Genomic DNA, 72,089 nt, shown 5'->3' with positions numbered 1-72,089 from the left:
TGTAACAGCCACGCGCTCCACATTTTTAAATGCATTGATTTTCTACCTATACTATTTTTCATTTTCAAAAGAAATGTAATGCTCATTCAATATCTGCCTCCATTAGTCCACTAGGGACACAGCTAATAAGCCAACTACCTTTGTCCTGTATTACCTTCATCTTTCAATATCTAATGTATATTCATGGACATCTGTACCATGTTAGAAATTGAATTACAACACAATAGCTAAAGTTTTGTGCCTTAGTAGCTTCCCTTAGATTTCTTTTCTGGGGTTAACGTTTGATTTGCGCTTCTCCCTACTTATTTCAGATGTTGATAGGCTTACATTTTCAGTATCACCTCGAGACTGTGGTGTTGGAGAGGGTGGTTGGGTAGGGCTTTGCTTCAGTCCAAGTCAATGGTTCATGGTATCTAATCGTTTTCATATGTATTACTTCAACTTATGTGGTATGACAATTTGTTAATGTCAGAGAGTCATGATGTTTGTCCATGACTGACAAGCTGGAAGTAACATAAGTAGCTGATATCTGTGTGCTAAGTTATGTTGTTTCCATTGTCCATTCTTCTTTTGTTTATCTTCTATTTCTTCAATCAAAAAATGTTTTGGAGCTCTAATTTGTGAGCTCTAATAGCTCTAATGTGTATGTGAGGCCCATCTGATGTGATGTTTGGCCTTTTTTTTTTTTTTTTTGACTTTTGACTTTTGACTTTCGATCTCACTAGAGCTCAATTAGAGCTCTAACTTTAGAGGGATGTATCATTGTTGTTTTGAACCCAAACTTTGATTGAAAATGAGCTAGAATAATCCGTCAAATATCATCTCAAGGAGGCCTAAACTAATAAAGCCAGCAATTTTGTAATGGAATGAGTTAATTAGAGAAAAACAATTGAGTTGGTTCAAAGTTTTTTTTTTTTTTTTTTTTCTCTTTTTTTTGTTTAGAGATTTTTTGAAAAATTAGCATGTCATAATTCGTGGCTGGGAAACTTTCAATTCAAGTCATCTTATAATCAAATTACCATATTGGGCCCAAATAAAAGTTACAAATTGCTGGTAATCTAAAAAAATTAGCATATTACCATTTCGTAATCTAAGGGTTTTAAGTAATTAAAAAAAGTTACAAATTGTAGCTTAAGAAATTTTCAAATTTTTTTTTATAAAAGATATAATGTAATATTGCAACCAAACACCATTAGTCAACTTTTTTTAAGCAAATAAGCTAAATAAGTTGATCTATAAGTGCTACTAAATGGGGCTATTTTTTTATTTTTATTTTTGTCCTTATTAGATAAGTTATTGCAGTTTATCTATCGGTTGTTGTTTTGTGTGAGGCATTTTGTTTGCAGGTTGTGGCACATATTGCAGAACTCTCAGATATTGGTATTCCTATTTGTTTGTTGCATTTTGTGATAAAATGGTTAAGGTGATTGTGCTATGGGTATAGGGGGTTTGGTGTCAAGAGTTGACACAGAGAAGTTATCTGACAAGATCTGTTATATGTGGGCAACTATGTTTACAGGATTTTTTTCTTTTCAAAAAGAACTAAGTGTTTCTCTTTTGTGTGTGTGTGTGTACATGTCTATGTATGTATGTATGTATTGCATGGTTCTTCTTTTAAGAATTGAACCTGCAAGCCTGCCCCTCCCTCTTTGATGCCATGGTTGCATCATGGTGTTAGAACACCTTTGCTGTAAAGTACAGGTAATTTTGGGCATGTTGTTCCTAAAAGTATATTGTAATAAGGAAGTTCAACAAAGTTGTGGCATTGAAACTGTTGACCACCTTTAAAGATATCATTGGTAATAAACTTGAACTGGAGAAGGTTTCACACATCATGACAGCTACTGTTGATTTATTTTTTGGGCACATTTATGATAATTGTTGGGCATTGGATTTAAAAACTGAGTGCTTGGTTTAAACATATTCAAGAAAAAGTGATTCTTCGGTTTTTGGTTTCTCAACACCCGAAATTCTTCTTCTTCCTTTTATCATTATTATTTTTGGTGTGTGTGCATGCGTGTGTATGTGTGTTTGTGTTGTTACAGTTGATTCTGGAAACCATTTCATGTTTTCTGCTTGTGTTTCAACTGTTGTCTATCCTTAATCAGATTTCCCCAGTACTGACTCTTCTATTTTAGGCAGCTGTCGCACACAGCTTCTGCAGAAGCATTGATGTATATGACCAAGATATTCACCTCCAGACTCTACTTACGTAAGTACTGTGTGTGGTTCACTGGCCATCTAATTGCTATTTATAGAGATATGCACCTTGGCAAAATGTTGCTGTTAAAAATGTTAGACAAATTGTTTTCTTTGTTCTATTTCAATATATACAAGTACTATTTAAAATATGTTCCTTGTCACTTTCATGTGAGGGTATATCATCTAATGACGATGAAATTTGGGTAGGGTACTGCTGTGGATGCCTGTGCTTGACATTGATGGACTTGTTTAACACCCATAGGTTATAGTGAACTGATTTGGCTGAGAAACAGAATCCTTATGATTGATATTCTTCCCATATTTTTTTCCATGTGCTTTCTATCCCCTTAAGGATGTAATTAATAATTGTTTGTCCATAAATTACTGCAACCAAGTTTCCAGTTTATAAAGTTGAATGTTCTGAAATAACCGTCTTTCCTGAATTGTGGTTCAGGAAATTTTGATGTGTACTCAGCGGAAACACTATGTTCCTTAAAACTGATCTTTGAAATGATTTCCATGGATTTTGTTTAGTTGGTTGTTTCCTTATGAAAAGGGATTGCTATCTTCTAGTTTACAATGTTTTTTTAATGAAGATATAACTAGAAGTGATAAGTAATTAGTTTGAGGGAACCCATATTTTATTCTCATTTTTTAGATTTACATATAGATTTCAGAATACAGAAATATTTGTTTCTTTTGTATTTGACATGGAATCTATTTACGGGTTTCATTTTTCAATAATGTTTTGTAGGTGATTCATATTTCTTGATACTAGTCAATCTCAAAGCTTCTAATTCTCTAAAAACCTTGTCATTGAATTGCCTATGAATTGCTTGAATATGTAAGGTTGCGTTTGGTTGTGTTTTGTAAATGTGATTTGAGAGTATGAATTGTATTTTGAATTTGTGTGTTGTAAAATTATGATTTGAGTGTAGAAAATTTGTTTGGTAAAGAGTTTTGAAAATAGTTTTGGAAAAGATGTTTGATTTGAGTGGGGAATTGTTGATGTGATATTTGATATGTGATACAAAAATTTACAATTCATAACTAAATATACAACTCAAAATTATTTTAAAGCACATTAAAAATTAAAAAAATTTTAGAAATTTTTTTTTTCCAATTATATAAATCAATTGCAAAAAAAAAAAAAAAAAAAAAAAAAAAAAAAAAAAAAAAAAATTCCTGTACAGCAGAGGACATCCAGGTGGATGTCCCCATGGACGTCCGGGCGGTAGTCCCTAAGGACGTCCGCGTGGTCTTCCCCTGGCCAAAATTTGAACAAAAAATGCGGCTGTAATACAGAGCTCTCTGCAGAAGTTTGGAAAGTTGATTCCAAACACACAACCAAACATCATACTGAAATACACATGTGGAATTACATTTTGAATTCACAACCAAACAGAGCCTAAGTTTTTTCAAAATATTGATTGCCATTGATGTAGCTGTGTTGCAGATTATGGTATCCATCTTCATTAAGCTTTATGCAGAGTTTGTGTAATGGAAATGATAGTTCTATATTAGCCGTCACAGAAGGTTGCCAGGTTTTGCCTTTTCATTTTGTATACATTTTTTAAAAAAAATTAACATTTGAGCTTATTTCTTTGTTTACCCATTTTGGTATTTTTCCATCTTTTTGAATTACTGTAGCTTTCCATATGGGACTTGAGAATGAAAAAAAATAGTGGTTGTGTGCATAGGATATATGGTTCTGTTGGAGATATCTTCTATGAAGTCTGTAGTTCTTCAACTAGTATTGCAGTGGGAGGAGCTAATCGTACTGTTATCGTCTACGATCCTCGCAGGTGGGTTACCATGTCAGGCATGATTTCATCCATTAATGGCCATTTCTGTATCCCTACAAAGTTGTGAATGGTCGAGTTTAGATTTTACTGCATTAACAATGAAGAATCAAATGTCTTGATTCTTATAATATAACAGTGAAGCATAAAATACTTGTGATCATTAAGTCTTGTTGACGTTTGTAGGGATAGATGTCTGGGGATTGTTAGTAGTCCAAATGCTTCATAAATGGTTTTAATAATCAATACCAATTCAAAAGAAAAAAAATTGCCTTGTCTGGGGATTGTTAGTGGTCTGCATGTTGCTGTGTAACAAGGTGGCAACTTGAGTAATTTGAAACCCAAATATACTTGATTTAGAGTACACACAACAAACTCAATCACTGTAACTTAAAGTTATTACGATTCTTTCGTCATGAGTTTCATAGAATAGAAAGCCTATAGAATATGAGCTGCTTTTGATAAAATAAATTGGTCCACTTTTTTGGTTCTTCAAATTATTCTAGACATTCTATGAATTACTGAGGAATTGTCTATTGGCCAATTAGATTGGCTTTTAAATTAATAGAACAAAGATGACATTTCTAGTGAATATTAGTTACTTAACATCCATCCACTTTTTGAGAAGGGTGATTGTAGAAATTTAATGTATAAAGAGAAAAAGAGAATTGTATTATTGATTGATGTTTGTAATTGTTAATGTTGTGTATTACAAATGGTTCCTTATATAGATGTAGGTGTAGTGGAGTAGGTGGCGGTAGGTGAGGAGTAGGTGAGTGTAGTAGGTGAGTGTGTGGTAGGTGATGGTAAGTGTGTGGTAGGTGATGGTAAATTTTAACAGCCCCCCGCAAACTCAAGGGGGATAGGAACTAACCAACTTGAGTTTGGAGAGAGTAACAAAACAAGAAAATACATAAAAAATAAAAGAGGATAGGAGACACTGTATGGTCGTGTCAGACCGTTGTAGAAGACCGATGTAGAAGACACTGGCTCGTGTCGGACCGATGTAGAAGACAGTTTATGGGGTCATGTCGGACCGTTGTAGAAGACAGTTTACGGAGTCTTGCTGGACCCTTGTAGAAACTAACCGGAATCAATGTCGGGACAGTTTACAGAGTCTTGTCGGACCCATGAAGGAGCTAACCGGAATCAATGTCGGGACAGTTTACAGAGTCTTGTCGGACCCATGAAGGAGCTAACCGGAATCAATGTCGGGACAGTTTACAGAGTCTTGTCGGACCCTTAAAAAGTCGCACCCTCAAAAGGTGTGCCTAATTTTTCAAAAAGGCGTGCCATCAAAAGGCGTGCCCAATCCATAAAAAAACGTGCCATCAAAATGTGTGCCCAATCCATAAAAAGGCGTGCCATCAAAAGTTGCGCCCTCAAAAGGCGCGCCCACTTCATCAAAAGTCGTGCCCGACAGAAAGCGTCGAGCCATCAAAAGGTGAGCCGGAGACGCGGCGAGGCACGTGAGCGACAGAGCGGCGTGTCGGCCGTGTCGTCAGTGTCAATATAAACCAATGCGGAGGCGGAGGAAACCAAACCAGACTGAAATCTCTGAACTTGTCATTCTGAAACAATCTGTAAATACTCTGTATCCAACCCTTCTCGGAAACACTCAGCAACCCAAAAAACATGGCCTCTTCTTCCCGTTCAGCTACCCAGAATATGGCCTCATCTTCCCGTGGTCTGCTCACTCTCTTTCCCGACCTCAACGAGTCAACAGGAGAGATAACAGGTGCGGTGGCCCGTGAACCTCAACCAAACACCTCTGGTTTTGCTCCGTTGAACTTTCCGATGCGGTCGGTGGAGCAAAAATTGGCAGTGCAAACGGATATTGAGGCCAATCAGTATACATTGAAGTCATGTGTGGAAACCATGACTGCGGTCACAAACTTGTCGCACCGGCTGCAGAGTAGGACAAATGAGGTGCAGCAGTTAAACGCCCAACTGGCTCTGCTCCAGCGCATGTATAAGGATGCGCGAGCAGAGATAAGTGTGCTAAAGGCGGAAAATAAAGAGCTGAAGCGGAAGGCCACCGTGATGTTCCGATTTGGAGGTCCGCCATATGCTGCAGTGGAGGAGTATGGGGGAGTGAACGTGCTGGGCGGCGTGGAAAACACGGAGGCAGCACCGGCAAGGGCCGCTCAGGACGGAGGCAAAAAGAAGAGACCGGCGGCAGAGTAGAGAAGAAAAATCCCGCCTGTGGATGTGGTTGTTTGGGTTTGTTGTTGTTGTTTTTTTTTTTTTTTTTTTTGGTGTAAAATTGTGATTAGGGCGAAATCCCGATAGAAATAAAATGAGTGTATTGTGCAAATCCGAATGGCTTGAAGGTACAAGACTGAGCAGAAAAATTAGATGGAATAAATTTTTTTTTTTTTTTTAATTTTTATTTTTATTTTTATTTTTATTTTTAATAATAAAAAATTGAGGTTCAAGGAAAAGTTGGGCTGTGGAAAGAAGAAAAAGAAAAAGTAGCACCCACGTGAGTTCCATCCAATTTTTTATATATATAAGATAAAAAAAAAGGTTTGGACGGTGGAAAAATATTTTAAAATAGAAAAAATTATATAATATAGTTATCTCTTTGAAACTATATGCTGGTGTTGATCAAAAAAGTGGGCCAAATTACCAATACCGCCAATCTTGTAGACATCCTGAAGTGGGAGACGAAGAGGCTTGTCTGATGGCCTCTTGGGCTCTGTAATCATGTCGAGGGCATCAAGAAGGGTTGGGCCCTTGTACCATGTTACCGGTGTAGAAGACACTGTATGAGTGTGTATATAAACTGCCCAAAAGATATACATGGATATAGATATCGAGCCCTCAAAAGTCGTGCCCTATTTTGTGGCTTGGAATAGCAGGGGATTAAAACCAGACGCAAGGAAGGCCGGTGTCGCGACGGAGCTTTGGCAAAGGGACATCGACGTGCAAGCGGTGGTGGTCTCCGGCGACTGAACAGTAGTGCACTCAGAAAGGAAATTTCAAGGTATGTGTAGAAAAATTTTAGCAGATTAGGTTGAGGTCCGGCGGACGGCCAAGGCAAGGTTGCCGCCCGCCGGTGAAGCAAAAAATACTAAGTGCTTAACCTTGCTCTGATACCATGTAGAAATTTAATGTATAAAGAGAAAAAGAGAATTGTATTATTGATTGATGTTTGTAATTGTTAATGTTGTGTATTACAAATGGTTCCTTATATAGATGTAGGTGTAGTGGAGTAGGTGGCGGTAGGTGAGGAGTAGGTGAGTGTAGTAGGTGAGTGTGTGGTAGGTGATGGTAAGTGTGTGGTAGGTGATGGTAAATTTTAACAGTGATATTTTTGTTGAATCATTACCTTCAACGGCTTAGTTCATTAGATCATGATATCACCACCACCACCACCACTACCACAATCACTGTCTCCTCCTCATCATTCTTATTTCTATAAACAAATACGTTCCCTCCTCCATGTCCCCATCATTTAAAGCTCAATCATTTTCCATGAATAGCTAATCGTTTATTCATTCTAACTCGTCATCTTGGAAGTAATTTGTTGCTTGCATATGAAAGAGCTAAGGGAATTCATCTCTTCAGTAATCAACAGATTGAATTTGATAGATCTGCTGAAACTGTCACGTATGGTTCTAGTAGAGATCTTTTCAAATTTTCGAGTTTTAGCATTCCTTGCAAATTAATGTTTGTATGACCATAAGCAAACTCAGTTCTAGATCTTTGTGTGGACCAAAAATGTTCAGATATTCACAAGCCTCTCTTGGTTAGGCTGGCCAAAGAGTTTTTGAATTGATCAAACTTTGCAAAGGCTCCTGCCCTTATGAAATATTATCATATGGGAAAAGCTAACAAGGATGGAGCTTGTTTTTGTGTTCTTTTTCGAAAAATTGTTGTTGTTGATTGTAGAAACGTCAATTGGTATGCATGTTAGATGTCCTAAGCACATTCAATTGGTTTCTTTGAAATTAAATATTTGTCTCATTGTTGTGAAAGATCAAATATTGAAATCCGACCTATCTGCCTGGTGAGGAGAAAAGAGTTATCATGCATTTTATTAGATGATGAGAGCAAAGGGCGAATTAGATGAAAAAGAGAGTGATGTGACACAATTAAGCAGATATTGGAGAAACAAACAGAGAGATGTTTGTATATATGGTTCCTGGTACCTCTTTTGTATTGTAATAAGATACCATTCAAACTTTAAGAGGTGAGGGGAAAAGAAATTTGATGAGGTTAATTTTCTTCAAGGAAGATCATTTGTTAATTGCATGTTTAAGCTATTGACTACACAATAGATCTACTGAAATGTGTCTCTGTCCTGTGATGCCATTGATGAAGTGTTGAACATGCACATCAAAGAGGAAAAACAGAAAGATAGAGAGATTGTAATTCTTTACTCGACTTTGTGTTGTCTATGAAATTTCTTAGGTTTTTTCCCTACAATCAGCTTCCAAAGGCATGCTGGAATAGTGGGAAACCAATTCTTTCTGTATGTTTAGCAACATAATTTAACATAACTCTCATTCTTCTGAATTCGTGGTCTAGATTTCCTTTTCATCCTTTTATTTCAAGTAATTGAACTTTAATTTCTAATAGACTAGACGGACCTTAAAAATATAAATATGTATATATCTGTGTATATATATATATATATTTTAAAAAGTACACCGAAGACAAGAAAAGCTAAAAAGGTTGACTTTTTTATAAAATAAAATAAAAAAAACATTATTTGGTGTGTCTATAGTGAACCATTTTTTGGATTTTTTTTAAAAAAAAATTCTTTTATAGTAGCCATACATGAAAAGTAAAAACTTTTGACACATTAAAAAACAAAAGAAAAAAGAAAGAAAGTAAAAGACAAAAAAGTTCAAATTCTGGGTTGTATGTTCATGTCTTTTGAAACTTCAAATTCAAACTTCATAATTGACTTCATAAATTGATGTAGTTTTCAAGTCTTTAAGTTTCTCTTGTTTATTCTCATAATTTTGATTGGAACTTACTAGGCAGGTGTTTACTTTATAATTCCTTTCATATTGAGATGCAGATTGATCTTTTTGTATTGCTTGAAAATTCTAGATTGTATGATTTATTACCCATTACAGAGCTTGTTTATTTTGTAGGTATTCAATTTCATTATTCCTACGTATAGAGTTGCTCTCTTTCTTAAATTATTATCATGTAAATGTGATTTCTGCATAATTTAAATAGATTTTATGCAGAAAAGCCAGATAATCAGTAGAAAGTTGACCTTTGCCCATCATAATTACCTAGAAATAAGTTGTTAGCTAACTCACAGTTTTTGCATTATTTTCCTATTTTATGAAAGTCAAGAAGTATTGTCATGTATGATTTGTTTTTTTCTAAAACTCTCCACTCTTTGTTGTGTTTTGATTATGGGGTCACTGTTTTTATTATTTCTAGATGCCTTTTTCTTAAGTTTTTGTTTATTTAAGTTTGAGCTTGGGATAAATAAGAGAGTACTCATGAATTTATTATTTCTAGATGCCTTTTTCTTAAGTTTTTGTTTATTTAAGTTTGAGCTTGGGATAAATAAGAGAGTACTCATGAACTGTGGTAGCAGTGTAACACTCGTTTCATCACAACTTCACATGAAAGGTTCATTGAGGAAGATAGGAGTTATTGACAATATGATAATGATAGTCATTTAATGATAGGGAGATTGGAGCTATAGACATAAGAATGAAGTTGTTTTATTTACAATTTGATAATGATAGTCATTTAATTTGTTAATGTGACCTTTGCTTTTCATGAACATTTTTCATTATTTGTCAAATTTTACCTAACATTATTTTTCTTTTTCTTTGGTACAGATGGATGAACTCGTGCACAAAACTAAATTGTACAGGACAAATTGGCACTTTTTGTATTTTTGGAAGGATTATATATTTTTGTATAGATGTATATGGAAAATATTGGGGTAGACTAGTAGTTATATTTTTGGATACACTACTAGTTATATTTTTGGATGAGTGTGTATAGAAAATATTTGGTAGACTACTAGTTATATTTTTGGGTTGATGTACATGGATAAAAATTTCAAAAAACATAATAAAAAGTACTTTTTATGTTTTAAATTTTCATGCTAGATAAAATATGTAGTTTGGAATTATTTGTGGATGTAAACTTATAATAGTTATTGACTTTAATTAAACAGGTTCAGAAATGGTTGATATATGTATATTGTTGAATGTTGATGATTCAATTTATTCGTTGGTTTGAATGATTTTTGCAAATTACAGATTATATTGAATAAATTGGATGGATATTATAAATTACAGGTTTATTTTGTTGGATGTTGGCGACTAAAATTTGGTTTTGTTTTTATAGTTTTGGCAACCAATTGATTAGTCGGGAAAGATAAGTTATACTTTTGCCGACTAAATAAAGTAGTCGGTGTATCACCAAGCACATTTGGCGACTAAATAATTAGTCGTTAAAATTATTAATTTTGGCAACCAAAGGATTTGGTCGCGAATAGGTCTATTGCCGACTAAAGTTTTAGTTGCGCAAATATTTCTTTTGGCGACAAACATGTTTGGTCGTGGAATGTGACAATTGGCGACCAAACTAAGAGGTCGCAGAATGTCACAATTGGTGACCAACATTTTTGGTCGTGAAATATCACAATTGGCGATCAAACTTTTTGGTCGTGGAATGTGACAATTGGCGACTAAGATATTTGGTGGGCAAAGGTGACTTTTCGAGACCAAAATGTTTTAGCGACAAAAAGGATTAGTCACAGTAATGATATATTTAGCGACTAAAAATTTAGTCGGCAAATCCAAATTTTCCAGACCAACCAAAATTTTGGTCGCGAATTACTTTTGCCGACCCTCAATTGGCGACCAAAGTAGCGACCAAAAAAATTGGTCGCAGATAACTTTTGCCGACCAAAAATGGACTTTTAGCGACCAATTTTTTGGTCGGCAAAAGTGTTAATTCTTGTAGTGTTCCTCTCCTTCACCTTTTTGCAAAATGATTTTTTAGAAAGCCCACTATACATGTGAGACCCCCTTCAAAATTTCATGACCTATTTTTCAAAATGATTTCTTAGAAAGCCCACTATATATGTGAGATCGCCTTCAAAATTTCATGATCTAATCATAGCTGCGGGACGTGTATTTTTTTCACTAGATAGGATTGGTTTTTGAGAATTGATATGATTTTGTTTGTTGGGCACATGGCCATGTAGTCTTCCTGACTCATTTGAAATTTTTTGCAAGAATTGGGTGTTTAGTCCGAATAAGAAGATTGGAGATAATTATTACCCTCTTGAATTGGATGGGGTAAATTTAACTTGAAATGTAATTGGATCTTTTGTTCTTATTCATAGTAAATTTAAACTATTCATAGTAAATTTAAGTTGAAATGTAATTGGATCTTTTGTTCCTATTCATAGTAAATTTAACCTAATCCTGCTTGTATTTTTTGTTTGATAGTTAGGGTATTCTGAGTCAAATTGCGCATTGGATGGGCTCATGTAAATTTAAGTTGAAATGTATTTTTTATTTTTATTTTTTATCTTGTGTGCACTAGATAAGTCTTTATAGTCTGCATAGGCTTTTTGAAACATAAGAATTGAGAGTTTAGTCTGAATAAAAAGATCACCTTCTTAAATTGGATGGACACATGTAAATTTAGTTGAAATGTGTAGTTAGGGACCTTTTGTTCCTATTCATAGTAAGTTTGTCCTAAGCCAGATTGAGCATTGGATGGGCTTATGTAAATTGAAGTTGAAATGTCTTTTTTTTTTTTTTTAATCTTGTGCGCACTAGATTAAGTTAAGGGAGCAAACTTTCAAGTCCAGGCCTCATCCACCATGCCACGCCCTTGGAAGTGTCATTATTTTAGTCTCCGTAGTTTTAATTTGAACAATTTAGTCCCTACATTTTTAATTTTGTTGCAATTTGGTCTCTTCATTACTTGTCATTCAAATTTGGAATGAAAAACAAAACTAGAGGGACCAAAGTGAAATTCAAAATAATTTATAGGGTCCACTGATGTAACAAATTCATTATGCTGGTGATTTCTACAATTTCTTTTGAATTTCACTTTGATTCCTATAGTTTTCAAAATGTTAACAACACATGTTGAAACAAAATTGAAAGTATAGGGATTAAATTGTTAAAGTGACACTTCACTCAAACTAGAGGGCCAATGACATAATTTATCCTAAATTTAAATTAAGCACGGACAAGTTATCCAAGGTAATTTGATGGTAAGCATAGCTTACATGAATGCATCCACAATACATATAAATTTGGAAAAATTCTAGTGTGTATCATATGCATCTTATTATGTATTTTTGTAATATATATTACGTAATTTTTTGGTGTAGAGTTATAATAATAGAAATACGATTATCAAATTGACTTAATTTTTTTAAGAATAATATATACGTAGTGCTCTACAAAATGAACATAGATGTGAACAAGCGAGATGTGCTTGTAAAGAACCGTAATTTACAAAGAAGATATATAGAAATTCCTCATGACATGGAATTCTAAATTTACTCTGATTTTTTTTTTTTTTTTTGCATGGCAATTCTCAATTATTGTGGGCATTTTGGAAAAATAGGAAGTGTGACGGAGTTGTTCACACAAAATGACATACACTTTATACTAGCGGCCACACATGTAATGCGTGTGCAAATTTATGATCTTAGTCTCAAGTTTTGTCATCTTTTTTTCCACATGAATATCAACTATAGTGGTATTTTGGAAAAATTCAAAATATATAACACAAAAGTATCAATACCATCATACGCCTTCCCTTTATATAATAGAATAAATAATACTAGCGGTCTGCACACACAATGTATGAGCACTCGAAAAAAATAATAATATAAATAAAGAAAAATGTTTACATAATGTGTGAATTTAAGTGGTAAGAAACTTTCATAATTAAATCGAAGGTCTTGGATTCAAGGCCTGTCCTCCTCTTACCCGCCTTCAAAATAGATAGATTATAATATAGATATTTTTACAAAATTTATGTACACAATTCCTGACCAAAATGATGTGATAGTGGTATTTTTTAAAATTTAAGTCAATTTGTTTGTTTGTTTGTTTGTTTGCTTGTTTTTTTTTTTTTTTTTTTTATGAGCCAAAAATAGAATTTTAGCAAGTTAGAACTAATAGGTTAAAGGGAGTGTACTGTTGGACCCACGGGGCCCATCACGGATTTTATTTTGATGATTCAAACTATTCAATATATAGAGCTCATCGAGTATTTTATGCCTGCAAAAAATCAATGTTGATCGGATATCGGTAGCCCCTTAATCAGAATACCTTTTTGTTAATAATTTATTTTTAAAATCATATTTATCATTGACAAAAATGTGTTCCGATCAAGGAGCTACCGATATCTAATCAGAGTGATTTTTTGCAAATATAAAGTACTCGATGAGTTGTACATATTCAACAGTTTACATCATTGAAACGGGATCCTTAGTGAATCTCACAAATGCAACAATATGTTTCAATCCACCATATAAACAGGAAGAAACCTGTCTCTAAATTAAATTACTCCTAGGCATTTAATCGTCTCCATAAGTTCGAACCCAAATCTTCTACATAATATACTTTTTGGTATGTGTTTTATAAGTCATTAGTTAAATAACGTTTCATGAATGGAATCATCAATTTAAACTTTAGGTTTTAAGATTTTCAATTTTTCAGTAAATACTTTTATTAATAGGATCATATTAATAATTGGGTAAAAATAATAAATCTTTTATATTTTTATTTTTTTATCAAATTAATTTTTAGTATGTATTTGGATGATAATCATATGAGTGGTTGTTTTTGAATGGTTGTTTTTGTTGATGTTTTTGGATGATTATAATGTAATAGATAGTTGTATTTGTTGTTAACAGATATTTTTTTTGTGATTATCGTGTAATGGATAGTTATTAGGCTTTTAATGTGTAATCGATATGTTTAATATATGAAATGTTTTTAATTTTGAACTTTTTGATTTAATGGATTAGTTTAATAATGACATCAAAGTTGTTGTCATATTTGGCTTTTGAAAAAATTGAAACTAATTTAATGAAAATAAATATCTAAAAAATTATTTTATTATTTCTACCCTCCCAAAAGATAAAATTATATAAAAATGATGTATTTTTTAAAAAAAATTCACTAATTTAATTTTTAATTTCTTAGAATTTTTTTTTTGAAAATAGATTCTTAAAACCAAATCAAATAGAATTTTGTAACCAAAAAAATTTCAATATTATTCATTAAAAAAAAGGTCATTACATTTCAAACAACATACAAATTAACCAAACATAAAATAAATTATATGACGACTTTGCCTTTAAAATGGACCATTTACAAAGAAAATATCTTTAATTGTTCTTATTTGAAACAAGATTCAAAATTTATGATAAAATATATTATAATTGAAAAATCAAGAACCAAAATAATACAAGTTCTAAACTACAGAAACTTTTAGTGCAATTCGCCCTTAAATTTATGAAAACAAACTGTACATGATTTAGACTTTTAGGTTGGGAGTTAAAAGTTCAAAACGTTTAAACCTTAATTGAAAAAGATTATTCGAGAGATAAAAATGTAAAACATTTAGTGCATAATTGAACACAGTGTTATGCTTAAGAGAAAGAGAGAGAATATTGCAAATGATGAGAACACAAAGGCATCCTTCATTGCCTTCTAGCTTGAATACAAAAAAGACACACACATCAAAATAGTAATCTCACAAAAACCAATGTGTACAATAAATCAAAACAGTAAAGATTTGGAGTATAATAGAATATTAATAACATAAAAAGGAAAAAAAAAAAAAACAAATCAAGACCAAAACATCAGCGGGTGAGATTTATTGTCAGCTCATTAGAACTGACTTTAGAGCTTAAGAATTAGAGTTTCAAATCCAAATATCAGCACAGCAATTCCAATCTAGAAAATATAGAGAGAGGAGAAAGAGAGAGTCGACATCCTCTCATGTCGATTTCTTCGTACATCCATCAAGCTAGCAACCTGAAAAGCCGTATATCATGAAAAATTATTTGTTAGTCCTGAGACAAATCACAAATCCATATGATGCCCTAATCATAGAACGGAGAAGATCAACATCCAGAAGTCAAATCGAGCTTTCTCCTAAACCAAGAAAAGGGGGAACATGAACAGGAAAAAGCATGCAGCTTTAACCTTTGGCTAAAAGCAAATACTAACATTTCATATCCAAATATACCAAACAATAACATCCATGTGTTTCTATAAGCTAAACTTTTTATTTTTTTTGAATGGATGCATAATCTAAACTCAAAATGAAAATTGATTTACAAAAATAATTCTTTTTACAAAAAAATTCAATCACAATGTTGAAATGAAAGGTGTTTTAGTTGGGAATGAAATAAATATAAAATACCACATCATTCTGTATGAAAATTTTGTACAAAGTTTTTGTTTGTATACAATTACCCACTTGAAATAACAGGAGAAAAAAACCTAGAAAAGCAAAAGAGTAGGGTTAAATTTGAAATAACAAGAGAAGAAGAAGAAAATCAAACTAGAAAAGCAAAAGAATAGGGTTAGAGCTAGAGTTCTAAATATTGGCTGATACTTATATAACGATTTTGAATTTTTTACATTAATATTCATTGATATATTGATCGATATTAATTGATATAATAGTGTCAATAATATTAATCCATATTCTGATGCTATTATTTAATTTCAGGATTAGGGTTTGAGATTAGGGTTTTGAGAAGAAGTGAGTAGTACTTAACTTAGATCTAGAGAGAGCAAGTGAAGCCAGGAGGGGGTGTCTTCCCACAAGTGACAAGAAGTTGAAGAGCCAGTGGAACAAAAATATTAAGGTTAAGAACCTTAAGCTTCAAAGTAGTACACAAACACACTGCAGCCTCAATCTCCACCAGCCCTTGCAACACAGGGCAACACTGGTTCGCCACCGGGTCGCCGAGCCCAATGTGGACCAACCCACCAAGAAGATCCACACAAGCTCCAAGTTTGAGTGTGTCAATTGGGCATGTCTGAGCCCCCGGTGGCGGCGGGCAAGGCTTGGTGGTGGTTGGTGGGTTAGTCACCGGAGGGATGGTCACCGGAGGGAGGTTGATGGGGGGCAGGGTCACCGGAGGGAGGTTGATGGGTGGTTTAACAATGGGTGGGAGGGTAATGGGTTTTTTGTGTTTTGGAGAGGGTTTTGAACAGTGGCCACAGCCAAGGATTGGGGTGGTTGAGGAGATGAAGAGCATGGAAATGAGAAGGAGAGTGGTGAACTTAGTGGATTCCATTTTTTTTGGTGTCTCTCTCTCTCTATGGTTTGTGTTGAAGAAGAAGGAGAGAAATGAGGTGGTAAAATTGTTGTAGATGAGTAAGGTGTTATATAGAAAAATAACTCTAGGAATACGGAAACTATATAAAATCATATACAGAAAAAATAAAAAGTTCCTATATGTTGGCATTTGTGTCAAGTTCTTTTAATTTCATTTAGATTGATTTGAATTCTGAATTTTTTATTTTGTCTTAAATTAATCTAATTAATTCTAATTATTAGCATTTTTTATGATAAATACACGACATGTGTCATATTTTTAAGAATAAAATTCTAAACTCAATTAATTTAGTGATTTAATCTCAACCAATTCAATGAAAATTTTCTATCAAAAATTTTAACGATATTATCAATTGAATCAAATTGATGACAAAATTAAAATTAAGAGTAAAAATTGAGTAAATTAAAATTGTAAGGACTAAAATAATATAAGTACCACCGATATAATTTGTCCGAAAATAAATAAATAGATAAAATTTTTTAGAAATAAATTTTATAAAATTTTCTTGACTGATTTTTTGTGTCTCATTTTATATTAGATTTTTATATTTTTAGCATGGTTGTACATAGATTGATGTCTCGTTTGGGAACATTACTTTTTAACTTAAAAGTCAAAAAGTTATTAAAAAATAAAAATAAAATACACAAATTATACCCCCAAAAAAAAAGGCAAAGATTTTTTTTCTCTCTACTTTTTATACATCTTTTTGTAAAAAACTTAAAAATCATTATAAACATACTAATTTTTTTAACTCATATTTTAGTAAAAAAATATTTAAATAACTTATTTTCAAACTAAGCATAAGTGAGTACCTAAAAAATTAAAATAAAACATTAAAGGGTGTGTTTGGTTTGTGTTTTGAAATAAATTTTCAAAAAAAAAAAAAGAAAAATTAGGGAGAGAGTTTAGAAATTTTTTTGGTTTGTTTTGTTGTATATTTTGAAAATAGTTTTAAAATTTGGGATGATTTAATGTTTTGTTGTAATTGAGTAGATGTCTGTGAAAGAAAAAGTGATTGATTGATATATAATAGAGTGAAATAATTTTAAAATTTTTTTGAAAAAATTTATAACTAAACATATTTATGAAAAATTTTCTTCTAAAAATATATTTCAAAATACAAACCAAACACACCCTCAACCCTTGACGCAGATCACGTGAACTTTGATTGGCCAGGCTCAAAGGCAGTTGACAATTTTCCTACCTTGCAAACGAAACTTGTGCTTAGTCTGTTTGATCAATAGGAAAAAGAAAAGTAAAAAAGTGAAAGGTTTAGAAAGTAAAGTGAGAGAAAGAAAATAACAATTAAATACGAATTATACTAAAGGTTCTTATAATTTAACTCTTGTATTATTTTGATTTTTGATTTTTTAATTATGACATATTTGATCTTGAATTTTAAACTTGCTTCAAATAAGATTAATTGAAAATACAATTACTCAATTTTAATGACAAAATTGTCAATTTGTTAAAATATAAACTAATTTAACAAAAATAAATATCAAAAAAATATTTTTGAATTTTTAAAAATTATTTCTACTCACTAAAGATAAAATTATATAAAATTGATAAATTTTTTAGACATTTATTTAATTATTTATTTATCAAATTAATTTTTATTATGTGTTTGAATGATGATCATATAATAGGTGGTTGTTTTTATTATCATTCAATTAGTTTCTATTTTTTTAAAATTCAAATATGGAGACAACTTTGATATCTTTATTAAATCAATCCATTAAATCAAAAAATTCAAAACTAAAAACATTTCATATATTAAATATATTAATTACAGATTAAAAACCTAACAACCACCCATTACATGATCATTATTCAAACACATAATAAAAATTAATTTGGTAAATTAAATAAATAAATAAATGTCTACAAGATTTACTCTTTTCATCCCAAAATATTAGATCCTTTTCAAAAATTAAGGAATAAAATAATATGAATTTACTATTTTTTCTTTCTTTTAAATTTATTGATAATCAAAAAGTACAATTATGATAATTGATATTCTCTAAAAAATCTACTATTAAAGGGTAATTTTAAGAAATTAATATTTTTAAAATATAATAATTATACTATTAAAAAAAGTTAGATTTTGCAATAGGGACCATTATTTTGGGACATATGGAGTATCAATTTTTTCATAATTTTGTCTTTGGAGGGTAAAAATTATTTTTAAAAATTCAAAAATATTTTTTTAACATTTATTTTTGTCAAATTAGTTTATATTTTATCAAATTGATGACTTTACCCTTGAAATTGAGCAATGATATCTTCAATTGTCCTTATTTGGAACAAGATTCAAAATTCAGGGTCAAATGTGCCACAATTGAAAAGTTAAGGATCAAAGTGATACGAACTCTAAATATAGGGACTGCTAGTATAATTTGTCCAAAATTAAATATATTTTTTTACAAGCATTTGATCAAGATGCAATTTTTTAAGAAAAAAATGGAAAATTTTAATTTTAAATAACTTCATCATCGACAAATTTAAATTTATACTCATTGTGTGGAAATAATTTTTGAGTGACAACACGTGGCCGAGGTGTCACCAAAGTGCTAGCCGGGGTGCCACGTGTCCTGGTCACAACGCCGAGGTGATCTCGGCTAGGCCGAAGTTATCTGCGAGAATAACGAAATCCGGAATAAGCGGATAAGAGACAAGAGTCCTAGAATGGGAGATGATTTCAGTTTGGATAAAGATAAGACTCTTAGAGCGTTTATCACAATCCTACTGGGAGTCTAAGATTAACAGTAATCCTAAGTCCATTGAAGCTAGGCTTCTATTGGGACTAGGATTGTGTTGGTTAAAAAAGAGAGGCACCCTCGTGGGTCTAAGGTACGCTTTTTATGCTCTGAATAGTAAATTAAGCACTTTTTCTATCTTTGAGAGATAACTGACTTGATCATCAGAGTGCCCCCGGATGGACGAACCACCGCCGAAATCTCTTCTTTCTGTTGCAGGTCATTCAGGTGCCATCTATTCCGCCAGTGCTCTCCAGTTGAATACTAAGTTGGCAGTGTGGTCAGAAATTAACACACACAATTTGGCGCCGTCTGTGGGGAAAAAAGGAGAATAGATGGCCAACGCCGGACAGAAAGAGAAGATTTGAGATAACATTCCTACTGGGAGTGGGAAACCTGTTGACCTTGACGTTGAAGAAGACAACTGCAACGAAAAGACTCGTGATAAGAATCACGAAGGAAAGGACATCGGCCAGGAAGGCGACGTACCAAAGAAAACGGACCAAAACGAGTATTACAACGAGGACGACCTTCAGGTATGGAAGGATAGATGCCTACGGAATGACGATGAGGTAAAGGGAATGGCGAACAAATTGGCGGACCTACAAACAGTCGTCAATTTCATGATGCAGAGCAACGTCATGCAGCCACCGTTCCCGTTACAAGATACACCGATTCCAGCGGCCAAGAAAGATGCCCGACAAGATGGGCAGAAAACAGTCCCTACAGTCCCCCAGCACACTAGGAGCGAAAAACACTCTCATCGGCCTTCAAGGGAGGTCGGGCGAGAAAAGTCAAGAAGGGAATAATCTTGGAGGACACATCGCACCAAGGAAGCAGACCCTAAAGAACATCGGCATGTTCAAGGGCATGAGTTGCGCTTCGACGCAACTAATGGGGAAAGGTCAAAGAGAGCTCACAATGAAGTTGAGAATAGTGCACCTAAAAGGCTGAAGTCAGGAGATAGCCGAGCTCCTGGTCGGACCAAGGAGGACCTAAGGGATTACCTACAGAGGAGGCAACAAGATGCCGAGGTAACCTCCCCGGTCAAGCCGAGAACTTCATTCTCAATAGAATTGGACAAATTCGAAGCCCCGATGAGGTTTAGCCGAGATTCCAGATCTACGACGGGAAGTCGGACCCCCAACTTGAAGTCGGACTCCAACTTTCACGTCGATTTGTACCTGAACTCGATGGCGTTATACACCGGGAACGAGCCGTTGTTTTGCAAGGTGTTCCCCTCATCCTTCGGAGAAATTGGATCAGCCTGGTTTCACAAGTTGCCGAAAGGAACTATGAAAACCTGGGAAGGCCTGGCCGAGATGTTTGTATCCAGATTTGTGATGAACAAACTACAGCCATTAAGGGTGGATGCCTTGATGGCTTTGAAAATTGGCGAGGACGAAAGCCTGAGGGCCTATGCCAAAAGGTACTATGAGGTATTCAACCGGATACCAGAATGCAACCAAAAGGTGGCGGTCGTATCATTTAAGAACGACCTAAAAGATAATTGTCTGCTTCGAAAATCATTGGCAAAAACACTGCCAAAAAGTATGGAGGAATTAATGGCCAGAATAGAAAAGTACGCCAGGGCCGAGGAGGATACGCCGGGAACAAAGGCGCCGAAACTAGAGAGGAAAAACGGCTCGCCGAAGCGAGGCCGAGGTGATGGTGGCTACAACAAACCAGAAATCGGATTAAGGGCTGCTCAGGTAGTCACAACCGTATTCCGAATTCCAGTTTACAAAGTCTTGGAGAAAATCCGCAATCAGCCTTACTATAGAGCACCAGCAAGGGTACCAGGCGAGTTTATGGGAAGAAGCCTTGACAGGAACTGCGCTTACCATAATGAAGCTGGACATCTGACTCAGGGGTGCAGAGACCTGAAGACACATCTGGAAGACCTGGTAAGACAGGGCCATTTAAGGGACATGGTAGATGAAGCCAGAACAAGGGAAGGGCAGGCAAGACTGCCCCAGGCACCAACAGTACCACCCCCACCAGCACCACAACCACAGGCAGGCAGACCTTGAGTGATCAATGTGATCCACTCAAAGGTAAATGAGAATGAGATAAGGGGGGAAACCTAAAAGGTAAAACACCTACAACATGTATATCAGGTCGGGGAAAAGAGACCTAGGGCAGACGAGAGCCAAGGACCAGTGGTGTCCTTTACTGAGGAAGACCTGGAGATGGTGCAGCATCCACATAACGATGCCTTGGTAATTTCCCTCCAGATTGGAGAGTGCCAAGTGAAGCGCATCTTAGTCGACCAGCGCAGCTCTTGTGACATCATGTATGTCTGGTGTTACAAGAAGCTTGGCCTTCACCAAGATGACTTGGAACAGTCCAACGGCCCAATGGTCGGGTTCAATGGAACGCCGACATAGCCCCTGGGAGCAGCAAGCTTAGAGGTGCAGGTTGGCACCAAGAGGGTGAAGACAGAGTTCACCATAATTGACACCCCCTCCCCTTACAATGTAATTCTGGGAAGACCATGGCTGCATGCAATGGGGGTTGTTCCCTCAACATTGCACTAGCTACTACAATTCCCAACAGAGCATGGGATAGAGGAGGTTAGAGGGGATCAAGTGCAGGCAAAGAATTGCTCCATGGCAGCAATGAAATCTACTTACAACATTGGGGAAGCAAAATCAGCAGAGGTTGAGGATGAAGACATGGAAGTCCTGGAGGATGTCGGCAAAGAGCTAGCCGAGAAGAGTGAGGAAGCCCTGAAGAAAGTACTTGTCCAGCAAGGGGATGAAGAACGCTTTTTCCTTCTCGGCTTGGGCTTAGCCAAGGAAGAAGAAAAAGAACTGGAGGCGTTCTTGAGAACAAACATTGAGGTGTTTGCCTGGATGCCTTACGAGATGCCTGGCATTGACCCTGAGGTCACTTGCCATAGACTGAATGTGGACAGGTCAGCCAAACCTATAATCCAACGAGCCAGAAGGCTGACGTTAACGCACGTTGAGGCAATAGAAAAAGAAGTGGACAGACTTCTGGAGGCCAGAGCCATTAGAGAGGTAAGTTACCCGACATGGCTATCAAATACGATTGTTGTGAAGAAAAAGAATGAGAAGTGGAGGGTCTGTGTGGACTTCACTAGCCTGAACAAGGCTTGTCCCAAAGACAGCTTCCCATTACCCAAGATTGACCAACTGGTGGATGCCACTTCAGGGCATGGAAGGATGAGCTTCATAGATGGTTACAGGGGGTACCATCAGATAGCTATGTACCCGCCAAATTAGGGGAAGACTGCGTTTATCACTGTAAAATGGCTGTATTGCTACAGAGTGATGCCTTTTGGCTTAAAAAACACAGGAGCAACTTATTAGAGATTGGTAACCAAGATGTTCAGACATCTAATTGGTAGAACAGTGGAAGTTTACATCGATGGCATGGTCGTGAAGACCAAGGAACCTGAAGGTCATCTGGCCGACCTAAAAGCAGTCTTTGACATCCTTAAAACATATTGGCTCCGACTCAATGCATCGAAGTGTGCATTTGGAGTTGGGTCTGGTAAGTTCTTAGGATATTTGGTAACCAGAAGGGGTATTGAGGCAAGCCCAGATCAGATCAAGGCTATCCTAGAACTGAAGAGCCTAATAACAGTAAAACAAGTACAGATGTTGACTGGAAGGGCTGCAGCCCTGAACAGATTCATAAGCAGAAGTTCTAATAAATGTAAGCCTTTCTTCAGCTTGGTAAAGAAAGCCACAGACTTCTTATGGACTGACGAATGCGAAACCGCCTTGACCGACTTAAGGAAGTATTTGACCACAGCTCCAGTTCTCTTAAATCTAGTACCTGGAGAGGAGCTGTTCTTATACTTGGCAGTTTCAGAACATGCAGTAAGTGCAGTGGTAATCCGAGAAGAAAATGGAGAACAAAGGGTTGTTTACTATGTAAGTAAAACCCTTGCAGATGCAGAGACCAGATATCTACCCTTAGAGAAGTTAACACTGGCTTTAGTAATGGCTTCCAAGAAACTGAATCATTACTTTCAAGCCCACAAAATTGTAGTGTTAACTGAACATCCCTTAAAGTCCCTGTTGTAGCAAGGAAATCTGACAAGCAGAATAGCCACATGGGCAGTGGCCTTGGGCCAATATGACTTGGAATTCAGACCCCAGAATAGCAATCAAAGGCCAAGTTTTGGCTGACTTCATGGCCGAGTTCACACCAGGTTCCATCATATATCGGGCTCCGTTGAGCCAAGGTGTGCGATGTCCAGGTGAGCAACAAAAAACCCAGTAGGGGATAATAGAACAAAGGAACAAAGAGAAACTCAGGCCCTGCAGTATTTACATCGGCGCCTCCTTCCGGTTGTTTGTGGATGGGAGTTCAAACTGACAAGGAGCGGGGGCAGGAGTAGTACTAGTCTCGCCAGATGGGCAGATACTGGAACAATCCATTTGTTTGGGGTTTAAAGCCTCAAATAATGAAGCAGAGTATGAAGCGCTGATCGCAGGACTAAAGCTGGCAGCAGCCATGGAAGCTGACGAGGTAATAGTCTTTTGTGACTCCCAGCTTATAGTCAATAAGGCAACAAGGAAATTTGCAACCCGAGATGAACGGATGTCGGTATACGCAAAAGAAGTAAGCAGACTGGTAGCCTTATTTCAAAATTACCGACTATAGCAGGTAAGCTGAGATGACAACAGCCATGCCAATGCTCTGGCCAACCTGGCTAGTGCAATAAAGCCTGGTGAGGCAAGAACAATAATGGTTGACTACTTGTCAGGTCCAAGCATAGAACCATTGAGCACAAAGCGTGAATCAATGTGTGGAGATGGGACCAAGTTGGATGGATACAATAGTAACATTCCTTAAAGAAGGAAAATTGCCAGGCGACCGTAAAAAGATCAGGCTAAAGTCGGCAAGATTCAGTTTGATAGCAGAAGCCATCTCTACAGAAGATCCTTTACTGGACCCCTTCTAAGGTGTGTGCATCCTGCACAGGTTGAAGACTTTCTGTATGAAATACATGAAGGAATATGTGGAAGCCACACTGGGGGCAGGTCACTTGCTCATAGGGCCATTACACGGGTATTGGTGGCCCTACATGCAGAAAGATACTGAAACCTATGTCGAGAAGTGTGAGAAATGCCAAAGGTTTGCACCCTTGATACACCAACTAGCAGCAGACTTGAACCCAGTGTCCAGCCCTTGGCCATTTGCCCAATGGGGCATGGATCTTGTTGGAAAACTGCCCCAAGCAACTGGACAAAGGAAGTACCTGTTGGTAGCAACAGATTATTTCACCAAGTGGGTAGAGGCTGAACGCCTTGCCAAGATACGGGACGTTGATGTGAAGAACTTCATATGGAAGAACATCATCACCAGGTTTGGAATCCCAAGAGCAATAATAGCTGACAATGGCACACAGTTTGACAGTAAACTAATCAAGAGCTTCTGTGTAAAGTTCAAAATCAAGAATTATTTTTCCACCCCAAGTTTTCCTTAAAGCAATGAACAAGCAGAAGCATCTAACAAAGTCATCTTGGATGGGATTAAGAAGAGGCTGCAAGCAGTAAAGAGAAAGTGGGTGGATGAACTGCCAAGTGTACTCTGGGCATATCAGACTACGCCGAGAAGATCAACCGGGGAATCCCCATTTGCCATGGCTTATGGCACAGAAGCAGTCATTCCTCTAGAGGTCGGTATCCCAAGGATCAGAACCTAGGGAGTAGAGAATGAAACTAATGATGTATTTATAGCCCGAGATCTAGATCTGCTAGAAGAGAGAAAGAAGAAAGCAGCAATTCAGCTTGGGGCATACCAGCAGCAGCTTGCCAGGGCTTATAATAAGAAGGTAAACTCGCGAGAGTTCCAAGTTGGTGACCTAGTCCTAAGAAAGGTCGTCGACAACAAGAAGGATCCCAGAGAGGGCAAGCTTGGCCCGAATTGGGAGTGACCCTATAGAATCATCTCGGTCTTGGGCAATGGGGCATATCGGCTTGAGGACTGTGAAGGTAAAGAATTGCCAAGACACTTGAATACTTGCAATCTAAAGTTTTTCTACCACTAGATTTTCTCGTTTTCTAAGATTTCTTTTTATCTTGTTATTAGCAGAAGTAATAAAGTTGTAGCTTGATCTTTAAACTTGTGTATTGTGATTGACCGGATACTTGACGATGTTTCTAAGAGAAACATGAAAAATAACTTAGATTTATTATATGGCAGAGCAGAACTTTTACTTGCATATAATAGAGTTGAACTAAGTTGGTGATGTTTCTAAGCGAAACATGACGAATAACTTAGATTTATTATATGGCAGAATAGAACTTTTACTTGCATATAATAGAGTTGAACCAAGTTGGCGATGTTTCTAAGCAAAACATGATGAATAACTTAGACTTATTATATGGCAGAGTAGAACTTTTACTTGTATATAATAGAGTTGAACTAAGTTAGGGTAACCTACACTTGTCATTAAGTACATATCAGTCAGATTAACAAAGAAACCGAGGTTGTTTACCTCGGCTAGTCTTTGTTTGAATCTGACCTCTGCAACAAGGTCACAGCCCCAGGCTTAAATGAGAACTCAAGTGGAACTTAGGTTCACATTAGGGGGCAGAGGACTGGAAAATGATGCTTGGAAGATTGGTTTAACACTTGTTGAAATTTAAGAAAACTTTACAAGTTGAAGTTAAATCGGGGTCATGTTTAACACTTGTTGAAATTTGAGAAAAATTTACAAGTTGAAGTTAAATCGGGGTCATGTTTAACACTTGTTGAAATTTGTGAAAAATTTACAAGTTGAAGTTAAACTAAGGTCATGTTTAACACTTGTTGAAATTTGAGAAAAATTTACAAATTGAAGTTAAATCGAGGTCATGGTTAAACACTTGTTGAAATTTTTTATAAAAATTACAAGTTGAAGTTAAACTAAGGTTGTAATGAAGGAAGTACTTATGTACTTGCCGAGATAAAAATGTCTATTTTTGACCGAGGGACATCACCCCGAGAAGATTGCATAGACTACGGTAGACATCCAAATTATTTTGAGTATAGAGTCATATAAAGAAGACAAACATACAAGCATTTAAAAGAGGAAATGGTATTTACATTCAAAAGAAAGGCACATCGGCCACATGGAGAGCTTACATTGTTTCAAAGAAAGAAGAAAGTACAAGGTACAGAAAAAAGAGAAAAACATCAAACTAAGACTCTTTGGTGTCTCTGGCTGGTTAGGACTAGAGTTCGGAAGACTGTTGAGAAGACATTTCGGCGGCCTTTTCAGCCGTGAGCTCGGCATCGATTTTTTGAAGGGTTTGGTCGAGGCTCTTGTCGGCAATAGGCGCGTCTGATGTTGCCTTCTCAGGAGTAGCGTCTTTGGAGACCTCCTCACCCTCCTCATCCTGAGTCAAGTCTAGGACTTGCTCATTCAGAGTAGGGGACTTGGCCCTAGCAGCATCCTTCATCTTCCTCACCAAAGCTTCATCCTCAGACTCAGAATTGTCTTCAGATTGGCTTGGAGTATGGGGGAATGGAAGGGGGAGGATGTCGGCATTCTTGAGGGGGGAGTCCTCAGGGACATCAAGCTTTTTTAGGGCAGCTATCCAACCAAGGGTGAAACCGTTGTTGCATGTCTGCCTCACTTGCTTCTTGTAGTCCTCCTTGACATCGGTTGCCCCCTCAGTGTACGCCTTTTCATCAGTAGTGATCTCAGCCTCTTTGGTGGCCAAGGCAGCTTGAAGCTTCTTTTGGGCCTCGACCATCTTTTTTTCGGCCTCGATCTTTTCGGCCGTAAAGACCTTGGCAACGGCCTCGGCAGTATAAGCCTTTTCCTCGGCCTGATCCATAGCTTTAATGGTCGCCGCAGCCTGGTCGGATAAAGTTTTCATCTTGGTCTCAGTCCTTTTGATGGTCTTTTGCAAACCAGAGACCTCCCTAATCTTGTCGGCCAACTCCTTCCTCATTTCAAAAGCTTGCACTAAGAAGGCGTGGGCGTGCTAGATTACCTAAAAGAAAATGGACAAAACAAAAGTTAGTAGAAGTTCTAAAAGTATGAAAGAATAGAGAAAGAAAAATACCAAGTGTAAGAGACTTACTTGAACAGAATGCTGGAGCATCAGAGCAAAATTTTCATACTCGCTCATCTCGGCGTTTCGGTTAAGATCGTTTGGAATGAGCAAAGTCGTAGAAAGGGCGATGCCGACTTCGAGATCAGTCGCACTGTCGCCAGCTCTGACCGGCTTGTCATCAATGGTGATCGGTGGGGCCTAGGGGGCATCTGACTTTATTGGCCCCGAGGTTGTGGCCGACTTAGACCTTGGCCTTTTTGACCGAGTGGATTGGGATGGTTCTGCCTCGGCGGGCCTCTTTTCGGCGGCGGAAGTGGTCTTTTCACTCTCAGCCAATTTTGAAATTGGCAAGGTGTCCTCAGTATCAATCTGAGTCACCGTTGCTTTTGGCTGAGCCTTCTTCAGTCTTTTTTGTTTCGGCTTTGGTTGAGGTTGAGATGGTGCTGGTTGAGAGTTAACGGTGGTAGAGATGTTGGCCAAAAGATCCTCTGCGACTGCTTTTTTGCGGCCCATTTTAGTGGCGATTGCAGTTCGGCGTTGAGATGGAGGGATCAGATATGGAGCCGAAGTTGATGGTTGCTCAGCTGGATCAGAGGTTGATCCCTGATCTGGCCGAGATGATGAAGTTGTCGGAGGTGTAGTGGCGAACGGAAGAGACTTGCTCTTCTTCTTCTTCTTCGGAATGTCGGAAGGAACCGACTTGTAAGTCGGGATGAAGTTAAGAAGTAGGGGGGCTCTCCGCTTGTGAACTAGCAGGTCTAACAGCTTTTTCAAGCCTTTGCTAGGGAAAAAGGACTTGCGGAAATCCTTTGCCGACTAGGGAAGAGCTGCAAGGAAAACAAACGTTAGAACGAATAAAAGAACAAAGTATTGAAGACTTTGAAAACAAGTAAGTATAAGCACATGGCTCTTACCATTACCCTCTACGAAAATTGTTCGGCTAAGAGGGTAGAGGTGGAGGTCCTCATCTGGAGCGAACTTCCAATTCCTCGAGACAATGAAGTAATCGTCCCCAGCTCCCTTGTTGGAGTCTGGGAGGTCGGCAACAATTTTGTACTCTGTGGACCTCGGTTTGAGGTAGTAAATGTAGCCTTTTTCTAACTTAAGGCCACACATGGTATAGCAGTATTGAATATCGGCTAAGGTTACCCTAGCTTTTTCTCGGCGTGCTAACGCAATTATACCATTTATAACTCGGTAAGAGTTGATGGCAAGCTGCATCGGGTTTAACTTGTAATAGTGGAGGACTTCTCGGAAAATGATGTTTAATGGAAGCCTAAGTCCACATTTAATAAAGGCGACGACTGGGAAGGGCATGGAGTCAACAATGGGCATAATGGAGTCGTCCTGCCCAGCCAACCTCAAATGGACGTCGGTCGGAATGGAAAACTCCTGCCTAAAATACTCTAATTTAGTTGGGGTGTCTATCCTATGCCTCCACATACCCATGATATCGGCTTGGGGGGATGTGGGATTTCGAAAAATGTGTGTTTTATGAAAGGTTGGAGTGACCTCGGCAAAACCTAGAAGAAGGATGGGGCGAGAAATTCTGAGGATCTAAATGAAGTGTGTTTTAGTTTTTCCTAAAGACTGTAAGTTCTACGACGAATCCCAAACCTAAGTCTAGGCAAACAAGGATTGAAGGCAAGAATCTGAAAAAAAAAAAAAAAAAAAAAAAAAAAAAAAAAAAACACAGAAAAAAGAGACAGGAATGTGATTCAGAGTCAAGAACAATGATGAATCATCAAGAACATAGTGGTAAAGCTTGTGCAGGTATGTGAGTATTCAAGAAAGGATTGGGCAAAAAACAGAATCACAAAGCAAACATGCTCAAACACATGGTGGAAATCGAGGTACAGATTAAACGATCAAAAACATGAGAAAGTTCGCAAATATGACAGAGTTCGATGTAAATCAAAGACTAAAAACCATGAGGAACAGTGGCTTACCAGAGAGAGTGAGGTTGGTGTGAGGATCGCCGAAGTCAGATGACGGTTGCAAAAGCGACGGAGCGGTAAAAATCTCGCCGGAGGAGGTGAACGGAGCAAGTTGCAGAGCTCGAATGCTTGAATCAATGGCAGATTTGGGAGAGCGAAGAGAGAGAGCTTGCACGGGAATGAGGATGCAAAGGTGAAATGACGAAGAGAAAGGAATGAAGTTTTGTTGAAACACAAAACAACGGCAAAAAGGTAATTAATGTGCCTAAAACGACGTGCATGTCAAACAGCGCATGCGAGAGCAATACGACTTAGTGGCGCGTGTCAGGTACGGCCCAAAGAGAGAGAGACGCGTGGCAAGAATGGTTGAGTGGTCATGCGTGACAGCTCATACGCATGTTGAAGCTCTTAGAATTCTCGATTTAACGGAGTAGAACCTTGGCTTAGAGGATGATCTCAGCTGAGAAACCTGAACAAACTTGGTTAATGATTTTGAGGCATTGGTGAAAGCAGACTGTAAGTTTTTGGTCATATTGAGCCGACATCTTATGACCTCGGTAATGGATGAATGGAGTGACCTTAGCCAACGTGCTAAATGGAAGAAACGATATAGGTTCCATCACCTCAAGATGCCGAGGTAATAGAACCTAGGGGGCAGTTGTGGGAACATAATTTTTAAGTGACAACACGTGACCGAGGTGTCACCGAAGTGCCAGTCGGGGTGCCACGTGTCTTGGTCGTAATGCCGAGGTGATCTCGACTAGGCCGAGGTTATCTGCGAGAATACCGGAATCCGGGATAAGCGAATAAGGGACAAGAGTCCTAGAATGGGAGAGGATTTCAATTTGGATAAAGATAAGACTCTTAGAGAGTTTATCCAAACCCTATTGGGAGTCCAAGATTAGCAGTAATCCTAAGTCCATTGAAGCTAGGCTTCTATTGGGACTAGAATTGTGTTGGCTATAAAAGAGAGGCACCCACATAGGTCTAATGTACGCTTTTTATGCTCTAAATAGTAAATTGAGCACTTTTTCTATCTTTGAGAGATAACTGACTTGATCATCGGAGTGCCCCCGGGTGGACGAACCACCGCCGGAATCTCTTCTTTCTGTTGCAGGTCATTCAAGCGCCATCTATTCCGCCAGTGCTCTCCAGTTGAATACTAAGTTGGCAGTGTAGTCAGAAATTAACACACACACTCATTTTACTCAATTTGGAGGAGCAATCATTTTTGAAATATTGGGATTTGGTAGTTAGAAATATGGTAATTAAAATTAGGGCAAATTGTTTGATTTTTTGTGATAATTTAGTGCAATTGATAACATCTTTTAAGAAATTGGAAAATAAAATCAAATGATAAAAATGAACCATTCCAAAAAGATTGGAACATTTCAAATTGAAAGTCTATCCCTCAACTACTTTGGCAATTGGGTTAAAAGCCAACTTTTTGGCTTTTTAACTTTTTAAAGTCACATCATCTCTTTACATTTTTACACATTTCTTCAAAAAAAAATCAAAAAGTTGACTTTTAATCTACTTTTCAAAATAAGCAATGAATGAACTATTTTACTTTTTGATTTTAGTTCAATTTTTAAAAGATTAACGTCAATTGGGCTAAATTAACATAATGTAAAAAATTCAAAGATAAAACTAATACAATTAGAACTATAAGAACTAATTTGACACAAAAGACAAACAACAAAGACTATGAAGGTAATTTGTCCTAAAAATATAAGCCCACAAAGCATAATTCAATAAGGGACAGTAACAGTAGATGCAAAAATCCATGTTAGCCTGGCAGGATATCATAATTTATTGAGGCCTTTTTTTTTATAGATTTTTTTTAAATAAATAGATTTGTTTTTGGAATTCAGTATAGTTTATGTAAAAAAAATTTTTAATAATCAAGAAATCATTCTAACAATTGTCTTTTGGGCCATCCTAAGAAGCAATTTTCAAAAGTCATTCCTAAGTCAGTAAACTAGACAAATGGGAAGGGAGTTAAACACTACATAATAATGTGAAGAACATACCCAACTAATCAGCTTTAAACCCTTATTATATACACTTCTTTCTGTAAGGTTTAATATTTTTTCACGACGTTGAAAAAAATAAATTGAGTGAATAATCATAGAAATAACAGGAATCATAGTTAAGTTATCAGGTTAGATTATCAATTGTCTCAAAATTTTAAATTACTAGAAAATATATTCAACAATTTATATCAAGCAAATAATTAATCTCCAAATTCAAAAGATTGTGACAAGCATTCCTTCTTGTTATTTTCTGATATATAATGTTGATTCTCATAATAATGTTCTTTCTTCCTAACATGATATGTGAAAAATAATTGCTGAGGCACTACAAAAATTTTGATTTTTTGCGACGGCATGGTGCCGTCACTAATACTCTTAATGTCGTCTCAAAAAGGTTTTAGGAACAATCAATAGGGGGTCACAACAAAGGGCGTTGTAAAAACCTTTTAGCAACGACATTTTTTTAGTGACAGCAATTGTTACTTTTTGCGACGGCAATTTATTGTCGCATATAATATGTAAAAAAGTCAAACCTTTTGCGACGGCACCGTTTTACCGTCGCTAATTTTTTTTTTTGAAACGCCAAAAAAATGCTATCGCGAATGGTTTTGTTTTTTTGCAACGGCATGTCCACCGTTGCCAATGGTTCTAATATTTTTTGCGACGGTATGGTGCCGTCGTAAAAAAAAAAAGATGCAATATAATTATTAAAAATATTAAAATTACCTGTTTTTTTGTGACGGTGTGGTGCCGTTGCAAAAAAAAAAAAATTTTAATTACCTGTATTAAATGAAAAACAATTGAAAAAGAAACCAATAATTGCATAATAATATAAAAATTCCTGTATAGAAAAAATAATTTCTCCATAATAAAAATATTCTTACATTCATTACTCCACATCAACAAAATTACCCTACTACATAATGTTTCATAATACATATATAATGTTTAAATACATAATGTTGTTCATAATTCAAAATAACATAAACCAAAATTACAATTTTTGCTCATCATTTTCCGTGGGTAACAAAAACAAAAATTAGTCACATTCTTCACAGACATGCATTCCATAAGAAGCAAACTCCTACTCGGGAAATATCTAAAAACAAAAAATAAATATAATTAATGATAATATAATTATGTGCTAATATGTTAATTACGAAAAAAATATAAAAATTTAACTACTATACAATTACAAAGATAATTAAGTAAATAATTTTGCTTAGACCGAAATCCGACTCTAACTTCCAAACCAGGAACCCGATTCGAATCTTGTCTTCTCCCACAAGTCTCTCGTGCCTAGGCGGTCGTGTGTACCAAATTTCGTGCTACTTCGACGGCGTTTGGTGATTTTGGGGCGTTAACACCTCGAATTCTAAGTTTCTTAAAAAACTAGTTTGTTTAGAGTGAAATCTGACCCTAACTCCCAAACCGGGAATCTGATTCGAGTCTCGTCTTCTCCCACAAGTCTCTCGTGCCTAGGCAGTCGCGTGTGCCAAGTTTCATGCTACTCCGAAGCCGTTTGGTGATTTTTGGGCGTTATCACCTCGAATTCTAAGTTTTTTAAGAAACTAGTTTCTTAGAGTGAAATCCGGCCCTAACTTTCAAACTGGGAACTCAATTCAAGTTTTGTCTTCTCTCACAAGTCACTCGTGCCTAGGCGGTCTTGTGTGCCAAGTTTCGTGCTACTCCGATGCCATTTGGTGATTTTGGGACATTAACACCTCAAATTCTAAGTTTTTTAAGAAATTGGTTTGTTAATTAAGAGTGAAATCCGGCTCTAACTCTCAAACCGGAAATACGATTCGAGTCCCGTCTTCTTCCACAAGTCTCTCGTGTCTAGGCGGTCGTGTGTGCCAAGTTTCGTGCTACACGACGCCATTTGGTGATTTTTGGACATTAACACCTCAAAAATTTTAAAAATATAAATTTAAAAACATATTTGTTCAGGCCTAAAATATTTATATTTATTTTATTATTATTTATGACAATGAGATCATACCATTATAATTTAAAAAAAAAATATTTGAAAAAAAAATTAATTAAAAAAAATTGTTAGTCAAATTTTTAAATTTTTGTTTAAAAACCAACGTAAACTCATTTTTTGAGTTTACAATTTTTCCTCAAATTTATAAACTGAGACAACCATTTATAAACTAAAAAAATTATTAAACAAGTTTTTATGACAGCTTTGTAAATATAAACTGAAACAAAACGGTTACCAAACAGGCCCTAAACAATGAATCCATGGCTCGTTTAGTAATTTTTTTATTTACGATGGGGGTATTGCCGTCGCCGATAACCTGTATTTGCGACGGACGAAGGTTGCCATAGCAAAAAAAAAAAAAACTCATTTTTTTGCCAAAAACCTCCGTTTCCATTTTTTTGCGCAATGAAAGGTAGGAAGAGAGAGAAACATAAAATGAGAGAGAAACAAGAGATGATCAACAAGAGAAAGAGAAAAAGATATGAACAAGAGAGATATAGAGAGAGACATAAAAAAAAAGAGAAGAGAGATGAGCAAGAGAGACAGAAAGAGATGAGAGAGAGAGAAAAGAGAGATGAATGAGAGAGATAGAGAAGAAAGATGAGCAAGAGACACAGAGAGAAAGAGACAAAGAGAGAGACCCATTTCATTTTTTGACTTTTTCCTTTTTCAACAACAATGGGCTCAGAGAAAGAGATGAGTGTGATTGAGTGTTAAAATCCACCTACTCTCCACCTACTTCACCCACTTAAACCTACTCCACTAAACCTAACCCACTACACCACTACCACCTCACCTACTCCACTAAACCTAACCCACTACACCACTACCACCTCACCTACTCCACTAAACCTAACCCACTACACCACTACCACCTCCACTTCACCTACTCCTTACCTACTACACACTCACCCTCTTCTATATATAGGAATCATGAATCATTGTAATAGATATCAATATAAATCAATCAATAATACAATTCTCTATTTCTCTTTATACATTAAATTTCTACATGGTATCAGAGCAAGGTTAAGCACTTAGTATTTTTCGTTTCACCGGCGGGCGGCAACCTCGCCTTGGCCGCCCGCCGGACCTCAACCTATTCCGCTTATTTTCTACACATACCTTTCCATCACTGCCTAAATCCTCTCTCTTGAGGCCAATGTGAATTCCTCTTCTTCATAATCTGCACTAACTGTGGCATCTTTTCCTGGGGCAAACTCTGCAACCCAACACTCAATCTATGCTTCTCCGCCATGTTCATTTGCCTCTTGTTAGGATCCTTCGCCTTCGGCTTTGGTTTGGGCTTCGCCACAGCCTTGAGCTTCACTGCAGCTTTCAGCTTCACGGCAGCCTTCGGTTTCACAGCAGCTTTTGGCTTCGCAGCTGGCTTGGCCTTTGCCGCTGGCTTGGGCTTCACAGCGGCTTTAGCTTTTGGCGCAGCAGCTTTTGTCTTAGCCGGAGCCTTCTTTTCCTTTTTCTCTTTTACAGCCTTCGGCTTTGCTTCCCTCTGGTGGCTCCCCAGGTTCCACCTGAGCTGCATGATTCATTTATAGCTGCAATTGATAAGGGAAGTATTAGAACAATGCCCAATAGAAGTATGCCAACTGCTCCTTACCCTACTCCTGGAGCACTATTAATAGGTGATGCTTTCAACATGCGTCATCCTTTAACTGGTGGAGGAATGACTGGAGCACTGTATAAGGTGTTTTGTGCATCTCCTGATTAAGCAAGGAAGGAAATGCGTGAAGCATGTTTTGATTATTTGAGCCTTGGAGGTGTGTGTTCAACAGGACCAGTGGCTTTACTCTCTGGTCTAAATCCTAGCCATTGAGCTTGATACTCCATTTCTTTGCTATAGCCATATATGGTGTTGGCCGTCTCTTGCTACCATTTCCCTCCCCTAAGCGCCTGTGGATAGCAGCTAGATTATTTTTGGGTGCATCGGCTATCATTTTTCCCCTCTTTCTCTCACATGGGCTTGTCCCCTCTCTCTCCTCCGTTTGATTTCAAAATCCATTATTTTTATTTATTTTCTCCAAACCACTTTCCTTATTTCCCCCATCTTTCATTTTGATTTCAAATATATTTTTATTATTTCTTTCTTTATTTTTCTTTCACATTATTTTTTAATCTTTTTCAAATTCCATTCATACCATATAGCTTTGCACACCAAACCATCTTTTATTCATCTCAGGGATCAACCCCGATCACAATTTTAACAAAAAAAAAAAAAAAAACCAACCACAACAACACAAACCACAACACCACAAGATTTGTTTTCTTTTCTGCAGACGGCCACCCACCGACCTCACTTTTTCGCCTATTCCGCCGGTCTTTTCTTCTTGCCTCCGTCCTGGGCGGCCCTTGACGGTGTTGCCTCCGTGTTTCCCACTCCACTGGGCACGATCACTCCACCCTGCTCCTCCACTACAGCATATAGCGGACCTCCAAATCGGAACATAACGGTGGCCTTCCGCTTCAGCTCCTTGTTTTCTGCCTTTAGCACACTTATCTCTGCTCGCGCATCCTTATACATGCGTTGGAGCAGAGCCAGCTGGGAGTTTAACTGTTGCACCTCATTTGTCCTGCTCTGTAGCCGGTGCGACAAGTTTGTGACCGCAGTCATGGTTTCCACACATGACTTCAGAGTATACTGATTGGCCTCAATATCAGTTTGCACTGCCATTTTTTGCTCCACCGACCGCATCAGAAAGTTCAACGGAGCAAAACCAGAGGTGTTTGGTTGAGGTTCACTGGCCACCGCACCAGTTATTTCTCTTGTAGGCTCGTTCAGTTCTGGAAAGAGCGTGAGCAGACCACGGGAAGAGGAGGCCATGTTTTGGGTAGCTGGACGGGAAGAAGAGGCCATGTTGCTGAGTGTTTCAGAGACGGGTTGGTTACAGAGTATTACAGAGTTTCTCTCTCAGGCAAGGAAGAGTTTTTCAGAAGTTTTTAGCAGGTTTTCTGCCTCAGCCTCCGCATTGATTTATATAGAACATGACGAAGAGGCCGACACGCGCACTGTCGCTCACGTGCCTCGCCGCGTCTCCGGCTCACCTTTTGATGGCTCGACGCTTTCTGTCGGGCACGACTTTTGATGAAGTGGGCGCGCCTTTTGAGGGCGCAACTTTTGATGGCACGCCTTTTTATGGATTGGGCACGCCTTTTGACAGATTGGGCACACCTTTTGAGGGTGCGACTTTTTAAGGGTCCGACAAGACTCTGTAAACTGTCCCGACATTGATTCCGGTTAGTTTCTACAAAGGTCCGACAAGACTCAGTAAACTGTCCCGACATTGATTCCAGTTAGTTTCTACAAGGGTCCGACAAGACTCTATAAACTGTCCCGACATTGATTCCGGTTAGTTTCTACAAGGGTCCAGCAAGACTCCGTAAACTGTCACAACAACTATCACAACATTGTCTGCTACAACGGTCCGACATGACCCCATAAACTGTCTTCTACATCGGTCTGACACCGCCATCCAGTGTTCTCTACACCGTTATGACATCACCATACAGTGTCCTCTACAACATTATGACACCCCCATACAGTGTCCTCTACAACGTTATGACACCACCATACAGTGTCCTCTACAACGTTATGACACCCCCATACAGTGTCCTCTACAACGTTATGATACCACCATCCAGTGTCTTCACCAATGGTCTGACACGACCGTACAGTGTCTCCTATCCTCTTTTATTTTTATGTATTTTCTTGTTTTGTTATTCTCTCCAAACTCAAGTTGGTTAGTTCTTATCCCCCTTGAGTTTGCGGGGGGCTGTTAAAATCCACCTACTCTCCACCTACTTCACCCACTTAAACCTACTCCACTAAACCTAACCCACTACACCACTACCACCTCACCTACTCCACTAAACCTAACCCACTACACCACTACCACCTCACCTACTCCACTAAACCTAACCCACTACACCACTACCACCTCCACTTCACCTACTCCTTACCTACTACACACTCACCCTCTTCTATATATAGGAATCATGAATCATTGTAATAGTTATCAATATAAATCAATCAATAATACAATTCTCTATTTCTCTTTATACATTAAATTTCTACATTGAGAGAAATGAACAATTGAGAGAGAAAAGAGATGGCTGAAAGAGAGAGAGAGAGAGACACACACACACACACACACAGAGAAAGAAAAAAAAAAAGAAAGAAACAAGATGAGCGAGAGATAGACAGAGAGAGAGAGAAAAAGAAAGACAGCAAAAAGAGATGAACAAGAGATATAGAGAGAGAGGAAGACAGAAGAAAGATCAGTAAAAGAGATGAGAGAGTCAGAGAGATGAGTGATGAGTGAGAGAGAGACACACACACAGAGAGAAAGAGAAAAAAATAGAGAGAAACAAGATGAATGAGAGAGAGAGATAGACACACACACACATACAGAGCAAAAAGAGATGAACAAGAGATATAGAGAAAGACATAGAGAGAGAGAAGAAGAAGAAAGATGAGCAAGAGAGATAAAGAGCGGAGAAAGATAAGAAAGCTAGAGAGATGAGTGATGAGTGAGTGAGAGAGAGAGAGAAGAGAGATGAGCGATAGATAGAGAGAGATAAGGAGGCCCATTTCATTTTTTGACTTTTTTCTCTTTTGACAAGTGATTAAGAGAAATGAGAGATGAGCGATTGAAAAAAGAAAGAGAGAGAAAAAAAAAAGAGATCGATAAATCGAGAGGGAGATCGGTAAATCGAGAAGATGGAAGGGAGAGAGTGAGCAACGTGAGTACAGTGTGGGAGAGATGGAGAGAGAGAGGGGGGGAGAGAGAGAGAAGACATAGACAGAAAGACAAAGTGTGATGAGTGAGAGAGAGAGAGAGATGAGTGAAAGAGAGAGAAAGATAGAGAGAAAGATAGAGAGACAGGAAGAAAACTCTCTTAATTGCGACTGCAATTCATGCCGTCGCAAAAAATAGTTTTATTTGTGACAGCATAGGTTACCGTCGCAAAAAATGCTCATTATTTGCTACAGCAGTTGTTACCGTCACAAAAAAATTACTTTTTTGTGATAGGAAGTGGTGTCGTCGCTAAAAACTCATTTATTGGCGACGACAAGTGGTGTCATCGCAAAAAATCACTTTTTGCGACGGTAAGTGATACCATCGCATGCTTCCGTGTTATAAAGCCCATTTTCTCGTAGTGAGGGGAACATCTAAAAATGAAGAAAAAATAAAAATTATTAAAAATGATAAATTTAGACACTATAGACAAAATTAAAATAAAATGAAAAAAATAGATTGGATTCGAGAATGTCTCAATGATGAAATCTTCTATAAATCCATCGTAAAGCAGTGAGTACTAATGGTTGGACCATTTCGGTTGGACCTTTCAATTTTAACAAGAATTTTTTAAAGCTAATAGAACAAGCACTTTGATTGAGACCCTCACTTTTTCCTCACCCCTCCACCCCCACACACGCCGCGTAGAGTTGGTGATTTGATAAATAAAAAAAATAAAAAAAAAAAACCTTGACCCGTCAGGGGTCTCGCCAGTGGGGTCCCTGTCTTTTTCCATAGAACAATGTTGTACAATTTTTAAAATTACCATTTTACCACTAAATGATTAAAACCACCAAATATTTTGAAGGCAACAACTCTGCAGCTAAACATGTGTTCGTCACAAATTGACATGATTGAAAGGGCAAAGATACAAAAACTTAATTTATATATAGAAGTTTCATATTTATATAAAATGATATGGCATATTTATATTTATTTATTGAAAATAAAAATGCCCAAATTCATAATTACAACAATAAAAAAAAAAAAAAATACATCATTCATATGATTGTTTTTATACAAAAGTAATAAATGTTTAATATTTAAAATATGGTATGAATGATGATAAATAGAGCATTATTATTGTAGATTTGGAGTGTGAAATTGCACAGGTCTCTTTTCATCACTTATTGCTTTCAAATAGGTTCACACACTGAACTCTGGCCTACAACTTTTTCTCTATACATGCAACATGAGTTGTCTAAAATTTTTATCTATTATATTTATGAAATATTTGGGCCCACCAACTGTCATAATAGAGTACTCAATTGGTATAATGGTCCAAATTTCACCAGAAAAATTTGTACCTATCCTTTGTAGTCCATTTGGATTAAGAAGTTGGGTGAAAAAAAAAAAAAAAAAAAAAAATCTCATAACTTATTTAGATTATTAAGGAGGTGAAACGAACAAAATTAGGAAGGAAAAAAGTCATTCAAAACTTGGGCTTTAATTTTCACCAAAATCGGTGAGATTTTAATGAGAAACATAAGTTACTTTGTAATATATTTTTTTTTTGAAAGGATTTGACTTTTCTTATATTTTCATTTTGAGAGAGCGTTTAAGTTTGGTAGACTTATTTTGGAACCAATTTCAATGATTCGAACCGTTCATTTTCTAAGACTCATTAAGTAGAATATTCATGCAAAAAATAAGATGATTGGACCTAAATAGCTATATGTTTTAATCATATTTATTTTAAAAAATGGACAATAGATATAATTTTAAGAATAACTATTTATTTTTTGTAATACACATTTAATTCAATTATATAACTACCGATATTCAATTATTTTGATTTTTTTGCATTAATATTCTTCTCAACGAGTCTTAAAAAGTGAACGGTTCAGATCACTAAAATAGGCGTCCCAAGCTCAAACGCTCTCTTAAGTTGAGATGACCAATTTAAGAGAAGTCAAACCAATGCCGAAAGTTCTATCTACATATAAAATATCTAAAATAAAATGACATATTATCTTTTTTATTAACTATTTATCCAAACACAACAACGGAAAATCACGATCATAAACGAAAATGCACTTCCAATCACAACTTGAGCGACATTGGAAAATGTCTCGTAGCTCAAATTTTGTGGCTCAAAAGTGGCTCAAATGGCCAAAACGACGTCGTTTTGGCCATTTTTATGTTGTTCTGTACTCAAAACGACGTCGTTTTGGCCATTTGAGCTACTTTTGAGCCACAAAATTTGAGCTACGTAGCATTGTCGTTACTTACAATTGTTTTTGGGTGAAAAAAAAAAAATTGTGAGTAATGTTACTCACAATTGTTACAATAGCCATGACCAACAAATAATCCTCTTTTTTTTAATAATAAAATTTTTGTCGCTCTCAAAAGTGACTCTGACACTCATTTCACTAGTAATAAGTGATTATGTTCTCATGAATGTCAAGCATACATATTAGGGCTTCTATGCTTGTGTATTTGTGAGAGCTATGAACCCAAATGAAAAATTATCTATGAGGCGTTGTTTGGGAATAAGTTTTTTTAATAATTTTTTAATTTTTTTGCTTAAATTTGAAGTAAAAAAAATAGTATATTTAAAATGATTTTTTAATTTTTTACGAAAAGATGTGTAAAAAATAAAAAAAAATAAAATCTTTAACTTTTTTATATAAGTTATAGACTTTTTTTTTTTTAGTAACTTTTTAATTTTTAAACTAAAATAATTAAATGCTAAATGAGGCCTAAGTAGCTTGAAATTGAATAAGGACGGCCTTTTAGATCCTACATTACATCATTGTACTACAAGTTTTTTTTTGCCTAAATTAAATAAAAACCCAATACTTTTACTCTTCCTAGGCTATCTCCAATTAAGCGATTATTTGGAATGTCTTAAATAAGTGTACTTTTTAATTTTTTAGACTAAAAAGTTGAGAAAAAAAATATGATTATTTGGATTAATTTTTTGACTTTTTATGAAAAAATGTGTATTAAAAAATTGTATAAATTAGTGTGTAGAGAAAAATTAGAATTGAAAGTTATGTGGGCGTAATTTTTGACTTTTGGTAAATAATGATAACTTTTAACTTTTTAAATAATTTTTTGACTTTTTAATTTTTTTTTCAACTTGCCAAACTTGACCTAACTAAAAAATTTGTTGGTGGTGTTTTTTGGCTTTTTTTTTGGCTTTTTCCCACAAATATCAGTAGAAGCTTGAAAATAGCATGGTCCATGTAACCCACCTTCCACACTGACATAGGGCACATAGAGAGACAATGAGAGAGGTAATAGGGTAGGACATTACAGCAAGGGCACCATGTGAATGGTAGTTAGACACAGAAAGAGAGAGAATATGGTCAATCATATTTCATAAAGTTTGATTGTTCTAGTATTGACTGTAGGAGTCCCCTCCATGAATGGGGTACATTATTCGAGTGGGGATCCTCTCCTTGCGGCTTCTGTCCTTGCACCCGTTCTTACAGGCCTTCGGGTCTATTTTTAGGCCCAATTTTGGTAATCCGAACCGTTAATATTTTATGATTTATTCAGTATATCATACCTGTAAAAAATCAAGTTGATCGGATATCAGAAAGCATGTGTTCGGAAAACTGTTTATTAAATTCTTTAAAAAATAATGTTTAGTTCAATTTTTCAAACACATACTTTCTGATATCCGATCAACTTGATTTTTTACAGGTATGATATACTGAATAAATCATAAAATATGAACGGTTCGGATTATCAAAATTGAGCCTAAAAGTAGACCCGAAGGCCTGCAAGGACGGACGCAAGCACGGACTTGCAAGGAGAGACTCTTAACTCACATTATTCATCCTAAGGCTGGAATTTTGTAATTTTGTGTTTGGATCTCGTGATCCAGCTTTTTCCATCTTTAAGACACATCCTAATTTCGACTTGAAAGTATTGTTCACTATAATTTAATTTAACTATTTAATTTTTGAACTCAAATTCAGGAATGATACAGGTAGTAACTAATGGGTTGGTTGATCACATCAGTTAGTACAAAATAATTTAATAAAATTAAATTAATATAAGTTTTTGATAATTTAAAAATTAAATTAATGTAACTTCTTAACGTTACATCCAACACAGCGTTTCCCACTTTTTTTTCTTTTTTGATATGTTGAAATTACCCAAAGAACATATTACATTAACAATAAGTTTTATATTTTTTTATTTATAAAATTTTAAAAAAACCTAATATAATTTTGTTAAATTTATGAGATTTAATATATGTATATATATAAATAATTTACCATTCTTATTAACTACCCAATTTTTGAGCGAGTCCGAGAGATAAGAGACCCAGTTACCGGATTTTGTCGTGTGTGGCGTTCCGCAGAAAATCCAATGGCCTAGATTTCCTCTAATCAAAATGAAAGGTCCTGGATGTTTCTCTTTCTTGAAAGGCAATATACTACTAAGCTGGGATTATGATCTGGTGGTTCTAAAACTCAGTCCAAGATTTACACCGTCAGGTTTTAAGTACACCCACAGCCCACAGGATTTCAATAGAAAAGATAAAAAGGAATTTCATTAACCGTTCTTATAGTTTGGGATTTGTATCACTTCGATTTTTAATTTTTTTTGATAGTATTACATGCACTAATTAATATATTAATTAATGTATTATTATTGACCCCACTCATCATATAAATTACAAATATAAAAAACTTCTTAAATTATGCTACATCACAAATTAATATACTAGTTAGGCCTCCTTTGGGAACAGGCTAATTTAGTAACTTTTTGGCTAATTGGCTAAAAAAGTAGGTAAAAAAAATTTGTATGTTTGAGATGACTTTTTGACTAATTACGAAAAGCTGTGCAAAAATTAGAGAGAAGCCGTAATTGTTGACTTTTTGGTATGACTAATTGGCTAATTGGCTAATTTAGTAACTTTTTGGCTAATTGGCTAAAAAGGTAGCATCCCAAACGAGGCCTTAGTATACTAATTAGTACATATAGCATTATTTTAATTTTAAATTTTATTTCAAATAAGAATAATTGAAGATACCATTGTTTAATTTCAAAAGCAAAGTCATCAATTTGATAAAATATAAACTAATTTGACAAAAATAAATGTCAAAAAAATATTTTTGAATTTTTAAAAAATATTTTTACCGCCAAAGAGAAAATTATGTAAAATTGATAAATTTTTACACATTTATTTATTTAAGAAATTAATTTTTATTATGTATTTGGATAATAATCATGTAATGGGTGATTGTTTTTATTTTTATTAAATTAGTTTTTATTTTATCAAAAGTCAAATATGACAATAATTTTGATATTATTATTAAACTAATCCATTAAATTAAAAAAAAAATCAAAAATTTAAAACATTTCATATATAAAATATAGGGGGTTTTTTTTTTTTAAGGTCCCTCGTATTAAGATTTTATAGCATAAAGAACATCTAATATTTTTATAATGTCTAAGGTCCCTCAAGTTGATCTAGAGAAAATTAATTTAGAGAAAATTAGTCCTGAGAAAATTGGTCCTGAGAAAATTCACGTCATAGAGAAAATTGATCCAAAGAAATTCTGTTTTGAAAATTTCTCCAGACACTCATCCAGCTCCGTAATCAAACCCAACAATCACAGAGAGAGAGACAGAGAGAGAGAGAGAGTATGTATAAGCAATTCAATTTTGACAGTTGGAAGCAAAGCAACCCATCATTAGTTGGAAGCAAAGAAATTCTGGACTTCCAAAGAATTTTTCTAGGTTCAACCCAGAGAAAATTCAAATTTCTCTGGTCCAAAATTTCTTTGGAATTATAAAACTCTGATTTGGTCAATTTGTCTTTGGTTCTGCTGCTACTGATTCAATCACAATTTCCTGCACAAACAAATTAATAGTTATTCTATGAGTTTGTGATAGATTTTCTTTAAACTTAATGCTATGAATTTCTCTAGGTTAAACCTAGAGAAAATTCAAATTTCTCTGGTCCAGAATTTCTCTGGATAGAAATTTTTTCCAGAGAAAATGAATGAAAAATTTCTCTGGATCACTTTAAGCCTTTCTCTACTGCTGCCTCTTCCTCAAGCTTCTTTTTCCAATATTCTTCAAGTAGGGGTGCAAATATTGCTTTTCCAGAAACAACTCCAATTCTACTAAACCCAGAAAATCAAAAGACGTTATATTCAACACTCAAAGAAATTTTGAACCTAAAGATGTAATATTCAACACTGGATATAAATATGTGCTGACATTGTATATATATATTTATATATGTATGTATCATATATATATACATTTATCAACTCCACTCCACTCTGCTTGTTTACTTAGAAAATCAAATTTGCGAAACTTAGTGTTTTTGTTTTGCTGAATTTGTTTTTTTACTTGCCGAAAAATACCCAACACCAGTACCAGCATCACAGAGGAGAATATCTAGCAGGCAGGTCAAAAAAATCAACTTATCTGCAGGATCTGCACGCGCGAAACCAACACGCTGCATCTTTCTTCCCCACACACCATGACCACCGATGCAAACCTAGAAACAAGCGCTACCATCGGCGCAAAAAACCGACAGCATCAGAGTATAACCCAGCACCGTCGGTTTGCCATTGCTGCTGCAAAGAAAATTGCTGTAAATGATCGGGCACGGAAGAAGAGACAAACAGGGAATATGTTTAGGGACCTTAGACATCAAAAAATAATTTTGTGGATCTCTTCTATTACAAAAGTGAGAGAGGGACCCTAAACTAATTTTCCCTAAAATATATCGATTACCCATTTAAAACCTAACAATAATACTAAAGACATCAAATTTTTTTATCAAAAAATATACTAAACACACGTATAAGTGTGGGTGGACATCCATATGAATTATTTGATAATTGGGTAAATTACATTTACCTCTCCTGAGATTTTTGACAAATTTAGGGATCTTTCCTGTAATTTCAATAATTACAGTAATCTCTCACATTTTACCTGACAATGTCAAGATTCTTCCCTTCTGTCAAATTGTTCCAAATGGTGTTACTTTTTCTATGATAAATTACCTTATTGCCCTTCCTTTTAAAATATTAAAAAATATTTTTGGATTGGAGGACAAGTTTGGAAGAAACAAACTGTATTTGGAAACGTATTTTTTGATTTATTTTTTTTTAAATATTAAAAAAAATTAATTTTTTTATTTTAAATATATAATTTTTATTTAAATATTTTCAAATATTTTATTTTATTTTGTAAATATTTTAATTTTTTTTAATTTTAATATTTTAAACTCAAAACACAATTTCACACTCAAATTATAACCAAACATATAACTCAAAACTCAATTCAAATTTTTTTTTCAAACCTCATAACCAAACACATGATTCGACATTCCGCATTATTTTCAAAACTCTACACTTAAATCGTAACTAAACGCATAACAAAAAAATTAAAATATTTAAAAATATATTTATAAAATAAAATAAAATATTTAAAATAAAAACAATATATTTAAAATAAAAAATATATTTAACATAAGTTTATATTTTTTTAAGTTTGTATTTGGTTATGAGTTTTGAAAATAATTTTTGAATTGAGTTTTGAGTTGTATATTTGGTTAAGACTCTATGAGTTTTGAAAAGATTTTTGAAATTTTCTAATTGGAATTATGATTCTAAAATATAACCAAACATGTTTCTAAAAAAAATCTTTTTTCGGAATATGTTTTTACTCAAAACTCAATTTAAAAATTATTTTTAAAACTCATAATCAAACACAAACTTAAAACTCAATTCAAAATTCTTTTCAAAACTCAAAACTAAACTTTTTCAAAAACTCCATTTTAAAAGAAAAAAAATTTCAAAAAAAATTTATTTTATTTTTTAAAATTATTTTTAGAATCATGATTTAAGTGTGGAGTCGTATTTTGAGTTATGAGTTTTGAAAAGAAAAAAATTTGTTTGGTTATAAATTTTAAAATTTTTTGAAATTATTTTTTTAGGATAAATATTTTATATTTTAAATATTTATTTATTTATTTTAATGTGCATTATATTTCACACACTTTTTTTTAATATTTTAAATATTAAAAAAATTAAAAATTTTTATTTTTATTTTAAATATGTAGTTTTTATTTTAAATATTTTAATTTTTTTGTTATGCGTTTAGTTACAATTTGAGTGTAAAGTTTTGAAAGTAATGTAGGGTATCGAGTTATGTGCATTGTTATGAGACTTGAAACTAATTTTTAAATTGAGTTTTGAGTTATGTATTTGGTTACAATTTGAGTATGAAGTTGTGTTTTGAGTTTAAAATATTAAAATTAAATTTACAAAATAAAATAAAATATTTAAATAAAAATGATATATTTAAAATAAAAAAAAATATTTTCTTAAAATATTTTTTAATATTTTTAAAAAATAAATCAAAAAATACTGTTCCAAACATTATTTGTTTATTTCAAACCTGTCCTTCAATCTAAAAATATTTTTTAATATTTTAATAAGGTAATTTAGTATAGAAAAAGTACCACCGTATAAAACAATTTGATAGAATGAGGAATCATGACATTGTCAAATAAAATAAGTAAAGTTACTGTAATTATCCAAACTATAAAGAAAGTCTCTAAATTTGCCAAAAAAAAAAAAAAAAAAAAAACGTGAGGAGAGGTAAATATGTTCGTATTACTAATTTTTTTTTTTTTAAAGAAAAGATTCTCAAGGTACAAGTAATCTGTTGCGGCACGTGGACACACAAAGCCACGTCACTATTTGTACATTTTTCTTTTTCTTTTTTTGGAAAAATATCACATCAATTGAGTTTTGAATTTTTTTTATAAATCAGTTAAATTTTTTTATAAATATTAATAATTAAAAATTGTAAATTTATTTTATAAATTTATATTTATTTTTTTGTTTGGCATCACTGAAATGCAATTTTATCCTTTTTTTTCAATATTGTGTTGGAATTAATTTGTGCACAGTTTAATTAATCTTAATATTTTAAAGTTAACAATTAAACGACGCCCAATAACTCATAGTGGTGACCCAAATTTAAAATCTTACACTTAACACTTTGAGTGGTTTGTGTTTGTAGAATAGTTTTTAAGATAAAAAATACGAAAATTTGTTTGGTTTGTTTTTTTTTAAAAATAATTTTGAAAAATTATTTTGGGAAGAGAGTTTTAAAAAAAGTGATTGATTTGATATGTTTGTAAGAGAGAGTGATTTTGAAAAGTAAGTAATCAAACAAAATTTTGAAATTTTTTTTAAAAAAATTTGTTTAATTTGATTACTTTTAAAATTTTATTTATAAAAAAAAAATTAAAATTTTTTTCTGAAAAACAAACTAAACAAGGCCACAATTTCTTTCCCCAGTTAGTCCTGACATGCCTTGCTTTGCTTTGTTTTGTGTAGGTTTTTTTTCTCGCATGATGAAAAAGTGGAATAGAGACAAATTTTACTTCCCACGCCATTCATCCCCACCCGATTATATTTAGGGTCTTGCTACATCCCCCTAAAATTTTCCCCCCTAATCCCCCTAATTTCCATATCAAGTAAAAAAAAAAAAAAAAGGAAAAAGTTGCCCAAAATAGAAATTAGGGGGATTAGGGGGGAAAATTTTAGGGCTCTAAATCATTTTCCATATATTTATATGATATAATACATTATTTTAATTTTTATATAATAAATTAAAGTGTTACAATTAATATTAATTTTCACTCACTTATTTCACATCTCACATCTTTTAATTTTGATTAATCATAAATTATTATGCATTATATATTAGGAAAAATTAGTCTAAAGTTTCTTCTATTTTTAATAATGGAAGAGATCCACAATATTATTTTTTGATGTATAAGGTCCTTCAACCCCACACCTATCTATCACAGAGAAATTTGATATATCTCACGCTCTCTATCTCTCTCTCCCAGTGCTTTTCTCTCTCTCTCTCGTCGATCTCATCTGCCAGTTCAAAACCTTAGATCTTTCTCTCTCTCCTTCCCTAGATTTTTCTCTCTCCTCTTCGATTTCTCACCGTCACTGTCGTCTCCATCATCGCCTCAAATCGCCACCACCACCATCACCTCAGATCGCGATCGTCGTCACCATCTGCATCATCGTCTCCTCTTCTCTCTTCTCCAGCCACCACTAGCGTCCCTCATTGCCACTACCGTTACCGCCGCAACTCCGTCTCTGTCACCGTAACTCTGTCTCTGTCGCCAACAAAGAAACAGATGAGTGGTGGTGGGAACAACTATCTACCATTGGGTTTTCATTTTCTTTTTCTTTCTTGGTTTTTGTATCGATGACAAAATTTAAAGATCGTGAATTTACTCAAATATCGAAGAGAAAAACACAGATCTTTGTTAGTTTTGATTAAATTTGCAAATTTAATTTTTGGGTCTTTGGTGGATTCATGACGAGTTGGAGATATAAAGCTGGTTTGTTCCTAATTGCTGTTGTTGTTATCATCTAGGTCTCCTTTGCAGAAGTAACCCAGGCACACAATTCTTCCTCTATTTGCTTTTGCTACCCTAGGTTTTAATTTTGCATTTTAGCATACAAATTTATATATAAAAACATGTTTGAATATGTTTTGTGTATTTAGATTTAAATGGAGAATTTTATATTTGTGTAAATTGATGACTTATTTGTGTTTGATGAATAGTAAATTAAACACTTGCTTAGGCTCTGCCCTCAAGCTATACAGATATGGTACCAAGTCTTCAGCAAGGAATGACATTCAAACATGCTATCTCTCCTTGGAAAGAGTGGATCATTCGAAATGTGAAAGGGAAGCACAAAAATCCTAACTTATTCCTTATTTCATTGTGGACTATTTGGAAGAACCGTAACAAAAGGGCTTTTGAACATAAATTTACGAACATTTATGAGAGCGTGAAATCTATTTTAGATTATAGCAAAGAGATTTTTCATGCTTTTAATCTAGATGTCACAACACATATTAAAGCTAAGAGTCTAACTATGTGGTCTTGCCCATATGCAGGAAAACTCAAGCTTAACACAAACGGTAGCACTTGCAGACTTGGAGGTGGTGGCGGATTTGGTGGAGTATTCCGCGATGAAACAGGGTCATGGATTAGTGGTTATTACGGCAGACTTGAGATATGCACTAGCCTTGAAGCCGAACTTTGGGCTGTCTACAAAGGACTTACCATCATACTCCAAAGAGGATTCAATCAAGTGATTCTGGAAACGGATGCGGAGCCAGTGGTTCAACTGTTGAGTGAAGATTTATGAGAGAGGTGCCCTTTTCGGGGCATTGTGGAAGATGCTCGTATTATCATGCGCGGCTGTGACTGCACCATCCAACATATTAGAAGGGAAGCCAACATTTGTGCCGATGCAATGGCTAAGCTAGGTGAATATCAACCAGTGGAGTTGCTTATTGTTTAAGATCCACCTGCGGAACTTCGGCCTTTGTTAGTCGAGGACATTGTTCACCTCTCTAAGGAGGGCTCTGGGGTTTAGCCCCTGTTTGTCTCTTTTTACTTTTCGATGTACCAAAAAAAAAAAAAAATTAATAAAATAATGAATTGTTCTTGTTATTGATCGATTTTGATTCTACAGAAGTAAAGGATTCTATAGAAGTAAAGGATTTGATTGGTAAATGATTTAAATTTTCTTTGGTTTCAATTTTCTCTGGTAAATGATTTTGAATTTTCTCTAGTAAAGGATTTGAATTTTCACTACTACAAATACAGATAAAGATCACACTTTTTTTGTGTGATGTATATTTTTAAATCACACCTTTTAAGTTTTATTAAAATGTGATCTTTGGGAATGTGATTAAAAAGGGTCATTTTTAATCACACATTTTAAGTGTCATTAAAAAATGATTTCATCACATCTTTTAAGTGTGATTAATAATATTTAGATCACATTTTTAAGTGTGATTAAAAACATTTAGATCACATCTTTTAAGTGTGATTAATAACTAATAAATATGTGATAAAAAAAAGAATTCGACATATTTGAAGAATAATAAATATTATTTTTGTATGCACATTTGAAGAATGTAATACACACTATATACTATATTTTGAATCATAACCATATATTGAATGGAATAAAGTCATATATTTCATAAATGAAAGTTAAATGTTCAAAAGTGTATACAAAGAAATTAATAAAAAGTTTTTAACTGTGATTACATATATTAAAAAATGAAAAAACTAAGTTCTTGAATTCTTTGACCATACTTTGCATCTCTCTAATAAATTTTTGACCTGAAAAATAAAAACACAAATTAATTCAAAAACTGCTAGAAGCATATGAATAAACTTACTATTTTTGTAGAGACTGTTCTTGTCTTACAAAAGACAAAATCAGACTTTTTCTCATCACACTGATTCTTCATTCCCTGCATCAATAGAAAATGAATAACAACTTTGATTGTTACTAGAATCAACAAATGAAAATCTTCAATGTATGGCCAGATATTTTAAAGTCATAAAACCAAATATATATAGAATTAACAAATCCAAAATGAAATCTTGAAGTGATTATATATTCCTTACCAACTAAAAAAATTGTTTATTAGCAATTTAAAGAACGGAAGTTATACCATACTTACATGTTGGATTTCAACTCATATTCTTTAGTACGAAATTAATCCATTCAACTCCCACTTCATCAAGTTCGGTTTCCGTGTAAGTCATTTTTTCCACTGAACTGCAAGGTTATTTAGAAACAATTAGATAATGAAGAAGATGTACAAGTATCATAAATATAATAGTAATAAAAGTTTAGAATTTATCTCACATTTTGTTTTCTTATGATGCTTTGATCTCTAATGAGGTCTTTCATATACCTCATTACATAAAACCCACATTCCACGTTTGTAGGTTGTTGCGGGGACTACATGAAAATATTTTTATTATTATTAGAAACTACATATAAAGTATTATGATCAAGTTGAACAACCATCAGGATAAATATAAGTATGATAAAATTAGAGAAAATGATATTGATTACCTGAACTACTTTCCAAACTGGATTGGTCCTCCTCCTCATTTGGGTAGTTTCATAAATTTTCAAAGCACTTTACAAAAGAAATTCCAACAGTCAAAATATTTTTAGGGGAACTCAAATTGTTTAGAAATGTACGAACCAGCCAAACTTACGTGTTTATTACAATTTCAAGGCTTGTGTTTATTTTAGAATTAATCGGATCAAGCAAGTACACAATCATCAATATTAGATCAATGACTAACAATATCCAATGGTACCTACAATTGAACAAGTCGCAAGTATGAGCTTAATAAGTTTATTATCATTTGAACACATGAAATAAATAGTTTTAGATAATTACCCAATATTATAGGGAATTAAAATCAATTGTTCTAGCATAGCCTCCTCTAATCTTCTTGCAAGCAACATTGATTTTGATTGCTCCCCAGCCATAGTTTTTCCACTAACGATACAAGGGTTAACAAATACAAATTGTTTCCTCTAATTGGAAGCCTTCAACACCTGTTGGAGATAACTAATAAAAGAAACAAATGTTAATTAAATTCGTAATTCATAAAATCTGTAGAAATAGCTATTGATGTAGCAAATTTTCCTTACCTTATGTACAACATGATACATGTAACAGGTAATTCTTTCACATGACATATGTACTCCATGTCTACTTTTTGAAGTTGGATATTGATCTCCACCCCAAATATGTCTTTGTCTAGTGGAATGTCTATGGCTTTCATCATACTTGATATGCTTGATTAATGAAACAAAAGATTGAATGGACTCTTGATATTTTCTACATTCAACATTAATTGAAGCTCCCTAAGTTTAAAATTTTCAAAATAAACAAATATAAGTCAACTTTAATTTTAGGAAAGTGTAATAAAGTTTCCAATATTTTACCTCATCACCGACCAATACAAGATTTTTGGGCCAAGAAACAAAAAATCCCATTGCTTCTCCAACAATAAGCATCTCATTTGGGATAGGTATAGGAAGAGGGACATCTTTTTGAATAACAACTTCAATAGACACACGTACATTGGATTCTCCTAATGGCACCGTATGAATGGCTTCATTAGGTTCAATTCTCTTATATACCGTACCATGAGCAACAATATTTTCAATGGAACTTACTGCGAGTGTACACGGTTTGCCCTATAACACACAAAGTTAACAATGGAACTTCTAAGAATATCACTAGTGATATTAGAAATTATAACATCAATATATAAAAACTACACACCTTTCTCTTATTTTGTTTAGGATCTTGAGGTGGAATGTCGTCCTTAGTTCTCACCCTATTTTCTGCTAAGATAGAATCATGCTGAAAATTGCCTTTACCACCACTTTTCAACGTGTTTGAACATTTGCTCTATAACAAATACACAGATAACAACAAAAGCACTAATAAAATTACTAACAGTATTAGAAAATATAACAACTTTAGGTGTTCTAAATACTACACACCTTTATAATCTATTGGGTAAGAGCTTGGGGTGGAATGTCATCCTTAGTTCTCATTCTGTTTTCTGTTGAGAGAAAATCAGGCTGAAAATTTCCTTCATAACCACTTCTCAAGGTGTTTGAACTAACATGTTCAAATTCTGGTGTATGTGGTATTTGTTGTTCCACTACACTAAGCCTAGCTTGCAATTGTACCACCACTGCCTCAAGATCATTACATTTCTTCTCCCAATATAACTGATTCCCACGTCTAGGCAAATGAAAGTGGGTGCTAGGTGTGACAAAATTTCCTACACCCCTTACTTGACTAGAAGATTCAGGAGTACCCGATGCCATATGTAGACACCCCATTTTTGACAGCCCATAAGACTTGGGCATTACTGATGGTTCACTTGGTGATAAAAGGTGTGCAGGGCAAAGATCCAGTTTCTTCGGCAAGGAGAGAGACAAGTCTCAAATTCACACCCCGTTTTGGACCAAAGCTATTTTGGATGGTTTTCAGACCTTAAAACCCTCTCTTTCAAAACTTTTTTGAAATAAAGTTTCTGCAATGTTCCGAGGCTCGCATTTTGTCAAACGTTGCGCTTTTCGGTAAACCGAGCAGGGACAAAGTGGAAATGAATGAAAGAGAGATGAAATCTTTGAAAAATATTTCAAAACACCTTGCTTAGGGGTTTGAAGTTGAAGAAAGGAGGGGCAGAGAGAAGAAACCAAGTTGGAGGAGAAGATAGGCATGAATCCGAGTAGAAGGGAGTCGAGCAGTCCTCGCTGAATCGGGCTTATTAATCTACATACTTGGATTTTAGCTATGGGGCCACCACTGTCGAAAAGTTCACTTCCGGGGCTTCATTTTGCACTCAAGAATCTCTTAAAGCCAAGTCCGGGTGAGGGAGATATGATCAGTTGAAGTTGGGCATCATCCCGGTTGAATCGAATCTGCGCGGCTTCACCAAAAAGGGCATAACTTTTTGCATAGGAGGAATTTTAATGCAAGGTTTGCACCATTGGAAAGCTAACTTTCGGGGCTTCAATCTGGACACCCACCAGCCACTTTTTGGCCTTGGCAGCCACCACCGGCCATCAATTTATCCAACCGGCCAAATAGATGGCCGACCGACCATTAAAATAGCCGACCGACCAATTGTGCTGGCCGACGACCTTCCGGAGTATTCTACAGATTGAGTAGATACCAGCTGTACCAGCTAGAGGGCACAGACTGGATCCTCCATACACGTGTATGGAGGATCTTTGCTCTTGGTTTGAAGCTTCTAAGAGAAGCTTTAGTCTCTTGGCTCTATAAAGGAAGCTCTCCTCCTCCATTGTCAAGGGTTTAACAAAAAACCAGAGATATACATATATATCTGATAGATACACCCTTCTTCCTCCATAGCTCTCTTCTCCAAAGCTCAAAAGTCCATTACTCTTGGCCCTTTACACACCATCTCACAACCACACACTTCCACCATTGCTTGGAGGTTCTTGGAGATCATTTTCAGAGGCTAAGGGACTGATTTTTGGGACCAAAAGTTGCTGCATTGCTGTGCTACAAGGGTAAGTCATCTTCTCCCTCTTTGAAGCTCTATCTTGCATGATATCTTAGCCATACTTGCTAGCATTTTTGGGCTCCGACCCAAACTGTAAGTAGTCATATTTTGAGCCCCTTTTCATGTTTGATCAAGGACCTCCTGCTGTTTGAGGTCCCCTACCACCACTTGCTTCTTTATCTTTCTTTAGGCCAATTTTTGCATAGTATTTTAGGCCTATTTGTGAGCTGTTTTGGACTTTTCCATAAACTGTGAAATATCTTTTTTTGAGCCCCTCTTCAACATTGTTGAAGGACTCTCCTCGGTTTGAGAACAACAGCTATCACTTGTCTCTTTATCCCCCTTTTAGGCCTTTTTCTTGCATGATAGTTTAGCCTCACTTGTGCTAATTTTCGTGGCTTGATGTAAACTGTAAAGGGTCTTATTTTGAGCCCCTCTTCAACTTTGTTGGGGGGCTCATCACTGTTTGGGGCCAGCTGCTGTCCCTTGCCTCTCTATCTCTCTTTTAGGGCCATTTTTGCATAATAGATTGGCCCTACTTGTGTTTGTTTTTGGGACTTGTCATAAACTGGAAATATGCATGTTTTGGGACTGTCTTTCCTCTATCTTCATGCTTCATGATCAAACAATGCATGCTTTGTATAGCTATAAGTCATTCCATGTGCCTAATTTTGAATTTCGGGGCTCATTTCATGCATCGGGTGCCATGTTTGCATGTTTCGGGGCTGTTTAGCATCATATTTCAGTGATGGAAATTACATGCTTGTATGCCATCTTACATCCCTTGCCATGCCTTGGTAGAGTGGCATTTGATACCTTAGGTTCGGTCCTCGGTTTGCGTGCATGCGTGCACGCATTTCGATTGTCTCATTTTCGTCTAATGGCCACTGATGTGAGTGTGGCTGAGGTCCACTCACATTGGTATAAGTCCATCTTGCATTGTGTATGCCATGTTTCAATGCGTTGTGCATGTTATGTTGTTAGCATTGTGTGTGCCATGTAGTTGCATTGCATGTTTATATGTTTGCTTGTATGCTTAGGTCGCATGTGCATTGTTGTGCATTGCCTCGCCTCTTGATCAACCATGATTGAGGTTAGGTCCCTTTGATGTGTTTTGTGCTTGCATTTCATTTGATATCGAAGTTGCATACTTGGCTTTTGGGCCATCATGCATTGAAATGCGTGATTAATGGCCCGAGGGTCGAGGGCCATGCTCCCTTGAGTCCATTACATGATAGGGAGTGTGTCCATGCATACATTTGCCTAAAAATTCCATGCCATACACTGCTTTCCCTCTGTTGCTGTCAATTGCAGGTTATGCAGGAAGTTTTGGCCGGTCGGCTACATACAGTGCCGACCGGCCAGGAATCTGTGGCCGATAGATCAAAAGGCAACCGGTGATCATCTCCTCTGGCCGGTGACCATTTCTCCTAGCCAGTGGTGCTCCAAAGTGTGCAGAGAACCTATCCCAAGACTTTGGCAGTCCCCAGAGGAGCAGGGCAGTGTTAATGGAGGCAACAGTGCTATGGCAGCGAGTTTCCGAGCAAGACGAGTCAAACATGCATCATTCGCGCATCCCAAGGCGGGGCTGTGGCCATTTTAATTCTGCATTTAATTTTTTAATTAAATAGGAATTCTGTAATAATTAATTAAGTAGTTAGTTATTTATTCGGACTGTAATATTTATTCGGTCCCTCCGAGTGAGGGCGTATTTGTAATAAGTGTGGGTGCGTGTGTGTATGTCTTCCAATCCCACGTCTTTCTTTCCTTTTATTTACCCGCTTATGATGGTAGACTAGGGGATATTTAAATTAGCATACCTTATGCTATGCATGCGTGCATCCACACATTTGTCTTACATGCACTGGGCTCGGCACATCATGCTAACTGCACTGGTATTTCAATTCCAAGTTGAGTACTTGTTAATTGTAGCATTTCACATGCCACGTGTAGATTAGCCGAGCTTGTCTAGATTGCATCATTGCATGTGTTACATTAACCATCTTGAACATGAACTAGGATCATGCATATGATTACTAACTAGTTTCTGTTTTGGCTTGGAGTACTAGGTGAGCTTTTATGCTTTAGCATACCGCATGCGTGTGAGTGTTGCTATAATTGCATGATTACCATGAGGCTAGCTGCTTATGCGATATAACTGCTTGAATGCCTATGGATGGAGGTTGAATTACCTAAATTGGAATAATGCATTAAAACTGTGAGTTTTAAGCCCACTAGATAGTGGTAAAACCATCTTTTCTAAAGCCCACTTGAGGGTGGCAAAACTTGCATTTTAGCCTACTTGCGAGTAGCAAACCATTTTCAGAACAAACATGCAATGTTTTGTTCCAATTTGGGCGATTTGGTCTATACTTGTTTGCTGTGCGCATAACATAATAATTCTAGGCTAATAACCGGAATAAGAACACATAACGTTTTCAAAATCAGATATCATGGTTAGTAGAGGCCGATCTTCGGATCGGGCGAGAGGGGGTGCTCATAGCTGACCTTCCCCAATCGTACCCAAGTTCCCGAGCAGAGGTAACTTTGGTAATGACGGACACGTGGCCTTTGGCACCGAGTCAGGGTTTCCTAAATTCTCCCATTAAAAAAACATTTAGGTGGCGACTCTGTATCTGGCAAAGCAGTCCATGTTTGGCACTTCTTTCAAAAATCTGTTTTTCTCAAAACGATTTGCCGGATTTGGACTCTTTGGTTCAGATTAAGAATCGTGACAATTTGAGTCCGAACTGTAGTAGACCCGCAAAACGAACGGAACAGGACCTCATCCTCCCGGGACGTTCGGGGACGTCTACAGTTTCTGGAGACTCTGCTGGGGAGTTTAGAGAGCTTGACTCGAACTCGTGATATCCTGTTTTGATTTCATTTATGTGTTTCTTTGCATTGCATGTGCATTGGTGCGCCTAGGAACACAGTGTTTTCCATCTGCCATTCCTGAACGGTTTGCTGGAGGCTTGTCTTGTCAAGGCATGACCATAAGGCTGACCGGTTGTGGGCTCTGACAGTATGGGAACACAAACCCCGGTTTTACCGGGGCACCCTTTTTGACCATTCGACCTAGTGCATAGTCGGAATCCATAGTGACCATTCCAAACTAGGACAGGTTGCTTACCTGATGCTAAGTTGTTTGAAACCGCTGCGTGCGTAGTAAAACCCTAGCTCCTGACAAAATAGGACAGGGAAACCCTACCCCAACATAGGGGTGCTTTGGTTCTCACTTATTTGCTATGTGCTTTAGAGTGCGTCTCTACAGGGAATGCGTGTATCAGTTTGCAAGTTTGGGCATCAGGCCTGCGGGCACCAGTTCAGTATTTTGGGATTCAGTTTATCTGAGGGTATCGGTTTATAGGCAGAATTTTGGGGCAGAATTCAGTAGAAGGGCATAGTCATCCTACTATGCTCATATCTGTTTTGGCGAAATCAGGCTGAGGTGCTGTCTGTTTTCTCTTTTGCTAGGTAGTCTGGGAACCATAGCTTCAGAAGGCTCCACTATCCCTCGGGTACATTGGATTTGTACTGATAGACTTTGTCGGGTCAGAGATTCAGTTCAAGGGCAATCGGTGTTCCTTCACCAGAGATAGGGTAAAAACGCCAGTCAGGCACAGATCATTAGTTCAGCAGTCTTCGGAGACAGGGTAAAAACGCCAGTCAGGCACAGATCATTAGTTCAGCAGTCTTCAGATCAGCAGTCATTATCCATCTCACCTGCGTGCAGTTGGGTTGAGATATCTGCTTTTACCACAAAGACAGATATACCGATAGATCAGTTAGATCAAGGCAGTATAGCAGGAATGGAAGAGATGGTGCACCAACTCCAAGAAAGTATGAAAACCATGCAGTAGGACGCTGTTCGTCAAGCCGAATTTGCCAAACAATAGGCCGAGGTCATGGCTCAACAGGCAGAGTTAATTGCCCGGTTACAACAGCAAACCGGAGCATCTGCTCCATACCAGGTCCCTCCCCCACCAAGAGTCCCAATACCCGGGGAGACGGCGAATGTTCAGAACGTTCAGGAGGATACAGACATCCCAACGGGGCCGGCTCCACCCCCGATTCTACCTCAACTATCCAAGGCACCCATTTCTATCAATCAACCGGATTCTCCCTTTGAGTTCGAGGTGGACCCCATGGCATTAAAAGTGAGCAAGCTTGAAAAGCTGTTCAAGAAATCTCAAGGTGTGAAGTCTATTCCGGACATTGAGGACGGGTATATCGACGTAGCCGTAACGCTGCCAGATCGGTTTAAGATGCCACAAATTGATCGTTTTGACAGATCTGGGGATCCCATGGTGCACCTGCGACTGTTTTCAGATATTCTAAGGCCGATGGGCCTCACCAGACTACAGAAGCTTTCACTGTTTGGCCGGACCCTGTCAGGTGTAGCGGCCATCTGGTATGCAAAACTGAAAGATGATGTCAAGAGAAACTGGGATGAGATGGCTGAGGCGTTCATTGCACAGTACTCCTATAACACTCAAATCGAGATTACGACCCGTGATCTTGAGACGACAAGGCAGGAGCCTACGGAGAGCTTCTCAGAATTCGTGGCCTGGTGGAGGGTGAAGGCCTCGATGATGACTCTAAGGCCTACTGATAAGGATCAAATCCGGATGATTGTGCGCAATCTCCAGCCTAAGCTAATGCAGAAAATGATCGTGCTCCCTTTCCCTACCTTTTTAGATTTGCATGAGATGGGAGTACAGATCGAGGATGCCATGAAGCAGGGCCTCATTGACCAATAGAAGGAGCAGCCTAAGAGGGCGTTCACCTGCAGTTCGAATGCGACCACCAGCGGTGATGCAGCTGCTAGGACTTCAGACGTGGGCATGGTCGCCACCACCACACCGAGAGCAACCACCCCCTTTGTTGGTGCATCCACTTCAAAGCCCCGAACTTCAGACTATCTTCCCCAAGGCAAGAGGGTTTTCACCCCGCTCTTTATGCCTTTGTCTAAAGCTCTAGGGGTCCTACTCAGGAAAGGGCATCTAAAACCGTTAGAACAACGGCCCCTACCCGATCCTCTCCCTACAAAGCATGACCCGACTAAGTACTGTGCTTTCCATCAACAAACCGGTCATGACACCGACAGATGCGTCCGTCTCCGCCACGAGATACAAAATCTGATTGACAATGAGGTCATCGTCGCACCAAGCTCTGCAAAGTCTATCGGCACTTGATCAGTGAACTTGTGGGGGATAATGTGATGTGATCAGAGGTTGGACCACCTGTGGACGGCACTCAATTTACTCCAGATGTGGCGTATGGCACGCACTGTTTTGAGCATTTGTGAATGCTAGTTTTGTACATTCTGATTTGGGTATTGGGTCAGTCTTGTTGTGTTGTTTTGAGTCTGTCTCTTTATTTTGAGTCAGTCCTTTCATACTGAGTCAGTCGGGTCTGTCTTATTGTATCGAGTCAGTCCTGTTTTGTTAGAGTCAAGTGATTTCGGGGGTGTTACCTTGGATATCACTTGCTTGTTTTGCGTTTGTCCTTTTGCTTTCCTTTGAGTCTGTTTCTGTCGGGGAGCCAGTTGTTCCAACAGATTTGAATAGAACAGCAGTGATTTTCACACTCTTGTGTTTGCTTCTGCCGTGTGCCAGTTGTGCCAGAAATTCTAAATGAGATGGCAGTATTTGACTAGAAGCTGTGTCTTTTCTGTGCCTTGAATTCATTGCATCGACCTAAGTTTTCCAAAACTTTTTCGAAACAATGTGAGAAAAACAAAGAGGAAGGAATTCCTCGGGTTTTGCAAAACTTGATCAATTGAGAGAAAGAGAGGCATGTTAAGCCCTTAATGATCGAGATCATGCTTGTTAGTATGAGTACTGAGAAGGATCCTGGCTTGATCCAGATTGGTCTTACACTGTCTTCAGCGCGAGCGATTTGTCGCTTTCTTAAAAGATTTCAAAAACTGTTTTGCGCGGTCCTGTGAGGACTTGTGTGGAATCGCTCTTGAGATTGTGCAGCCTAGGATCACTCTCAACCTCAAGATTCAATCCATTTGTTTTCGAACCTTGAACCCATTCAGAACGTTCAACGGTCAACCACCATGTAAGGCCTGTGTGGCCAGATTCAAAGCAACCCTCGAACAAGAGGCAAGAAAGTCAGATCAAGAAAATCAGATTTCATCAGAAGAGGCTTGCGAAGCTAGAACAAAAGCACCCCTCGAACTAGGGGCAAACATGTCCGATATGCTCGAAGAACCGAAGATGGATCCTTCAGTAAATCAATGCAACGGCCACTCTCCTGGATACAGATGGCTGCAAAACCCTAAAACCATTTGGCATGGACTTGTTACACTTTTACCCTTTGAGAGGCTCGCTGGGCCGAAAACCCGGAAGGGCGACCCAGGAAAAAGTTAGAGCAAGAGAAAATAACAAAAAAAAAAAAGGAAAAGAAAATAACAACAAGAATAAAAGAAAAAAAAGAGAAAAGAAAAAAATGAAAAAAAAGAAAAAAGAAAAAAAGAATGAAAAAGAATGAAAAGATACAAAAATTGAAAAAAAAAGAAGAACAAAGCTCGCAAGGTCGAAAACCCGCAACGGGCGCCTTGGCAAAAGTTAGAGCCTAAAAAGGAGAGGTTAATACCCGAGTGTACCTTAACCCTGAACTACGTAAGGCTTGATTCCCATCCTTGGGATACGTAGGCAACTTCATTCTGAAGTCTAGCCCTAAAACACTTCAAATTCGATCATGTCCATGTAATGGTTCTGATAATCTTTGCCTTCTCTGTATCCGAGAGTTCAGTTGCAATCATCGCTTCGAGGACTGATTATAATGCGTTGCGGTGCCATTCACACAAGGGGCAACTTTCCGTTGCCATTCAATGCACTACGGTGCCGTTCAAACAAGGGGCAACTTTCCGTTGCCATGCAGCTCTCTTCGAGCAAAGGGGCAATTTTCGTCCAGATCCGAGGTTGTACGTCTCAAGAGTAAGTTCCGCACTTGTTAAGCATCGGCCGTTTGCAAAAAAAGTTTTTGAGAATTTTTACTGAGGTTGACTAATTTTCTCGAAAATTGTTCCATCTTTTTCAAAAACTGGACCATTTCTTAGACCCAAAAAAGAAAAATTTTCAATGCTCATAGCCTGACTTGCATGATTTCAAATCAAAAATCCAACAAGTGTGTTAATCTAACTCTCATGTTGGTGAAAATTGTTTTAGTAGAAAACCAAAACAAAAAAATGGTCAAAATAATGAACTAGGGGCACAGTTGAGTCAGGCTTCCTGTCTTTTCCCTGTTGTCAATGCATTTGCCAGAAAGGGCACTCTACTTGCCAGAAAGGGCACAACTGAAGTCAACAACAAAGGGCTGAAAGTTCTCTCATCCTCCAAGCAACGAGGTATCAAGACAAGTGCGAAGTACGAACTGGAATGGGGCGAGATATTCCACTCCCTCATCTGGACAAATCCGATCATGTCCGAACTTCCCAGCAAAGCATCATCAACTGATGTAGCTACAGATTTGCTATATACCCAGTTGTAGCACAACCCCTCTGTGGGAGGAATTCACTGTTGTGAACAAGAATCAAAAGTTGGTAGAATACCAGAGGTAAGGGCCCATGACTTCCTGTTTATCCATCAATCACCCAGGGGAGGGATTGAAAAAACGAGAGATTGAAGAATAGAGAGATGTGCGATGAGAGAAAAAGTGAGAAAAGGTCTTTTTCAGAAAAATAGAGCTTGAGGGCCGAGTGATGTGAGGATCACAAATGAGAAAGGGTGGAAAACAATACCCGGTGAAACAGGCTCCCTGTGCACGTCTGTGTGTTGTGTCTTTTGTTTTGTTTGTCTCGATTCTTGCTTTGAGTCGTTCCAAGCGTGTCTCGATGTGTTTAGGTTGTTTACCTTTTGTTTTCCGTTGTTGAGTCGTAGTGTGCTGTGTTCAGTCGTAGGCTTAATACCCGGTTAATAACTCATTTCTTAACTTCAAAAATAAAATCGCTTTGTGCTTAGAGTGTTGTGCCATTCTTCACGTTTGTGCAAAACAAGATTCGTTCTTTCATAAAACTGCAGGGTTCAACCCAAGTCATGTCAGAACAATAAAACCAGGACCTATTTGAAGCTATATGGGTTCCAGACTACAAAACAAAAGCAAAAGAGGAAAATATCGGGTATCTGAGTGTGCTTCAACTTCGGAAAACTCCGTGATTGTGCTCCGGATGTACCTCTTCAGGCCTTGTCAGTGCTCCGAAGAATGAGTGTGCCTCTACTCCAAGCTTAAGCCTGCTTCAAGTCAGAATGGCAATTAAAGCAGCAGCAGATGTTATCTCTCGTCAATGTAAACAGGGTGTCCCTTTTTCGAGCAGAGTTGTGTTGCCAAGTCCTCCAAAAGGTAAATCGGAGGCACCAGAGTACATGTTTGATGCCCTTCCATTACATAGAATGTGAACTTTCATATACACTTCGGTTGTATGTGTGCCGTGCATCGTTATGTTTCTGCATAGAATATGCTTTCAATGTTGCATAAAAAGTGCCCCCATACTTGCAGAGAAAATGCATTTTATCGCACTGTCTTGTGCACCTGCATTGCATTGTTTTGCGCACTCCTTTGTTTGGAAACACTGGGATACGTCCTTTTGTTTCTTATACCTTTCTGAAACACCGGGATACGTCCCTACGTTTCCATTTCTCTCTCTTTCCGAAACACCGAGATACGTCCCTATGTTTCTCCCTTCTTTCGAAACACCGGGATACGTCCCTACGTTTCCCTTTCTCTTTCTTTCCCGAAACACCGGGATACGTCCCTATGTTTCTCCTACCTTTCCGAAGCACCGGGATGCGTCCCTATGTTTCTTCTTCCATTCCGAAACAACGGGATACGTCCCTATGTTTCTTCCTTCTCTCTAAAACACTGGGATACGTCCCTATGTTTCTCTTTCTATTCCGAAAGAACGGGATACGTCCCTATGTTTCTCTTTCCATTCCGAAACAACGGGATATGTCCCTATGTTTCTCCTCCTCTCCGAAACACCGGGATACGTCCCTATGTTTCTTCTCTTTTGTCGAAACACCGGGATACGTCCCTATGTTTCTCCTCCTTGTTCGTAACACTGGGATACGTCCCTAATCCTTGGGATACGTCCCTAATCTTTGGGATACGTCCCTAATCCTTGGGATACGTCCCTAACCTTTGGGATACATCCCTAATTTTTGGGATACGTCCCTAATCCTTGGGATACGTCCTTAACCGTTGGGATACGTCCCTAACCCTTGGGATACGTCCCTAACCTTTGAGATACGTCCCTATGTTTCTCCCTCTTCGGTTAAAAGTGTTCGGAATATGTTCCAATGCTCACACCATTTCGAAACACCGGGATACGTCCCTATGTTTCTCCCTTCTTTCCGAAACACCGGGATACGTCCCTATGTTTCTCCCTCTTCGGTTAAAAGCGTTCGGGATACGTTCCAATGCTCACACCATTCCGAAACACCGGGATATGTCCCTATGTTTCTCCCTGTCCCCTTTCCCCACACGATTTCAGTGTGTTTGGAATTCATCTTAGGTTGCATTGTCATGCACACCTCTTCACTTGCGTTGTCACGCACATTCCACTTGCATTGTTTTGAATTATCAAACCGACTTCGCAAAAGCGTATACGTCCAATTACAAACCGGCTTCGCGAAAGCGTATAAGTCCAATTACAAACTGGCTTTGCGTAGCATATAAGTCCAATGTTCAAATCGACTTCGCGTAGCGTATAAGTCCAATTATCAAAGTCTTCCTGCATATCATTTGCATCCTGCCCCTGAACTACGCTGGTTTGATTCTTTGCAAAGGGATACGTAGGCAGCCTGCGGGCACAACCATTCATTCATTTGTATTTTGTTTGTTTGTCCAAGTCTTTGGCCTTGTCAAAAATAGGTCGTCTCTGGGCTTTGACATTCACTCTCGTCATTCTTATGACTTCCGAGTTCTGTCAAAGAGGGGCAACTGTAGACACCCCATTTTTGATAGCTCATAAGACTTGGGCATTACTGATGGTTTACTTGGTGATAAAAGGTGTGCAAGGCAAAGATCCAGTTTCTTCGGCAAGGAGAGAGACAAGTCTTAAATTCACACCCCGTTTTGGACCAAAGCTATTTTGGATGGTTTTCAGACCTTAAAACCCTCTCTTTCAAAACTTTTTTGAAATAAAGTTTCTGCGATGTTCCAAGGCTCGCATTTTGTCAAACGTTGCCCTTTTCGGTAAACCGAGTAGGGACAAAGTGGAAATGAATGAAAGAGAGATGAAATCTTTGAAAAATCTTTCAAAAACCTTGCTTAGGGGTTTGAAGTTGAAGAAATGAGGGGAAGAGAGAAGAAACCAAGTTGGAGGAGAAGACAGGCATGAATCCGGGTAGAAGGGAGTCGAGCAGTCCTCGCTGAATCGGGCTTATTAATCTGCATACTTGGATTTTAGCTATGGGGCCACCACCGTCGGAAATTTCACTTCCGGGGCTTCATTTTGCACTCAAGAATCTCTTAAAGCCAAGTCCGGGTGGAGGAGATATGATCAGTTGAAGTTGGGCATCATCCCGGTTGGATCGAATTTGCTCGGCTTCACCAAAAAGGGCATAACTTTTTGCACAGAAGAAATTTTAATACAAGGTTTGCGCCATTGGAAAGCTAACTTCCAGGGCTTTAATTTGGACACCAACTGGCCACTTTTTGGCCTTGGCAGCCACCACCGGCCATCAATTTATCCCACCGGCCAAATAGATGGCCGACCGACCATTTAAAATAGCCGACCGACTAATTTTGCTGGCCGACGACCTTCCGGAGTATTCTACAGATTGAGTAGATGCCAGCTGTGCCAGCTGGAGGGCACAGACTGGATCCTCCATACACGTGTATGGAGGATCTTTGCTCTTGGTTTGAAGCTTTTAAGAGAAGCTTTAGTCTCTTGGCTCTATGAAGGAAGCTCTCCTCCTCCATTGTCAAGCGTTGAACAAAAAACCGGAGATATACATATATATCTGATAGATACACCCTTCTTTCTCCATAGCTCTCTTCTCCAAAGCTCAAAAGTCCATTACTCTTGGCCCTTTACACACCATCTCACAACCACACACTTCCACCATTGCTTGGAGGTTCTTGGAGATCATTTTCAGAGGCTAAGGAACTGATTTTTGGGACCAAAAGTTGCTGCATTGCTGTGCTACAAGGGTAAGTCCTCTTCTCCCTCTTTGAAGCTCTATCTTGCATGATATCTTAGCCATACTTGCTAGCATTTTTGGGCTCTGACCCAAACTGTAAGTAGTCATATTTTGAGCCCCTTTTCATGTTTGATCAAGGACCTCCTACTGTTTGAGGTCCCCTACCATCACTTGCTTCTTTATCTCTCTTTTAGGCCAATTTTTGCATAGTATTTTAGGCCTATTTGTGAGCTGTTTTGGAATTTTCCATAAACTATGAAATATCTTTTTTTAAGCCCCTCTTCAACATTGTTGAAGGGCTCTCCTCAGTTTGAGAACAGCAGCTATCACTTGTCTCTTTATCCCCCTTTTAGGCCTTTTTCTTGCATGATAGTTTAGCCTCACTTGTGCTAATTTTCGTGGCTTGATGTAAACTGTAAAGGGTCTTATTTTGAGCCCCTCTTCAACTTTGTTGGGGGGCTCATCACTGTTTGGGGCCAGCTGCTGTCCCTTGCCTCTCTATCTCTCTTTTAGGGCCATTTTTGCATGATAGATTAGCCCTACTTGTGTTTGTTTTTGGGACTTGTCATAAACTGGAAATATGCATGTTTTGGGACTGTCTTTCCTCTATCTTCATGCTTCATGATCAAACAATGCATGCTTTGTATAGCTATAAGTCATTCCATGTGCCTAATTTTGAGTTTCGGGGCTCATTTCATGCATCGGGTGCCATTTTTGCATGTTTCGGGGCTGTTTAGCATCATATTTCAGTGATGGAAATTACATGCTTGTATGCCATCTTACATCCCTTGCCATGCCTTGGTAGAGTGGCATTTGATACCTTAGGTTCGGTCCTCGGTTTGCGTGCATGCGTGCACGCATTTCGATTGTCTCATTTTCGTCTAATGGCCACTGATGTGAGTGTGGCTGAGGTCCACTCACATTGGTATAAGTCCATCTTGTATTGTGTATGCCATGTTTCAATGCGTTGTGCATGTTATGTTGTTAGCATTGTGTGTGCCATGTAGTTGCATTGCATGTTTGTATGTTTGCTTGTATGCTTAGGTCGCATGTGCATTGTTGTGCATTGCCTCGCCTCTTGATCAACCATGATTGAGGTTGGGTCCCTTTGATGTGTTTTGTGCTTGCATTTCATTTGATATCGAAGTTGCATACTTGGCTTTTGGGCCATCATGCATTGAAATGCGTGATTAATGGTCCGAGGGTCGAGGGCCATGCTCTATTGAGTCCATTACATGATAGGGAGTGTGTCCATGCATACATTTGCCTAAAAATTCCATGCCATACACTGCTTTCCCTCTGTTGCTGTCAATTGCAGGTTCTGCAGGAAGTTTTGGCCGGTCGGCTACATACAGTGCCGACCGGCCAGGAATCTATGGCCGATAGATCAAAAGGCAACCGGTGATCATCTCCTCTGGCCGGTGACCATTTCTCCTAGCCAGTGGTGCTCCAAAGTGTGCAGAGAACCTATCCCAAGACTTTGGCAGTCCCCAGAGGAGTAGGGTATTGTTAACGGAGGCAACAGTGCTATGGCAGCGAGTTTCCGGGCGAGACGAGTCAAACATGTATCATTCGCGCATCCCGAGGCGGGGCTGTGGCCATTTTAATTTTGCATTTAATTTGTTAATTAAATAGGAATTCTGTAATAATTAATTAAGTAGTTAGTTATTTATTCAGACTGTAATATTTATTCGGTCCCTCCGAGTGAGGGCGTATTTGTAATAAGTGTGGGTGCGTGTGTGTATGTCTTCCAAACCCACGTCTTTCTTTCCTTTTATTTACCCGCTTATGATGGTAGACTAGGGCATATTTAAATTAGCATACCTTATGCTATGCATGCGTGCATCCACACATTTGTCTTACATGCACTGGGCTCGGCACATCATGCTAACTGCACTGGTATTTCAATTCCAAGTTGAGTACTTGTTAATTGTAGCATTTCACATGCCACGTGTAGATTAGCCAAGCTTGTCTAGATTGCATCCTTGCATGTGTTACATTAGCCATCTTGAACATGAACTAGGATCATGCATATGATTACTAACTAGTTTCTGTTTTGGCTTGGAGTACTAGGTGAGCTTTTATGCTTTAGCATACCGCATGCGTGTGAGTGTTGCTATAATTGCATGATTACCATGAAGCTAGCTGCTTATGTGATATAACTGCTTGAATGCCTATGGATGGAGGTTGAATTACCTAAATTGGAATAATGCATTAAAACTGTGAGTTTTAAGCCCACTAGATAGTGGCAAAACCATATTTTCTAAAGCCCACTTGAGGGTGGCAAAACCTGCATTTTAGCCTACTTACGAGTAGCAAACCATTTTCAGAACAAACATGCAATGTTTTGTTCCGATTTGGGCGATTTGGTCTATACTTGTTTGCTGTGCGCATAACATAGTAATTCTAGGCTAATAACCGGAATAAGAACACATAACGTTTTCAAAATCGGATATCATGGTTAGTAGAGGCCGATCTTCGGATCGGGCGAGAGGGGGTGCTCATAGCTGACCTTCCCCAATCGTACCCAAGTTCCCGAGCCGAGGTAACTTTGGTAATGACAGACACGTGGCCTTTGGCACCGAGTCAGGGTTTCCTAAATTCCCCCATTAAAAAAAACATTTCGGTGGCGACTCTGTATCTGGCAAAGCAGTCCATGTTTAGCACTTCTTTCAAAAATCTGTTTTTCTCAAAACAATTTGCCGAATTTGGACTCTTTGGTTCAGATTAAGAACCGTGACAATTTGAGTCCGAACTGTAGTAGACCCGCAAAACGAACGGAACGGGACTTCATCCTCCCGGGACGTTCGGGGACGTCTACACCATAATAAGAATTTCCTTCAATCTTTTAACTCCCATCACTTTTTTGTTTGGTCAACTCATCCTACAATATTACATTACTATATAAGAAAGATGAACAGTTGAGGTAGTATAAAATAAATGCAATCAGTACACACAAATATCTTACAATTCTCACAGCTTGTTCCGTAATTGTCTTGTTATCATATTCTCCATTTTTATTTTGACGAGCCTTTTTCCATAGAATGCTTCTGTCCAAATCTTTAGTAGATCCGGTCATACGTTTCTATCAGTCAAACATACATCAATTTTTCAAAATAATCATATCAAAATTGATATTAAATTATAAAATTTATAACCACTTACATAGTCTTCTTGAAAGCGAGCATAGCCCTTTCGACTGATTCTATGGTTATACTTATTTTGACTTCGTCTCCATTTCTGAACCTAACTCAAAATCTTTAAAAATGTAACACACAAAGTTAATCCAAATGTATGGCATTTAATATTTTTTTTGTGTGAATAAGTCATAAAATAAAACAGAAAATTTACAAGATTACAAGGGGCATGCCACTGTTATTACAGAACTATACAAAGTTTGATGAGTCTAGCATTTAATACTGACCTTTTAAATAACTAAAGTTTGATTATTTTTACCTCAAACTCTTTTGATAGTTGCCCTTCAAGAAATGAGTCCCAATGTCTTTGTTCAACGAATCCATAAATTGCTGGTGGGTTTGATATGATCTTAGGATTGGACTTGTTTTCACGTATGTACTTGGTAAGTTCTTTCTTGAATGTCCTCCATTTTGAACAAATTGAAGATAACACTTTTTTCTTACTTCTTTCATCCACTTTGTATGTTTACTGAGTAATGAAAAAATATAATGTTATAAAATTCAAATTTTGATTGCACTTAAATACAAGTTTAAGTGTCTTACTTACCTCCACACAACTCCATAATTTTTCTTTCAGTTCAACTGGCACCTCAAACCAGTCTTTATAGCATATTGGAACCATTGTGCAAGCCAACACCCCATGATAGCTTGAACATTTGATTGAATTCTTTCCAATCAATTGACCATTCTCGTTATAGTCAATGGCTTTTCGTACACCAGAACTCCTATCCTTTATGACATCTGGTAATGTTATCGAACCTCTGCTTTTTCTTTTATTAGATTTTGGTTCTGGTGCTGGTAACCATGCATCCTCTCCATCAGTAGGCAGGACATGAGAAGTATTGTCACGACCCAAACCCGCCCCTATGGGTTTAGCATCGTAATCGGCCAGTAATCTTGGGATTACCAAAGGCCTCTTGACAAATTAACATATAGTTAGGGGCTGCGGAAGAAAATATACAAAATATACAAGGTCCAATGAACTGTGATGACATACATGGGACAAAATAGTTCAAAACTTTCATAGACTTTCGGGTGACGTCAAAGGATATAATATTTACATATCACATATAGGCGTACATGATAAAAATCTCACCTACAACTTAACAAACAACATAGTCTACTATGATTACAAAAACAACCACAAAACTTGACTTCATCCGGAACCTCCTCGGGAGACGCTAAGGTTGGCTGACAAAAACTGAAACTTAGGCCGTCAACCCTGGGCCTGATCACGTGCCTGCTCACCTACATACATAATATAAATAGTGAGCTGAAGCCCAGTGAATAATAACAAAGTAAGGGGGTTTAATGAATGTTGTCCATAACAGTTATAGAAAACATAATTCAATAGTTATCAGAAATGGATTCATATTCATGTTCAAAAATCATAATTCATAGTAGACACAGATTCAGAATCATATTCATAATCAAAAAGTTACAGTTAATCATATGTGGTACATTTATTAGCACTAGCAGAAACAGTTGACCCATGAAGGAACGGCCATAAAGGCATACAGTTAACTCACGTGCACGGAGACGGTACAGTTAGCTCATGAGACGTACAGTTGGCCCATAAAGGGACGTATACATAAGGATCCATAACAGTTGGCTCATGAGACGTACAGTTGGCCCATAATTGGGACGTAACAAAACAGATAACAGATGTCATTTGAAGCTAAGAATGCCACGAATATATTTTAAAACATTGGACAACTATTCATTCATACAGAAACTAATTTTTTTCAGAAACATATCATCTTATATCATTCAGAAAGTAATTATAATTGAACATAGCTTTACAAAGTTATTACTCATAGTTGGCTTCGGGTGCAGACAAACAGAGTAGATTAATCAAACGGTTTATGGCACGCGACCTACACGAACACATAACAAATACACACTTGAACACACGTTCAAATTATACATAACTTACCTAATTTGTTCTTAGCGTGTTTCTAGCCTTTAACCTCATCATGGAGTCTTAATCATGGCCTAGGAATGCCTAGGATGGAATGACGATGCCAAAAATGCACTTGAAAACATTTTTCAAAACTTGCTGAAAATAGGGTCCACACTCGAGTGGACATGCAAAATGTGAAGGTTCACTCGAGCGTGACTTTCCTCACTTGAGCGAATTGTAAACTTTGGAAAAGTACTGGTTGCATGTTTTTCACGCTCAACGGACGCTCGATCCCCGCTCGAGCGTGAGACTCAGGCCCTCGCTCGAGCATGGATTACCTCGCTCGAGCGGACTGTAAAACATATGAACTTCTAGATACATACATTTCACGCTCGAGCGGGTATCATGTCCCTCGAGCGAAAGTGCATGCATTCGGAGTGCTTGCTCGAGCATGAACTTCTACGCTCGAGCGTGGATTCAAATTCTGGAATTTCCAGATTTGATTCCCAAGCTTCAAACTCAAACCAAACACTTCAAAACTCAACATTTTGGGCCAAAACTTTAGGAAACTCATAGAAACTCATAAAACAACATGTTTTAAGGATCATTTCAAGAAATAATGGCCCAAAGACATGCCAATTGCACAAAATTTCAACTCAAGATTTATGTATGATCCATAAACAAGGCATGCATGCACTTCTTTGAACTTAAGCTCCTCAAAACATGATCAAATGCTACAAAACAACATGAAACTCAATGATTTCCCAAAATTAAGGTGAATTCAAGACATGCATGGGAGCATTCTTTGAAAACACTTTCAAAACTTCATGAAATGCACATGCAAACATAAATTTATTCAAAATTCCAATCTTTAGCTCAATTCTCATGACAATCCCCCTATCTCACTTGATCTCATGCATTAATCAACTAAATTATAAAACTAAAGGCTAAAATTTCTTACCTAAGATTCTCAATTCCTTATAGTTTAGAGATATTCTTGAGCAATCCTCCAAGTCCCCTAGCGATTCTTCCAAACTTCAAGCTTGATCTCAACTCTCACTCTCTACCTCTCTCTCTCTCTCACACGTTTTTCTCTTAGAGGCTCAAAGATGGTAAGAAAACAAAAGGCTCAAATGAGGTGTATAAGCCTTATGTAGGCTTAAATGGAAGTATAATTAAATAAGGCCAAATAAATGGACATTAAATTAAATTAATCTAATTTAATTGTTCCGAATTGGATTCCAATTAAACCTACCATAAAATTCTAAAAATTTCAATTAACACAAATCAAGCCAATTTCTGAATCAGATGTCGATAAGCCCTTTAATTCGCAAACCGAAACTAAAACATGGACAGATCTTTCTGCGCTAAACAAATATAAACACAGATAATGCAATACACACATGCGAATTAATTCAGAATTCCTCCTTAGTCACTGTTAGGCATAATTAATCATAGGTCGGGGTTGTTACAAGTATCCATCCTGTGAATAAAATAAAAAGAAATTTAAGAAAAAAGGTCAAATAGTTAGACAATTAAATATAAAGACATGAAGAAAATGAATATAAATCAAACATTTTAACATGAAAATACAACACTTAGACATATATTCTTACAAATACATTTTTTTTTCATCATGGATTATCGAGCCAAGTTCCCTCACAATCTCCTCGTACGTAAGATGACAAAGAATCATCAACCATATCTAATGATTTAACTTCTGGCAAAACTTTTGTAAAGCCATGATACTCTATACAAAAATCATTGAACTCATCATCCTTTTCACAAGAATATTGTTTTTGAGGAGGTTCTAGAACAACTGACCATCTCAGATCAAGTTGATCTTGTACATAAAAAAACTTGCTTAGCTTGGGAAGGCAAAATGAAGGTATCGTCTTTATAGCCTACCCTCCTTAACTTAACTAATGTGAAACCCAACTCAGCCACTCTAATTCCCATTTTGTTGTCAATCTAATCACACTTAAATACCGGAATCTTGAA

At 37.0% G+C, this 72,089-nt stretch overlaps 2 protein-coding genes, 1 long non-coding RNA gene and 1 pseudogene across 5 annotated transcripts in view; 2 read left to right on the top strand and 2 right to left on the bottom strand.

Annotated features, from left to right (window-relative positions):
* The window catches only part of LOC114302923 (COMPASS-like H3K4 histone methylase component WDR5B), a 17,902-nt pseudogene extending 7,812 nt beyond the window's left edge, over nt 1-10,090 (top strand). Inside the window, exons 2-5 of the transcript XR_014330377.1 lie at nt 2,139-2,212; nt 3,659-3,746; nt 3,853-4,007; nt 9,827-10,090. The product of XR_014330377.1 is annotated as a COMPASS-like H3K4 histone methylase component WDR5B (transcript). The remainder of the gene's footprint in view (nt 1-2,138; nt 2,213-3,658; nt 3,747-3,852; nt 4,008-9,826) is intronic.
* Nucleotides 10,091-14,662: 4,572 nt separating this feature from the next.
* On the bottom strand, nt 14,663-16,299 carry LOC114302924 (putative lipid-binding protein At4g00165). 2 transcript variants are annotated; one of them, XM_082870251.1, is made up of 3 exons: nt 16,147-16,299; nt 15,775-16,116; nt 14,663-15,022 (listed from the first exon to the last, which is right to left on the bottom strand). In XM_082870251.1, exons 1-2 carry the CDS (start codon nt 16,297-16,299, stop codon nt 15,781-15,783), a joined length of 489 nt encoding a protein of 162 aa, XP_082726377.1. In that variant the 3' UTR covers nt 14,663-15,022; nt 15,775-15,780. The 2 variants fall into 2 exon arrangements, with proteins under 2 accessions (XP_082726377.1, XP_028103838.2); XM_028248037.2 differs by having other exon boundaries at nt 15,775-16,299.
* Nucleotides 16,300-20,422: 4,123 nt separating this feature from the next.
* On the top strand, nt 20,423-21,133 carry LOC145791815 (uncharacterized). The gene has a single exon (XM_082872257.1). The coding sequence runs from the start codon at nt 20,423-20,425 to the stop codon at nt 21,131-21,133; it is 711 nt and encodes a 236-aa protein (XP_082728383.1).
* Nucleotides 21,134-50,617: 29,484 nt separating this feature from the next.
* Nucleotides 50,618-51,332, bottom strand: LOC145790250 (uncharacterized). Its single transcript, XR_014328931.1, has 3 exons — nt 50,980-51,332; nt 50,831-50,897; nt 50,618-50,713 (listed from the first exon to the last, which is right to left on the bottom strand). It is a non-coding gene; the product is annotated as an uncharacterized LOC145790250 (long non-coding RNA).
* Between the last annotated feature and the right edge of the window lie 20,757 nt (nt 51,333-72,089).

This window comes from Camellia sinensis, chromosome 5 (assembly GCF_055761805.1).
Source record: "Camellia sinensis isolate YWXY chromosome 5, ASM5576180v1, whole genome shotgun sequence".
NCBI classification, from domain to species: domain Eukaryota; kingdom Viridiplantae; phylum Streptophyta; class Magnoliopsida; order Ericales; family Theaceae; genus Camellia; species Camellia sinensis.
The sequence above is the reverse complement of the archived record's forward strand: the minus strand, read 5'-3'. Positions and strand labels throughout refer to the sequence as shown.

Coding starts and splice junctions, on each gene's coding strand:
- LOC114302924 (XM_028248037.2), bottom strand. CDS start 16,299: ATGGAATCCACTAAGTTCACCACTCTCCTTCTCATTTCCATGCTCTTC.
- LOC145791815 (XM_082872257.1), top strand. CDS start 20,423: ATGTTTGTATCCAGATTTGTGATGAACAAACTACAGCCATTAAGGGTG.